Below are 72,089 nucleotides of genomic sequence, written 5' to 3' on the forward strand. Positions count from 1 at the left end.
CAAGGTTATATATCTTCTTCTTGAATAATTGCTTGCTCTAGAAGCTGCAGCTTGGCATCACGTACCCAAAAAAAAAAAAAAAAACGTTGCTAGCAAGTAGTTTTCTATTCTTACTTGGTATAACATTTTAGCCAAAAATCTCTCATTTATCTACTAGAAAAAAAAATATTTGCGTACATGGGCGTTAAGATGTTGGAGAATGGGGCTGGGTGCTAAGGCAATGTAATTTCAGTGCACATACAAAGGAGTTACATTATTAGTGGTTGGCCAATGGCCGAAAAATACAAAACTGGGAAAAGATGAAAGTAATGGGGAACAGAACAGCAAGGCCATCTTTTTTGCATCACTAAAGCAGGGCACAATGGGAAAGTTAGTCCACCATAATATGAATATATGCCTTTAATTGTGCAAATTCTCTCTCTAAAACTGCATTGGATTTCGTTTTTAAGTTTATGATCTATCAGGACACCCAGATCTTGCTCCATCACTGAACAGACGTTATTCTCAACCAGGATTCATTAGAATCGTAAGGTTTATTGAGAGGCTGCTGGGGGGGGGGGGGGGGTCTTTGAGCAATGAGCTGTTTTTGCTTCTCGAATATATACTTGCTGACACAATCTTTTTAGCTATCAGGGGGCATTCTTCCCACTGATCACCAAAGTAAAGGGCATTCATTCCACTTACCAGTGATATAAGTGGCATTTTTCCCAAACACCACTTTTTAAACAGTCTTTGTTTTTTTTTTTGGCTAATGTAATCTTTTATTACATTTTTCACAAAGAAAAAAAAAGTCATACACATTGGATAAACCATATAAAAAAAAATAAGGAAAAACATTGTGGGACATGGTAGGTCATAACAATATAAGACCAAAGGATCATGAGTATATTATATTAACCAGTTTAACGCAAGGCCTTATTCTGACATTTGTTAGAAAGGAGTGGAGTGCCTGGAGCTGCTCCAAACATAACCCACAGCAATAAAAGTCGAGGACTATCTCAGTGCCCAAGAATTAGACCAAATTTAAAAGAGTAAACATGGTTAAAAACAGTTGGCACAAAAGTACATACAATGTGCACTTAAAGAGGAAGTAAACCCTGATGAGTTTACTTCCTCTTTCATTCCCTGCAAAGGTAAAGCATAATGGACTACTATGCATCGCATAGTAGTCCATTATGTGTGACTTACCTGACACAGCAGCCAGCGATGTCACTGCTGTCCCCTGTAATCCGGCTCATCCATCTTCTCGGTGGGTCTCGCTTCTCCGCCGCCGTCATTCGGCGAAGCCGCGATGAGGTCACTCCCGCGCATGCACAGGGAGCCACCACGCGTGGCATATTCACCATTGACGGTGCCGCGCTCAGTGCGCCTGTGCGCCGCTGTCTACAGGGCATGCGCCGTAGACAGCGGTGCCTGTCTTTCTGCAAATATCTCCTAAACCATATAGGTTTAGGAAATAGTTCTTGGACCTACAAGTAAGCCTTAATCTAGGCTTACCTATAGGTCAAAGTGTGTTGTAACTGTTTACAACCACTTTAAAACCGTGCACAGTAAAGCAGGTAATGGACAAATAAACCCTAGTGAAGGGTAGCTGAGATGTGTATCCCAATCAGATCCTCTACATGTATTGTGGTTACCACCACTTCTTCAGGAGTCAGTCAAAAACATCTACAAGAGTAAATACAATTTCATATTTGAATAGACCCCTTCCTGAAGAAGCCATAGTAACCTTCTCTGCCTCTTTTTTTATATACATTTGTATTTTGTGTTTTGATCAAAAAATATTTTTAAGATTTTTTCATTATTAAAATCTCTGTAATTTATTCACTATTTAGTCTAATCTAATAGATGGACTAAGTCTGCTTTTTTTTTATATACCTATTAATATTTTTGAAACAATCAAATACCTCTACCTCTTTTCCCACAATCTAACCTTTTAACCTTTAGAGACTTTTTCTGTCTGTATCAAAAATTTATCTAATTTGGAAAAGGAATTATCTGAGAGAACCAAGCACTTCTCTATGCAAGAGTGTAGAGCTTTACGGGACCTGATGCTTTTATACAAGGAAGGGACAAATGACAATGATCGGTCTAGTGTACATGAGCAAAGGTCCAATTTCCCTTCTTTGGGTCACCTGCCCCTTCTTTATCGGTGGCGAGATTGAACCCTAGTCAATTTAAATTAAATACACCCAAGTTCCTGGACCTCATGACCTGCTTCATGCCTCTAGTGCCCATCCCCGCTCTCTAGTATGCAGCATCCCGTATGCCCAATATCTCAAGCTACACCGCAACTGCACAGACGATGGAGATTTCTAAATTCAGGCTGCTGCCTTATGTGAGCGGCTTTTAGCAGGGGAGTATACTTGGACCAATCTCAGGAAGGCCTTTAATGAGGCCTTTGCATGGTCTAGATCGTCTCCACTCTATGGCCCTCCTAGTGTAAAGTAACCAGAAACTGTCAAATTAGATACCACATTTTCTGCTCACCGCAGTGTATTACGGAGTATCCTTTCGGATCATTGGCACCTTTTAACTGGCCATCACATTTTGGAGAAGGATGTCAGACCGAATCCGGAACTGGTGTCCCGTAGGGCAACTTCCCTCTGAGATAGACTTACCAGTAGCCACTATCAGGCGGAACACCCCTGGCGGTCTTCGGCCCCTGGGGTACCTTTCGTTGTGACCATTGCCCATGGTGTCCCTGGATTCTAGAGGGCACAACTTTTGTGCTCCCTAATGGAGAACTCTTTTCATCCCCTAAACATGTCAATTGTGGCTCTAGGTTTGTGCCTGCAATGCGTTTTATATAGGTAAAACCATTAGAGAGCATACCACCTGTATTATTCATCCAGTGGTAAATTTACACCACATAGGTTTACATCATAGATTCATCATAGATTCCAGCCCGAAGTGGTTACGTTTATGGTCTTAGAGGTGGTCCCAGAGGATCTGTGGAGGGGAGATTGGGATCAATCGATCCTCAGACGGGAGACCATCTGGATAGAGCGCTTAAACTCCTTGTGGGCGCCTTGAGGGTAGGGACCGATGTGAGTGTGCAATGTACAGGGATGGGGACAATTGTAGACACTCACTCAGGTTGAACTGGATGGACTAGTGTCTTTATTCAACCTTAGCAACTATGTAACGCTTTCATACCGCCAGGCCTGAATGAAGCTCTCTCATACAAACCATTTTTATGAAGTGCCATCCTGTATAAATCCCATTTTTCTACACCCCCCCCCCCCTTCCTTTTGCTTTATCCATCCATGCGCAACAACTTTCTGTTTAGTACTTATTTTGATTAGCTTTTTGTTCCATTTTTCATTTAGGATCCATATGAACATTATGTAATCCCTGTGGTGAGATTTTGAGGATTAATCTATATTTATATTTTACCACTGTACTTGCTACTGCAAGGTGTTATGTCTCTGATCTCTTGATCACACGTGTGCACAGCATTGCCCGCACATGCACAGTGTGGATAGATGGACCTGGTGATGTCAGACACCGGCAGCAGCTGGCGTGGGCTGGGTTGGAGCCACTTTTAGGGCACATAGAGCAGACCTCAGTCAAACGACTGTAACTGGGGGCAATTCTGGCAGAGTGGTTGGCTGCGGTAAGTCTCTTCTTAAATGCACTTTAGCTGTGATTTATGCAGTTATGCGCAGCCACCGCCATGGTGGTGGCTGGTGGCTTCGCATAACAGGAATGTGTATCCCTTTGTCAGCCAAAGTTTTGGACTTATTGTACTCGGTTGTCATGTCTCCAATTTTTATGTACCCTTATCTATCTGTTGCAACAGACTATTGCTGACTGCAATTTACCCATCTGGAGAATTCCCAACAGCCCAAATAGCCTGTATATTATCCTTAGGACATACGGTCCTTCTCTGCCTACATATTGCCCCCAGTATTTATATAGGATACATGTGATTTGACCAGGTGGGTCAGTATTTTCTGAACTGGACATGTGTTTTGTTATGTCTATTGTGCATGGTTACCTTCTTTGCTTTATTTTCCTCTGTTTCCTTCTTCTCATTTTCCTGTCCCTCCCCACCCTGTTGTTTTCTTCCTCTCCTCCTTGTTTTCTCTTTATTTTTCCCTCCCCCTTCCTCCATCCTTTTTTTTTTCTCCCCCTTCCCACTTGCTTTCACCCTTTTTGTTTCCTAAGCGCCCCATCACCCCCCCTTTCCCTCCTTCCCTTGTCTACTACCCCCCAATTTATCCCCTATCTTTCCCCTGTTTTTTACCTCCTCCCCCTCCTTTCTTTTCCTCCCCCTTACTCTTCCCCCTTTTTCCACCTTCCTCTCCCCCACATTTCTAAAAAAAACCTTTGTTTCTTTCTTTTTCCCCCACTTTTTTTGTCCCTTTTTTCCCTTCCCCTTTCAATCTTCCTCCTTTCCCTTCTCCCATTTTCCTTATGTACTTCCTCGCCTAGTGTTGTGTCCACAGATAACACAGACCCATCATTTTTTATTTTTTATTCAATTACGTTTTTTGTGCTCATAGTGTCCCCCGTGTCTGCCCTGGGGGGACTACCCTTTTTGGGTGCCTTGTTTGCTACTGTGTGGCGCTTCTCATGGCCGTCATTGGTAAGTAGTGATGGCCAAACGGTTCGCCCGGCGGTCGTTTCACGGCAAATTTCAGCTGTTCGCCATCCGCCCGATCGGTGGACTATTGCCACCGTTCACCCGGCGGACTTCCGTGTTTACTGTGTAAAAGAACTTTGACCTATGATGACACATCCATCATGGGGTACAGGACAGCCAATTGAGACATTACAGCACATGGACACTTGGACATTCCCCCTAACTTATAAATAGACCCGATCCGGTGGCTATTTTACATTCTTTCTTCTGTCACTATAGGGAGAGGTTGCTGTGTGGAGCAGGGAGAGATTGCAGTGACCCAAATCGCTAGCTATTTGGTACACAAAAGTTCTTTTCAGGACTGGTATAGGTGTTAGGTGTAGTTCAGGTTATAGGTTTGAGGAAGTGCTGTGCTAGTGATTGTTGCAGCAGCCTGAGTGTCTTTTGTCAGTGTAGAGAAAGGGACAGGACGCTGTGTGCTGCAGGGACATTTAATCATTAACTGTTACTATTAGGTCCCCAAAAGTGCTATTCAAGTTATTGTTCCAGCAGCCTCTGTTTTGTCAGTTTATATAGGGACAGTCAGGAAGCTGTGTGTGAGGGTCAGTTTAATCAGTAGCTGTTACTATTAGGTCCACAAAGGTTATTTTCAGGACTGGTATGGTAATAGGCTTGTGCACGTATAATATTCTTTCTTCCAAATATAGAAAGAATATTATACTTGACTGCTGCCCTTCTGCTGCAGTCTGCTAATCATTCACAACCTACTTGTTCCACAAAGGTCCTTATAAGGACTGGTAACTTGGTCTAGGGTGTTGCAGTACATAGGGTTGAGTGAGGTACAGTCTGCTATTCCATAAGGACTGGTATAGGTCCACAACACATAGGGTTGAGGTGCACTACTGCTGAACTCTGCCCTATAATGCAGCAGTCCTTCATCAGTATAGGGACTGACATACAGTTTGCTAATCAGTCACAACTTACTTGTTCCACAAAGGTCCTTATAAGGACTGGTAACTTGGTCTAGGGTGCTACAGTACATAGGGTTGAGTGAGGTACAGTCTGCTATTCCATAAGGACTGGTATATGTCCACAATACATAGGGTTGAGGTGCACTACTGCTGACCGCTGCCCTATACTGCAGCAGTCCTTTATCAGTATAGGGACTAAGAGTTTTGTCACAGGGTCATTTAAAAAATGACAGGCAGAGGAAGAGGCAGGCCCTTCCGCAGGGGTGGTAGGGGTAGGGCAGGAGCAACAGGCTTGAGCCAAAGTGGGAAGTTGCAGAAGGTGCGTTCAATTACTTTAAAGGACGCACCAGACTTGGTTGAGTGGTTCACTCAGCCTTACCCTTCTGCACCCTCCTCATCCTCTCGATCTGCACCCTCTTCTTCACTCTCTGCTATGTGCACCCCCAAAGACACTACCACCAACAACACCACCACCACCACATACCTTCCGCTTGAGTCACAGGAATTATTTTCCGATCCATATCAAGACATTTCTGATGCGCAGCCACTCTTGGCATTGGATCAGGAAGAGGAGGTAGCAGCAACCGCTACTCAGCAGTCTGACGTCAGTACCCAGATCAGCCCAAGGAGGAGGTTGGTCCCCGGTGTTGCTGCCTACTCCGAGATCTTACTTATATCGGTGGGGAAGGTGACATCGATGATGACGTGTCTAGTGATGTCATGTGGGTGCCCACAAGAGAGGAAGAGGAGGGGAGTTCAGAGGGAGATATGGACCAGCAGATAGGGAGGAGAAGCAGGAATAACTTACATTGCATAGGAGGGACAAAGCAGACTGCAAATGTATCAGGAGTGAGTCATCGACCATGTACGGTCACATCTGGCGCTCCCAGGACACCGGCACATGGCTCCACAGTGTGGGCTTTTTTTAACGTGTCCGCTGCTGACAATAGCGTTGCCATCTGCAATCTTTGCAGTCAACGCATTAGTCGCGGTAAGCCCAACACTCACCTAGGGACGACCCTTAAGAAGGCACATGAGCAGCCATCACCGAGCCCAGTGGGAGCAACGGAACACACAAAGCCACACTCCAGGCTCTCACCGTCCAGCCTCATCTTCTACTTCTCCTTCTCCTCTCTCCTCACAATTGTCCTCCACTCCACCTTCCATCACGCCAAGCTCATGTTTTTCTGCAAAAAGGCAGGCTTCCGTGGGCCTAACGTTCGAGCGTAAAAAAATGATGACGCCGGATAACCCTCTTGCCCAACGGTTGACAGCTGGCTTGTCAGAACTCATAGCCCGCCAACTACTGCCATATAAACTGGTGGACTCGGAGGCTTTCGAAAATGTGTGGCCATTGGAACACCACAATGGAAGGTCCCAGGAAGGAAGTATTTCTCAGAGAAGGGCATCCCAGAGCTATATGGCCATGTTCAGCGGCAAGTGAATGTATCTCTGACACACAGTGTCGGTGCCAAGATACATCTGACCACAGACACGTGGTCTAGCAAACACGGGCAGGGAAGGTATATCACTTTTACTGCCCACTGGGTGAACCTTCTGACGGCCGTCAAGCATGTAACCCGTGGCACCCGTGTAGATTTGGTTTTACCGCCACGGATTGCATGCAGACCTGGCCCTTCTTCTCCTCCTCCTCCTCCTCCTCCTCATACTCCATCCTCCTCCCTCTCCTCCTCGGCTGACTCCTTCTTTTCCGCTGCTAGCGTCTCTTCCGCTGCGCCGCCCAAGCTCCCCAGAACCTATTCGAAATGCCAGGTGAGACGTTGCCATGCCGTGCTGAGTCTGTTGTGCCTTGAAGCCAAGAGCCACACTGGCTCGGCACTCCTTTCAGCTTTGCGTTCACAGGCAGATCAGTGGCTAACACAGCTCAATTTGACAGTTGGTAAAGTGGTGTGTGACAACGGTGCCAATCTGCTTAGCGCATTGAAACAGGGCAAAATCACGCACGTGCCATGCATGGCACACGTCTTAAACTTGGTCCTGCAGTGATTCGTTGTCAAATACCCTGGGGTCCAGGACATCTTGCGGCAGGAAAGGAAAATCTCGGCCCATTTCAGAAGATCTTACACGGCCATGGCTCGCCTTGCTGACATTCAGCGGCGACACAATCTGCCGGTCAGACGTCTTATTTGCGATTGCCCGACGGGATGGAACTCAACCTTCTATATGCTTAATAGGCTGCTCCAGCAGAAACGTGCAGTTAACGTCTACCTGTATGAACTCTGCGGCAGAACAGGTTCTGGGGAGCTGGGGGTTTTTTCACCACGCCAGTGGCTGCTCATGCATGACGCATGCAGACTTCTGCGGCCATTTGAGGAGATCACCAAACTGGTCAGTCGCAGCCATGGCGCCATCAGTGACATGGTACCTTATGCCTTCTTTATGGAGCGTGTATTGCGTCGTGTCATTGATCAAGCTGTGGAGGAGCAGGAGCGGGAAGATGAGGAAGTCGCAATACTGGATGAATTCCCAGGGGGGGCTACTCTATCTGAGACAAGTCAACAACAGGAGTCTGAAGAGGAGTCAGAGGAGGATGGTGCCGGGGCGGATGAGGAGGAGCAAGAAGAGCATGCTTTAAACCTTTCTGGGATGCCTGTTGTGCGTGGATGGGGAGAGGAGAATGAAGAGGACGACATTATCCTGGATGATGAGCAGGAGCCAGGCCACCACACCGCTTCCAGTTTAGTGCAAATGGGGGCCTTCATGCTCCAGTGTTTTAATAGGGACCCCCGTATAAAGCATAAGGGTCAAGGACCAGTACTGGGTGGCAACGTACTTAGACCCCCGGTACAAACACAAAATGGCGGAAATGTTACCGCCGTCACAGAGGGCTGGCAGAATGGAGCACTTCCAGGCCTTGCTTCGAGAAATGCTGCATTCTGCTTTTGCGTGCACTGGCAGAGGAGCAATTCCCACTCCCAGAGATGGAGTTGCGTGTACCAATCCAACAGCGCCTGCAAGAAGAGGCCGGTTTGAAGATGTGTTGGTGACTTCGGATATGAGGTCATTCTTTCAGCCGACCCATCGACAGGTGTCATCCGGATCCAGCATCAGGGAACGCCTAAACCGTCAGGTGTCCGACTACATCAGGTTAACGGCCGATGTGGACGCTCTGAGGAGTGATGAACCCCTGGACTACTGGGTGGGCAGGCTTGACCTCTGGCCAGAGCCTACCCAATTTGCAATCGAACTGTTGGCTTGCCCCTTGTCCAGTGTCCTGTCCGAAAGGACGTTCAGCGCAGCAGGGGGGATCGTGACCGATAAGCGTACTCGCCTAGCTCACGACAGTGTTAACTACCTCACATTTCTAAAAATGAATGAGGCATGGATCTCGGAGGAATTCAACACATGTGACCAGTAGACGATGTATATGTCTATAAACAATTTTTTGAATCGAGCACAGAGACCTTCTTTCTTCATTTGGCTCACTTCCTTGTCCAAAAAAAGCACACCGTACTATATGCCCGTACCCTCCTCTTTGAAGAGGTTGAGCGGTGTCATATTTCTACTGGGGCTGCTTATTATGAGGGGTTCCCACCATCCCTGTGCTATGCTGACTTCCTCCTGGGGCTGCTTATTATGAGGGGCTCCCACCATCATTGTGCTATGCTGACATCCTCCTGGGGCTGCTTATTATGAGGGGCTCCCACCATCCCTGTGCTGTGCTGACTTCCTCCTGGGGCTGTACCTCTGCTGTGCATATTATGAGGGGCTCCCACCATCCCTGTGCTATGCTCATTATGAGGGGCTCCCACCATCCATGTGCTATGCTCATTATGGGGCTCCCACCATCCATGTGCTATGCTCATTATGGGGCTCCCACCATCCCTGTGCTATGCTGACTTCCTCCTGGGGCTGCTTACGGTGCAGGTGTCAGTGCTGTATATCACGGTGCTGGTGTGAGTGCTTTATGTCACGCTGCTGATGTCAGTGCTCTCTATCATGGTGCTGTTGTCAGATCACTCTATCACGGTGCAGGTGTCATTGCTGTATGTCACGCTGCTGATGTCAGTGCTCTCTATCACGGTGCTGCTGTCAGTGCTGTATATCACGGTGCTGGTGTTAGAGAGCACTGACATCAGCAGCGTGACATAAAGCACTATCACGGTGCTGTTGTCAGATTACTCTATCACGGCGCAGGTGTCAGTGCTGTATATCACGGTGCAGGTGTCATTGCTGTATGTCACGCTGCTGGTGATCATCTCCTGCACCTTCTTCTTTGCCTACCCTGACCTTCCCTCTCCGCCATTGCCTTCATGCGCTCCACAGTCCTGAATTGTCACAACAATTTCCCATATAAAAAAAGAATGCTTGTAGTTGTCGATCCCAGATTCACCTCATACATGTGTTACAGTGGTGTGAAAAAGTGTTTGCCCCCTTCCTCATTTCCTGTTCCTTTGCATGTTTGTCACACTTAAGTGTTTTGGAACATCAAACCAATTTAAACAATAGTCAAGGACACGACAAGTAAACACAAAATGCAATTTGTAAATGAAGGTGTTTATTATTAAAGGTGAAAAAAAATCCAAACCATCATGGCCCTGTGTGAAAAAGTGATTGCCCCCCTTGTTAAAACATACTATAAATGTGGTTGTCCACACCTGAGTTCAATTTCTCTAGCCACACCCAGGCCTGATTATTGCCACACCTGTTCACAATCAAGGCATCACTTAAAGCCAGCAGCTACAAATACTGCAGCTGCTGACTTTTAAAATAGTGACACTTACCTGTCCAGCGCGCCCGCGATGTCGGCACCCGAAGCCGATCTCTAGGTCGTCTGTCGGGTCCTGCCGCCGCCATCTTGGGTATGGGAATCAGGAAATGGAGCCTTTCGGCTTCATTTCCTGGTTCCGTACTGCGCATGCGCGAATCGCGCTGCGCAATAAGGACGCTCCCCGCTGCCTCTGGGATCTGTGTGTTTCCCAGCAGGCAGCGGGGCACTTGCGGGAAGGGGCGGGCACTTGCGGAAAGGGGCGTAAGTTACGCCCCTTTCCGCAGAGAGCTATTCCGGAAGTGGGTGCAGTTACCTGGATTATCCAGGTAACTGCACCCCCCTCCCCCTGAAAGGTGCCGATTGTGGCACCGGAGGGGGGGGAGGGTTCCGATGAGCGGAAGGTCCACTTTAGGGTGGACCTCCGCTTTAAATAGGAGCTGCTTGACACAGTAAGGTCCACCAGAAGATCCTTAAAAGCTACACATCATGCCGAGACCCAAAGAAATTCAGGAACAATTGAGAAAGAAAGTAATTGAGATCTATCAGTCTGGAAAGGGTTATAAAGCCATTTCCAAAGCTTTGGGAATCCAGCGAACCACAGTGAGAGCCATTATCCACAAATGGCGAAGACATGGAACAGTGGTGAACCTTCCCAGGAGTGGCCGGCCGCCCAAAATTACCCCAAGAGCGCAGCGACGACTCATCCAAGAGGTCACAAAAGACCCCACAACAACGTCCAAGGAACTGCAGGCTTCACTTGCCTCAGTTAAGGTCAGCGTTCATGCCTCCACCATCAGGAAAAGACTGGGCAAAAATGGCCTGCATGGCAGAGTTCCAAGGAGAAAACCACTGCTGAGCAAAAAGAACATCAAAGCTCGTCTCAATTTCTCCACAACACATCTTGATGATCCCCAAGACTTTTGGGACAACATTCTGTGGACCGATGAGACAAAAGTGGAACTCTTTGGAAGGTGTGTGTCCAAGTATATCTGGCGTAGAAGGAACACTGCATTTCATAAAAAGAACATTATACCAACAGTAAAATATGGTGGTGGTAGTGTGATGGTCTGGGGCTGTTTTGCTGCTTCAGGACCTGGAAGACTTGCCGTGATAAAAGGAACTATGAATTCTGCTGTCTACCGAGAGATCCTGAAGGAGAATGTCCGACCATATGTTCGTGTACTCAAGCTGAAACGAACTTGGGTTCTGCAGCAGGACAATGATCCTAAACACACCAGCAAGTCCACCACCGAATGGCTGAAGAAAAACAAAATGAAGACTTTGGAGTGGCCTAGCCAAAGTCCTGACCTGAATCCTATTGAGATGTTGTGGTATGACCTTAAAAAGGCCGTTCATGCTCGAAAACCCTCTAATGTAACTGAATTAGGACAATTCTGCAAAGATGAGTGGGCCAAAATTCCTCCAGGACGCTGTAAAAGCCTCATTGCACGTTATCACAAACGCTTGGTTGCAGTTGTTGCTGCTAAGGGTGGCCCAACCAGTTATGAGGTTTAGGGGGCAATCACTTTTTCACACAGGGCCATGATGGTTTGGATTTTTTTTCACCTTTAATAATAAACACCTTCATTTACAAATTGCATTTTGTGTTTACTTGTGTTGTCCTTGACTATTGTTTAAATTGGTTTGATGTTCCGAAACACTTAAGTGTGACAAACATGCAAAGGAACAGGAAATGAGGAAGGGAGCAAACACTTTTTCACACCACTGTATGTCATTGGCCATGTGGTGGGACTATGTTTGCACAGCTATTAATTATTTTGTGGCTGCAAATTTGACCTGTAGGTTTGCAAAGTTTGCCTCCCATTGAAGTCAATGGAGTCCGCCGCGAACGTTACGTCGGAAGTTCGTCCATCACTATTGGTAAGCAATTTATGACTTCATAGATTCACCAAGATTAATCTATCATGTATTGTATCATAAGTGTTTGACACACTTAAATCTCTACCAGCTATTGAAATCTGCTTATAACTGTTCAGTTATGAAATTTTATTTACTCTTGTAGATGTTTTTGAATGACTCCTCCTGAAGAATTGTAGTAACTGCAAACCATGTAGAGGATCGAGTCAGGATACAAATCTCAGCTACCCTTCATTAGGGCTTATTTGTCCATTACCTGCTTTCACTACTGTACACGGTTTTGAGTGCACATTGTATGTACCTTTGTACCAACTGTTTTTTAACCATGTCTACTCTTTGATAAATTGTAAAATTTTCTTTTAAATTTATCTAATCCTTGGGTACCGAGATAGCCCTTTACTTTTTAGTGCTGTGGGGCATGTTTGGAGCAGGACCAGGCACTCCCCTCCTTTCCAATATCCAAAAATTAAGGATGATGGTACCCATCCTTATCCCCAGATTACTTTGTATGAGGCTTCATTTACTACTTCTGACATTTGTTGTTTACAAGTACAAATCATTATTGTTTTCTAGAAAATTACTTAGAACCCCCAAACATTATATATATATTTTTAGCAGAGAACATGGAGAATAAAATGGTGGTCATGGAAATATGTCACGCTGTATTTGCACCGCAGTCTTTCAAATTATTTTTTATTTTTTTGTTTAAATACACTTTGCTACAGTTGATTAAATAAAACAAAAATAAAAACAGTAAAGTAATTTTGTATAATATGAAAGATGATGTTATGCAGAGTAAATAGATACCTAACATGTCATGCTTTAAAATTGCGCACACTTGTGGAATGGCCGCAAATGACAGTACTTAAAAATCTCTATAGGTGACGCTTTAACATTTTTTACAGGTTACCTGTTTAGAGTTACAGAGAAGGTTGAAGTAGAATTATTGCTCTTGCTTTAACGATCATGGCGATACCTCACATGCGCGGTTTAAACACTGTTTACGTATGTGTTCAATTTCACTCGTGCTTTAATATTTTTTACTTATTTATTTTACTATTTATTTTTACTTTTGCACTGTCCCTTTCATTTTCATTTTTTTATCACTTTTATTCCTATCTCAAGGAATGTAAACATCCCTTGTAATATAAATAAGCATGCCAGGTCCTCTCATGTATTTTTAAAAGCAAAAAAAATAATAATTTTGACTTTAAGAAAAAAAATGGTTGATGGCCGAGAACCGGAAGTGATGTCAGAGGTTGCTCTGGTCCTCCAAGGGTATAGAGCCAAGTGACGGCTATCCTACCCTTACTTGACTTCCTGCCCAGCTACTGACCGGACAAGACTGTTTGCAGGTTTACAGATGGATAACCTGGAAGACACCGGAAAGAGGTCTCCAGCTGCCTATAAAAGTGATCCTGTGGTGAATCTGCCCTGGGACCACTTTTAGCAGAAAGCCGGCCGCCTATTGTGAATAAAGATACTGGGGTTAAACACCGGCTAGCTGCTGCCATAACCCCCGGCATTTAACATCAAAGTAATGATGTATATTTACAGTTAGCTCTCGACCCTGCAAGGGCTGCTGATTTGTGTAAAAAAACCTGCAAAGCAATATTGCGCTTGTGCTGAAAATATTACACAAAATAAAGGTATAAGAGCTGCAACAAATATTGTGACATATAAACACAACAAAACAGTAGAAACAAAATAAAAGATTTGCAGTCACCAGTGATGCACCTCCATGCCTATTTACATATACAAAAAAAGGAGAGTCGCCCTGGGACTTTAAATGAGGTGGTCACAGTTAGCCACTGAGTAATGTTAGTATAAATGTTTATTAAAATAATTGTACATACATGGGTAATATAACATATTAGCTCAGCCAATGGATTTGCACATAATAAAAAGAATAAATAAAGTTGATACAAACATTATACAATGCAGTATATATGAATACATGCATCAGAAAACCCGACGCACGTTTTGCAAAAGTTCATTGCTCGCTCATCAGGGGTGGATGTGGATGAGATGTATCTAAATAGACAAAAAGATATGTCACAGTGGTAAATGTAAGAACAATGGCAGAACGGGCCTGAGCAAAACAGCCCAATCCTTACCAAACACTGCTTTACACACAACCTTTTTCCTAATTTCTTACTACAGGGGTTGATTTCCCAGACACACACATTTTTTCAGGATTCACTTCTTTATTCATGGTCTCTATGTCTGCTCCATTATTGGATCAGGTTAGCTCACACATGTTTCTATACAAATTTTGTCTACTCTGCTTATTTAGTAAGGCTTGACATATATACTTATGCTGGAGTATACACGCTCTCATACAAAATATTACTACATTAAATAACTTGTTCATCTTACTAAATGTGGAAAATCATTGAGACATATACATCTATGTTTACAGCTGATATCTATCAAGTTGCACACTGAGACAATTAGGACTCTTCACCTATGCCATGTCTGCCTCCTGGCATCCCCCCTTGTTCGTCTTCTCCCCCTCAGCTTCCATGCCATACTCTGGCTGCTGCCATCCATTTGGGGGTTCAGCGATACAAACTCTGGTTTCGCTCATTAGTAAGTATTGGGCCATTTTACTTAGGCTCGTTCTGCCATTGTTCTTACATTTACCACTGTGACACATCTTTTTGTCTATTTAGATATATCTCATCCGCATCCACCCCTGATCGAGCAATGATCTCACAAAACGCGCATCTGGTGTTCTGATGCATGCATGCATGCATGCATTTGTATATACTGCATTGTATAATGTTTGTATCAACTTTATTTATTCTTTTTATTATGTGTAAATCCATTGGCTAAGCTAATATGTTATATTACCCATGTATGTACAATTATTTTAATAAACATTTATACTATTATTACTACTTGTTACTCAGTGGCTAACTGTGACCACCTCATTTAAAGTCCTAGGGCGACTCTCCTTTTTTTTATACACAACAAAACAGTGATAAAGGGGGTCACGTCAACAGTCAAGATCAAGGCATAGAAAATCTAACAGCGAGACAGATGGGGACAATATTAAGTCAGTAACTTTTTTAGAGAAAGAGGGGGTGGAGCAGGTCATAGACCATTCTCCACCTCAAAAAACAAAAACAAATAAAAACACAAAACAAAGAGAAATGGATAAAAACAAGCAATGAGCGATCGTACACAAGGAATCAAAAAAGATGTTAGACATAAATAATGTTCCTCTTGAGAATGAAGACATGAAAGGCATGAAGATAGTCAATCTGTCTGATTTCTCCCTCTCCCCAGAACACATTAGTCTCTTACAGAAATGGCATTCTCACCAGTCAGCAATATGGATGAGTTTACTGTCTATAAAGACCTAACACTCTAACCTTGGAAAGTCTTTCTGGGATCTCTATTTGAGAGGAAAGATAAAGATACTACCAATACTGATGAACTTCATTTAGATGTAGAGGATCATAAAGCCTTGGAAATTTTGAACTCACTCCTGGATGAAAATTAGGATACCCCCAAGACCTTGAATCCCAATAAGAGAATAGCCAATTTAAGGACTCGATCCAAGAAAATGCCCCCCTTATCCAAGAATAGGTGGTTAAACCTTTTATTGGAGATGATCCAAGTGGACCTAAATGGGGTTGACTGGACACAAATGGGTACATGCAACCTAACATACACGGAAAGATGATCACTTAAAGAACTTAGGAAAATAAATAACATCATCATTAAAATAAGCGGGGTAATGTCGTTCTAATGAATCAGCACTCCTATGACAAAGAAGCCAAACGCCTCCTAAATGATCACTCGACATATAGAAGATTGGACGACAACTAAACCAGAAACTAAAGGAAGCTAGAGAGATGGGTCTCCTGACTACAGGTGAATATGAGCAACTTCAAGTGAGGGAATATAATATGCTTACCTTCTATATCATACCCAAGGTACATAAAGACCTATTGAGTCCACTTGGCAGACTGATAGTTTTGGCATGCCAGGGTCCCCTTGAGAGGATTGGTGGTTATTTAGATTCCTTCCTCAAGGATATGGTCAAAAACTTGAATTCATTTGTTCAAGATACCTGCCATATGTTAGCCAAAATTACTGATCTATGGGTGGGGGATGAGGTGTGGTTGGTTGGTATTGATGTGACATCACTCTACACCTCGATCCCCCACTCCTGTGGAATTCAGGCAGTCGAGACCTTTCTAGACTTCCACAAACCACATTTTGGCCCACAGAATGAGTTTCTGGTGGAGTTGCTGGAATTTGCTTTACTTAACTTTTTCCAGGTTTCTACACAAAACTATCAACAGATCAGAGGTAGCTCAATGGGGACAGCCTGGGCACTGGTCTATGCGTGCCACCACTTGGGACTCTGGGAGGAGGTGCTCAACTCATCTATGTACCATGACCACGTACACAAGTGGTTACGGTACATCGAGGATGTACCAATGGTATGGCAAGTCAGTATAGAGGATCTACATATGTTCATTGGACAACTTAATCAAAATGAGTGTAATTCACACTTGACATACTAATTTGATCAAACAGAAATCTCTGACTTATGGATAACAGTAGAGGAGGGGCAGTTACATAGCCACAGTTTCCTTGCGGAACATGGGGGTAACACCCTCTTAAATGCCGATGGCCACCATCCACACTGGCTGCAAAATGGAATCCCTCTAGGGCATCAGAGGGGGGCGGGGTCACCCATACGTCACGGGGAAGCCCGGGTTTCCCCTTGCGTCAGAGGGGGGTGGGGTCAGGTGACGGGTGGCCCCACCCTCCGCATAGAACAAACGTCAGGCTGCCGGGATCCCCGCAGTGTCTCCTCTGTGGAGACAGAAGATGGATGGATTCACTGCGCTGGATCAGATCAGCCATCGCTGGAGAGATATCATCCGTCGCTGGATAGCAAGAGTGGATTACCACCACTGGAATCTTTTTTTATTTTTAATAAAGGAATTTTTCAAAAGTGTGTTTGTCTTATTTAACTATTTTTTTTACACTTTCTTTGTGAAATGGTAGGGGTACTTTTGTACCCCCTTACCATTTCAAACAGGGGGGGCGGGATCTGGGGGTCTCCTTGTTAAAGGGGGCTTCCAGATTCTGATAAGCCCCCTGCCCGCAGATCCCCACAACCACCGGCCAGGGTTGTGGGGATGAGGCCCTTCTCCACATCAACATGGGGACAAGGTGCTTTGAGGGGTCACAGACCCCACAAAGCATCCTCCCAATGTTGAGGGCATGTGGCCTGGTACGGTTCAGGAGGAGGGGGGGTGCTCTCTCGTCCCTCCTCTTTTCCTGCGGCCTGCCAGGTTGCATGCTTGGATAAAGGGTCTGGTGTGGATTTTTAGGGGGACCCCCACGTAAAAAATTTTTTTCAATTTGACACAGGGTTCCCCTTAATATACATACCAGACCTGAAGGGCCTGGTAATTGAATTTGGGGGACCCCCACGCTTTTTTTTTAATTTATTTTATCAATGACTTTCAATGAGTGTTCTCTGTATTACGGAGCCAACAATTCATAATAGCTGCGAGTGATTTTAAAGGACTTTTTTTCCTGCGTAAATGACACTTTGTGCACGGACAGTTCTAAGCACCAGAAACATGTGCCCCTTCACAGGCATACTATAGACACCCCCCAGCTACGAAATTTTATTACACTTATATTGTTTCACTTTAATCATTATTAAAATCACTGCTCCCGAAAAAACTGCAGTTTTTAAAACTTTTTTTTGCATCGATACATGTCCCCTGGGGAAGGACTTAGGTCCCAAAACACTTTTTAGGACAGTAACTTGCAGAATCTTTTCTCTCTGTCAAATCTTTTTTCTCTGTAGAATATTTTCTCTATATAATCTTGGACTAATAAAGGTAAGGTTAGGCACATTCGACCACAGGTTCTATAGACACAGATTGTTATTGTCAGAGTCACGTCGAATCTCCTATTCTATATCGAACTGTTGTAACAAGGAAAACGAAAATAAAGCATTTATTTATGTTGGATCTTTGGTTTTCCGATTCTATGCTTTTGTTATCGTTTGTCAAAACGAAAATACCTGAAATTCGGACGAAAATGAATGCACATGTCTAGTAATTGCACAAAAACAGAGGACTACAATAAAGAGGGAGGAGAGACGTATAAAAGAGTTCAAGACCGAGGTTACTCACACTGTCAAATTAGGAAAGCCAAAAAGCAGGCAGCAAATAGAAGTATGGAAAGTCTATTGCAAAATAACAGCTATGAGGATTTGGATCCCCAAATACCAGTGGCCCTGTTAGAACAATAACAGCTTTTGGAGCTCAATGGAACTTGGTACGAAATATCCTAGAAAGACATTGGGAGATATTGACAAATAGTCCCGGCCTAATAAAAATAGTGGCCACTGCTCCAAAAATGGTAACCCGTTGGACAAAAAATCTAGGAGACATGCTAATCCAATCTGAGTTCACAAAGGAACCAGATCCCAATTGGCTGTCGACTTACCCTAGAACAAAGGGCATCCCCTGTAATAAGTGTGTTCTGTCTACAAAGGGACAGATCTGACAGACAGTTATAGATGCCTTAAATCAAGAAGGTTTTGAGATCAGGGGCTTAATTAATTGCTCAACAGTGAGAATTATCTATAAGATCACCTGCCCCTGTCCTAAAATGTAGATAGGGAAAACTAAAAGTGACCGTATGCTACTCCAAAAAGAAAAATGGTGGCTATACAGGTTGAAGTCCCTCATGCCAGTGGACCTCAGTACTGAACTGAACCTACAAGTTTTCTTGGAGAGCTGAATTGTATTCTGTCCTAGAGATCCAGTTTGATTTAATTTATTTTAATTTAATTAGATTTTTTCCACACTTAAGGCTGTGTGTCGCTCTCAGGGAACTTATCTTCTTACTGGGATGGCCACCCAGCAGGACATGGAGAGTAAATGCCTCTACCCAAGAAGTCTATATTGGTTAAAATGTCCTGGTTTTGATAATGATCTCCCCCCCCCCCCCCCATGTATATATAATAATACAATTTTTTCCTTCCCGTTTATGCGTGTCTTATATGTTATTTCCTTTTTCCTTCTTTTTTTCTTTCTTTTTCTTCTCTGCCAGTTACCCTATAGAACCGATGATTTATACTAGTGAAGCCAATCAGATAATGATCTAAGCTGACCTTGAACTCTTCAGCGATTAATGGCCATTTTTTGAATATCATCAAACGTCACTTAGAATTAAAGAGACAAGTGTAGTGTTTTCATACTGATGAGCGGCGTACTCATGAAGAAATGACAATAAAAGGCAATGTGGATTGCCGTTCAACCTTCGCTCAGATGAAGCTATGTTATTTCTAATAGCGTGACACATTGGCGTCACAACCGTTGTCACGGGACGCTGCTTCTGCAGAGCTGAGGATGCTAGCAGTGGCGGAGAGACATCAGATCGTGCACGGCAACCAGCTGGGTGCACTGAACAACAAATAGACAGGCATGCATCAGGATATGTGAGTAAGACCCCATCATTACTAACTCACGGAAGGGACTACGGAGGACGAAGGTAATTCGCACATTACTTGTACTGGAAGATAAAGTACCTCCACTACAAGGCAACTCTATCAAACTTATAATCGGACACTTCCAGCTATATTAACAGCATATACTAAGTCCCCTATCCCCTACATTACAGGGATTTGAAGCTACAACCCATACTGTACTACCCTGATGGGGCCAAAATTAAATACTAATTAATGTTCATATAATTCCAGGAGAATGCAGTCCCCTACATAAAGGTCCATATTCCCAAAAACTGCTATCGGTACTGGGACCTTTCATATGCAAACTCTGCTACATTTGCTGGACTTCCATTTGATATATTTTCCTAGTTCCAGAGTTAAACCATCATGGTTATTTCTCTGATGATGTGATCTGGATCCCAGCTCCCCATCATCACGCTAGCCTTCCTCTCTCCATACTATTTATTTTCTATCCATCCTTCCCTGGAGCCACACACAGGTTAAGATGTCATTGATTAAGAAAAAGACTGTATCAAAGATATAATTATGATGAATTTTCATCTGACAACTTACGTGTGTGTTGTTTAATGGCGTCCAGACGTTTCTTTTTAATTGTTATATGTAATGTCTTGTGTCTATGTGTATGTTTGATGAAATATCCATAACTGTCATTTGTTGTAGGCCAATTAATTGTGAAGTCGTTTTTTCTTTTCTATTGATATTGGCCTCTGATTGTGCCAAATCTGTTTTAATATAATACATTTTGAACTTTGATACTCTAATATGATTGATTTCTGTAGCCATGAGTAACTCTTCCCTGGTGTTCAAATACCGGGTTTTGTGTGTGATATATGCTACTTAGTTACGATAACAGTACCCCACATGGTGAATGACCTATGAGTGACCACTTCACCAGTTGAAGTAGACAGAATGTGCCAAGCCTGCTTTTTTGTTTTCTTTATACAACGAAAAATAAGTTGCACTCAAAAAAGATAAAAAATAAATATAACCAAATCATAAACGTGCAGAAAAAATGTATCTATAATCCAGAGGCACAATGAAGATCACAAAGTCATGATAGCTACGGAACAAATTGAAGAAGCCCATCAAAAGTGTTAGTGAATGTAAATTTTAAATAGAATCCTCCACCGACACACATGTACTCTTACCACTTAATAGTCGAATTGCACCCATTTTTCCATAATCTAACAGGGTATTATCCCTGCAAAAAGTGTACCGTCTGCCATTTTAATTCTAGCGGCAGGCGCACTACTGTAGATGTAAGTTTACATCCACAGTCACTAAGTGAAAGTTTCCTATTAAACATTTTTGCACAACTACCAATGTTATATATTTAATCACGTGTCCATGCTCTAAACAGTATGTTGGATGAGTTACCCAACATATTAATAAAATTAAAAGTGGTAGCATTAAACACACGGTTCTGAGACACTACCGCCATTTTCACAATCGAGATCCTAGAGGTACCCAATTTTTGATTATAGACAAGTTTGTTTATTGCACCTTGGAGGGGAGGAGCTAAAACGAGAGGGGTATCTAGACTCAAGACCTTCTGGATATACCAGTTACAGTTCCACTACCCATTTGTCATTAATGTAGAGTGGGACATCAATGCTTTCATAAATAGAGCATGATATAATATGAATGATATTGATTAGGACTTCCTTATACGGTATATAGATAGGTTAAAGTGGACAACTTTTTATTTTTTATTTTATTCTGTTAAGAATTTTTTACTAGTATTTGATGTGAAATCTTTAAATTTACATGGCCATTCTAATTTTAGTTAAGCATAATGCATGTTATTTGGGCTTTATTTAATACTGAAGCCCTTCAAATTTATTGGAATCTATAGTATCTATAGTAATATGCATTATATATAATTTTTAATTTCAATTTCAATTAAGTTTTGTAATTTATAAACACATATTGAAAATGCCTTTGTTTAATGTATAAATATTGACAGTAAATGTAACCCCAATCTGAGTTATTAGCATCAAAGTTAAGAATTGTAGATTGTGGTTTGAGTGTCCCTGATTTGCGCTCTAACCATGACAGCTTCCGGGTCCCCCTTGCTGGGTGTCAGCAAGGAGTGACCTTTGTGTTGACGGAGTTCCGCTTGACGAGACTTCTGCTTTCACGTCCTATGGTGTTGAGCTGGCCCGGATGTGACATTGGGCCTATAACGAGGCTTGGCTCTCATTGCGTCGCATTGCTTGACAGCCGGAAGTGACGTCATGACGTGATACGCACTCAGTGTTCCGTGGTTTCTCATTTGTAATACACAGCAACTGGAGTGAAATCAAGCACTTTAAATAAACATTATCAGCAACAAATAAATGTAATAAAAATGTCTAATAATAATATAATCTATTGGGCTATTTTCTCATTGTGGGGAAATTATGTCAACTTCCGGTTGAACCCTTCAATTCAGCTTGGGGTCCCATTTTTATTTAGGCGTGATAGTGCGGCCGGTGGTCTATACCCCGATGACATCTTAGAGGATGAAATACGTTGGTTCGACCTACCTACCGCATCAAGCTTTTTCTGTGATTTAATTTAAAGGTTCATTTTTGTTCTGTTGTATGGTCTTATGGCAGCACCACCTTTTATGCATTTTTTTTTAGGGTGTGCCCCCAAATATCTTGTTTGTCTATTGTATGGATTCTGACCAAATCCTTTTGGGTGGAGCACCCCACTCCCTCAGTAAGTACCTCTCATTAGTGACCACCTGTGTCATGGTGGAGACCTAATGTTCTCCCATATAGAGGAGTATAGCTCCCATGGTTCTGAGAAGCAGGATCTCCCAATCTATGTATAGTGTAGGACCCACTAATCATGGGGTACTTTGTTGCCGTAAGAGGGCTTAAAGACCATAGAGGTAAATGTTAGTTTTGCATGTGTGAGCTGTAATATTTTTGGTCTGTTGTATGGTCTTATGGCAGCACCATCTTTATGCATTTTTTTAGGGTGTGCCCCCAAATATCTTGTTTGTTTTACTCTTCTAAGTTAGCCCCTTCTAATTTTGGGATTTTTCTATCCTGAAAGATATTTAAGAATTAATGAAAACTATATTTTATTGTTAGATTTTTATTCGCACTCTGCTGCAATAGACGCGGCACCTGGTTGGGAGTGCCTGTCGTTATTTTGGGGGTTCCCGGTTCCCCACTCTTGTGGCCTCTGCTATTTGGGGGTATGTGCTGCTGGTGCTTTCTCTAGTTTATTATAGTGTTTCTGTCACTAAGTTGGCACAAGTTACATCATTATTTTATTTAGATGGTAATGTATTTGTTTACTATCTGTTAGCGCAACATTTTTTCTCTATATGCACTTTATATTTAACCATTTTGTCTTTCGGTACTGTCTGCTGCTTTCTATGTTTGAAATTTGATTGTCACAGCGCAGTATTTTTCTCTTTTTCCATATTTACCACAAAGCATGAACTCTCTGATTACAGAACATCACATGAGCCTTAGTATAACCACCACTGATGAGATCCAAGACAGAGGTTGGACATGATGTGCTTCCCACATGTAGTTCCTTCTGGTATGGACTCTAAATACCAAATTGTAAAAACTGCTCCAGTCAATGAGCAGCCAAATCCTCCGGGGCTGGAGTGGTTAAGTTGAACTGCATATTTTGTCAGACTTTACATAGTTTGTCCCTCACTAACATGTGAAGCCGCTGGCATATCGTGTATAGTTGGGCGAATGGTTCGGCCCGAGTATGAGTTTGGGTTAGACATTGGCTATTCACCCGTTAGACCTGAATTATCGGGGCATTCGACCATTTGGCCCATCGAGTGACCACAAGGCACTGTGCTATCGCACACTACATTGGAAGCCCTGATTGGGCAAAGCTTTCATTGCTTCAGCCAATCAGGGCACATGGCACTGTCACTGTGACTGGACACTGTGATGATCACTCTATCCAATCATGGCTCATTGCTCTTAGTCCCACCCTATAAAAATATTCTTTCCATTGTGGCCATTTGCAGTGTGATATTGGCGTGGAGAGTGATAGAACAAGGGGACTTTGTTCATTTCTACTAGCAAGTTAGTATACTATAGTGCTATTGTGATTCTATTGTGACTGAAGAATGTCAGTTTAGTGTGAATCTAGTAATAGTTCAGTGTTAGTGTAGTATGACCGTTCAATTTTACTTTAGTGTATGTTTATTTTGTCAGGGTAGGTTTACCACAGTGCATTAGTGCACATTTAGTGCAGCATATTGCAGTGCATTAGTGCACATTTAATGTAGTATATTGTAGTGCGTTACTACACATTTAACCACTTCAGCCCCGGACCATTTTGCTGGCCAAAGACCAGACCACTTTTTGCGATTTGGCACTGCGATTTAACTGACAATTGCGCGGTCATGCGACATGGCTCCCAAACAAAATTGAAGTCCTTTTTTTCCCACAAATATAGATTTCTTTTGGTGGTATTTGATCACCCCTGCGGTTTTTATTTTTTGCGCTATAAACAAAAATAGAGCAACAATTTTGAACTTTTTGTTATAATAAATATCCCCCAAAAATATATAAAAAAAATGTTTTCCTTCAGTTTAGGCAAATACATATTCTTCTACATATTTTTGGTAAAAAAAAAATCGCAATAAGCGATTATTGATTGGTTTGCGCAAAAGTTATAGCGTTTACAAAATAGGGGATAGTTTAATGGCATTTTTATTAATAATTTTTTTTTTACTAGTAATGGCGGCGATCAGCGATTTTTGTTGTGACTGCAACATTATGGCGGACACATCGGACATTTTTTACACATTTTTGGGAACATTGTCATTTATACAGCAATCACTGCTATACAAATGCAGTGATTCCTGTGTAAATGACACTGGCAGTGAGGGGGTTAACCAGTGGGTGGCAGTGTAGGGGTTAAGTGTTCTTAGGGGTGTGTTACTAACTGTTGAGGGCTGGGCTTTCATTCAGTGAACACTGACCTCTGCGCCAATCACATGGAGCAGAGATCAGTGTCACTTGTTGCTAGGCAGAACGGGGAGATGCTGTTTTACAACGGCATCTCTCCGTTCAGCCGCCCTGTGAGACGATCGTGGGTATGCCCATGGCGATCGAGTCTGTGGGACCCACGACCAGACTCACGGGGTCACGACCAGCATGCGAGCACGCCACCGCCGGCGCTCTCGCGATGGCAGGGCGGCATTAAAGATTGGACGTACCTGTACGCCAATATGCCTGCCCTTGCCATTCTGCCGACGTACATCGGCATGCGCTGGTTGGGAACCGGTTAATGCAGTATATTTCAGTGCGTTATTGCAGTGCGTTATTGGAGTGTGTCTGTGTAGTGAGTACTCAAGTTAAGTCAAGTTTTCTTTGATTAAAGAAATCCACGTACACATTTACACATCTTTATTTTATTTAGTTAATAAGCCCCCTCCATCATGTCTGGCAGGCCAACAAAGTGAGGCAGATGTTCCCATGGCACTGAGAGGAGGCCAGCAGTGTCTGTGTCCACAGGCAAAGAAGGATCTAGTCGGTCCTCAGGCAGGGCATCATTTCCTCTGTTTAATGATTTTCCTGTGCTATCCAGCTGGTGGACTGGCTTACTAAACCCTCCTCATCCTCCATCATCCAAGCAGAGATTAGTGCGCAGTGCCCAGCAGCTGCCAGAGCAGCTTATTCTGCCTCCTTTTCCACCACCAACACCCAAAGCCCAATGTTTCTGTCACTGTTTGACAGGTGCATGTAATTTTAATTTTTGACAGCAAGGCCAAATCTTGCTTTCATTAAGAGTGCCTCTATAGGGTTACGGTGTGTTGGCACCACCAACAAGCAAAGCCCAATTATATGCGATTCTGCACTTCCAGGGTTTGGACACAAATGTGCACCATCGGCAGCACACTCCCACTGTGATTTTATATAGCAGGAGCTGATCAGCAGGTCCCGTGGACCCGCTGATCGTTTGGTACTCTGCCTTTGGTACTCCCCCACAGTTAGAAAGCACTCCCTAGGCACACATTTAACCCTTTGATCACCCCTGATGTTAATCTCTTCACTGCCAGTGTCATTAGTACCCTGACAGTGCATATTTTAAGCACTAATCACTGTAATAATGTCACTGGTCTCCAAAAAAAAACGTAAAAAGTGTAAGATTGGTGTCCTATTTGTCCACTGCAATATTGCAGTTCCGCTATGTCTCTGATCACAGCCATTACTAGTTAAAAAAAAAGTAAAAAAAAAGTAAAAAAAAATAAAAATAAATATGTAACAGAATATATATTATCCTAAACTGAGGAAGAAATTGCATTTTTTAAATTTTTTATTTTTGGATGTGTTTTAGAGCAGGAAGTAAAAATATTGATTTATTTCTTTGTTTCTAGTGCAAAAAATAAAAACCGCAGAGGGGATCAAATGTCATCAAAAGAAAGCTCTATTTGTGGGAAAAAAAGGACATAAACTTTATTTGAGTAAAGCGTTGCATGACTGCGCAATTTTCAGTTAAAACAACGTAATGCCATAACGCAAATGTCCTGGTTATGAAGGAGGGTAAACATTCCAGAGCTGAAGTGGTTAAGGACTGTTCTCTATGTGGCTTTATCCACATCTGTGTATTATCGGGTCTTTGTATGCTGCAATTCACAAAACCATTGCTCTGAACAAGTCAGTATGACATCTTTCAATATTTGATACTTACGATCTTAAGTCCATGACAATTTGTAGAAACTCAAGCATTTTGAAAAAGATGCTCTTCTTTTTCTTTACAGCTCTTGAGCCACTATGGCATTCTTCAGCCTTTTCCTTGAGGTCCCGTATGTATTGGTCCTTGAGCAATCGCCATCTTGTTATCACTTCTTTCTTTAGACATATTGAAAGGTAGGCACAATGACCGGATAGGGTTCCTAAAACAATACTATGTCATTTGAAGAGCACACCTGGACTACAAGTGTCAGAATGTCAAGGGGTGGGATGTGGGTGGACTACAGAAATCAGCATGTCAAGGGGGAGATGCGCATGGGCTAGAGGTGTCCGCATGCCAAGCGTGAGATGTATGTGGAATAAAGATCACGAGTAGCCAAGGGTGAGATGTAGGTGGATTATAAGGGTCAACATGCCAAGGGCGAGATGTAGGTAGACTAAAGGTGCCAGCATGACAAGGGTGAGATGCAGTGCCTTGAAAAAGTATTCACACCCCTTGACATTTTCCATATTTTGTCATGGTACAGCCAAAAGCGTAAATGTATTGAGATTTTATGTGATTGACCAACACTAATTTTCAATGTGAAGTGGAAGGAAAATGATAAATGGTTTTCAAAATGTTGTTACAAATAAACATGTGGAAAGTGTGACGTGCATTTGTATTGAGCCCCCGAGTCAATAATTTGTAGAACTACCTTTCTAGATGTCTCTACCAGCTTTGCACATCTAGAGAGTAACATATTTGTCCATTCTTCTTTGCAAAATAGCTCAAGCTCTGTCAGATTTTTCCAAGGCATTGTACATAGTAGTTCCAACATGCCGGCAGCGAGGAGAGCCATGATTGGCCACAGGCAGGATGCCTGTGGCCAATCATAGCTCAGGCTGTGTAGAACGCGCCCCACACTATATAAGCACGGCGACCTTGTGTAGTGTGTTGGTGTCTGTAGGAGTTAGTGGGTGTTCTCTGTGTACCTTCAACACAGTATACACCGTTCGTTATCAGCCAATTTAGCGTTCTTGCTCTTCTGCAATTGAGCTTTTAGGAATCTGCTGGAGTTTTTGGGTGTTGTCTGCGTGCCCTGAGCCCATTATATCCACCTATATAGCTAGCTATATTGCTCTTCTGTAATAGAGCTTGCAGTCAGTTGTAGGAGATTGTGCGTGTTGTCTGAGTGCCCTGACCGCACTATACACCATTATCCACCTATATAGCTCTTCTCTAATTGAGCCATCTGCAGGCGTTAGTTGGTGTTGTGTGCCTCCAGCACAGCACAGTATACACCAGTATCTACCCTTTAATTCCTGTTCTATAATAAAGGCATCTGCAGGAGTTAGTGGGTGTTGTGTGCCTCCAGCACAATATACACTACCCAATTGCTGGTTTTCCCATCTCCCTTCAGGCCATTACCATGTCTGGAAGGCCAACAAGGAGAGGCAGACAGGCGCAAGCCGATAAAAGAGGGAACGTAGGCTCTGTGTCTAGAGACAACAGTGCTGGTCGTGGACGCGGTGCATCGTCATCATCAGCAGGTGGCCATGGGACATGCTTGTCCTTCTTTTCGGCAGCTGGACGTGTTGAGCTGCATCATGTCGAAGACTTGGTAGAGTGGATGACCAAGCCCTCTTTATCCTCCTCATCCTCTCTCACCCAGGCTCAGGATACTAGCAAAGCAGCTGCCAACGCATCGTCTTCCCTCGTCTCAATGTCATCATCAGTGACTCCTTCCCTAGACCCACCACGTCCTCCTGAGGAGTCTCCTGAACTCTTTGAGCACAGTGTTGGGTACATTCTCCAGGAGGATGCCCAGTGTTTTGTAGGCTCTGATGATGATACTCAGCTAGAGGAAGGCAGTAGCATGAGCGCAGAGAGAGGGGGTGCTCAAGAAGGACAGCAATCTGTCAGTCATGTTCCACAAGCTGCAGCATACTGCCAGGTTTGCTCCAGTGATGAAGAGGGAGGGGATGATGAGGCCACTGACTCCACGTGGGTGCCTGAGAGGAGGAGGAGAAGGCACATGTCCAACGAGGCAGGATGCCCTCCGGGGGCCAGCTTAAGGACAGCACACCGACTGAATCAGACCGCAGAGCTCCGCCTGTGCAGGGCGCTGCCTCTGCGCGTTATTCTAAAAGTTCTTTGGTGTGGGCCATTTTTGAGATGAGTGCACCACTGCTATTTGCAACATATGTCTCAAGCGTATCTCGTGTGGCCAAAACATCAGCCGCTTGGGCACCACATGCTTGACCAGACATATGTTGACCCGCCATGCAGCTCGTTGGCAAGCGTACCTCAAAGACCCACACCAAAGAACAAAGCGGACCTCTCCTTGCTACTCATCAGCTGGGATCTCCAACCCCACTAGACCTTCAGTCCTCTCTGAAACCTGCATTGAGAGGAATGAAGGTGTAGAATTAGGTGTGTCACAGCCAAGTGCTTCCGGGCACTCTGCTAGCAGTACACCCACGTCTGATTATAGCAGGCAAATTTCCCTGCCACAGCTGCTGGACCGTCGAAAGAAGTTCACTCCCAGCCATCCACATGCCCAGCAGTTGAATGCTAGCTTGGCTAAATTGCTAGCACTTCAACTGCTGCCTTTTCAGTTGGTAGACTCGGCCCCCTTCCGTGAGTTTGTACAATGTGCGGTTCCTCAGTAGCAGGTCCCCAAACGCCACTTTTTCTCACGGAAGGCGGTTCCGGCTTTCTACTGGCATGTGGAAGGCAATGTCCTTGCCTCGCTGGACAGGGCGGTCAGTGGTAAGGTGCATATTACCGCTGACTCATGGTCCAGCAGGCATGGACAGGGACGTTACCTGTCTTTCATGGCCCATTGGGTCACTCTTCTGGCAGCTGGGAAGGATGCAGGACAAGGTGCAGTAGTGTTGGAGGATGTTCCGCCACCACGCCTCCAAAATGCTACTACTGGTTGTGACACACCTCTCTCCTCCACCCCCTCCTCTTCTTCTTCCTCCATGGCCTCTTCCAGTGCTCTGTCCTCAGAACCAGCGGTGCTCCTTAGGCGTTCAAGGGGCTACGCAAGTACGCAGGCAAAATGATGCCATGCCGTGCTTGTGCTGGTTTGTTTGGGGGACAGGAGCCACACTGGGGCAGATATTTTGTCAGCTCTGCAGGGGCAGGCCGATAGGTGATTGACGCCACGCCAGCTTAAGCCAGGAATGGTGGTTTGAGAGAATGGCACCAACCTCCTCTCCGCCCTCCGACAGGGACAACTGATCCATGTGCCCTGTATGGCTCACGTCCTTAACCTGGTGGTGCAGCGGTTCTTGGGCAGGTACCCGGGCTTACAGGATGTCCTGAAGCAGGCCAGGAAAGTCTGTGTGCATTTCTGCCGATCAGTTAATGCATGTGCTCGGCTGGCTGAGCTCCAAAAGGATTTGAACCTGCCCAAGAACCGCCTTATATGTGACATGGCCACCAGGTAGAACTCAACGTTGGCCATACTGCAGCGGCTGCACACACAGCAGAGGGCCATCAATGAGTACCTCTGTGACTACGGCACAAGGACAGGGTCAGGGGAGCTCGGTTTTTTCTCACCACGCCAGTTGGGCATGATCAGGGATGCATGCACTTCCTGTCACCGTTCGAGGAGGCCACAAGGATGGTGAGCAGTGACAGTGCATCCATCAGTGACCCTGTACTCTTGTTCACCTGTTGGAGCATATGCTGCATGGAATAATGGACAGGGCACTTGAGGCAGAACAGAGGCAGGAAGAGGAGGACTTCCTTGCCTCTCAAGGCCCCCTTTATCCAGACAGTGTTCCTGCTGTCCCACCCATCACACAGGAAGAGGAGGAGGATGATTGTGTCAGCATGGAGGTGGAGGCTGGCACTCATCAGCAGCAGCAGCAGTCTTGTAGGGATGATTTACAGTCCCAAGAAACCCGTGGACTTGTACGTGGCTGGGAGGAGGTAGCTGCGGATCATGTTGTCCTTAGTGACCCAGAGGACTTCGGACCGAATGCCTCAGCTAACCTACGCTGCATGGCCTCCCTGATCCTGCAAAGCCTGTGGAAGGATCCTTGTATTCTTCGGATCAAGGAGAGCGACCATTACTGGCTGGCCACTTTCCTTGATCCACGGTACAATGGTAAGGTTGCTGTCCTTATCTTGCCATCGCAGAGGATGAGACATCTCCGGGAGGCCTTGCAGAAAGGTCTGTGCAACACGTTCCCAGAGACTGGAAGGTTACAAACTCCTGGTCCTGGACAACGTGTTGCTGAGGCATCGGTCAGAAGGAGTGGTGGAGAAGGTGGCCGTCTGACCGATGCGTTCAGACAATTTTTTTAGTCCGCAGCCCCAAGGTATGATCGGTTCCAGCAACTAACGCCAGTGTCTGATTTACGTGGTGCAGGATTACCTAGGGGAAAGGTCAGACATGGATACCTTTCCCACCGAAAATCCTCTGGCTTACTGGGTCTTGAGGATGGATCACTGGCCAGAGCTTGCACAGTATGCAATTGTGCTACTGGCCTGTCCTGCATCCAGCGTTCTTTCGGAACGCACCTTCAGTGCTGCTGGTGGCTTTGTTACCGATCACAGGGTGCGCCTGTCCACTGACTTGGTTGATCGACTGACCTTCATAAAGATGAATGAGTCTTGGATCACCACCAGCTACCAAGCACCTGAAGCTGATGTAACCGAATAATTTTTTTTAAAATATCACATCCCTTCAAGACTGCCTATGCTGATGCTGAGTGACTGTCCTGTTATGTTGATTGTCTATCCTCTTCCTCCTCTGCTGATATGTTGGAAGAACATTTTTGGTTCTGGGTGATGCCACCAGCCCAATTTTTCAGCCCCTGTTTAACAGGGGCGTTTAATTACAATTTTTGATGCAATGCTTTGCAGCAGGGCTCATTCCTGCACCACAACTAGAGTATATGGGAGAGGTTGCAGTGTCGTGGCACCAGTGCCTAAGGCCCAATTTTTCTGCCCCTGTTTAACAGGGACATGTAATTACAATTCTTGATATAATATTTCATAGCAGGGCCCGTTCCTGTGCCCACCGAGAGTAACTCGTTCAACAATGGCATGTGATTACAATTCTTGATATAATAGTTCACAGCAGGGTGCTCCAGCGCCCACCAAGAGTCACTTTGAGGGCTTACAATGTTGTGGCAACACCAACACCTTGTTCCGCCATTTCTGCAGAGCATATAGGGCAGGCCCCTACTTTCAAACGTCTCCTACTTGCAAACGGAAGGAGACAACAGGAAGTGAGATGAAAAAAGACGGACGGCAAAACAAATTATACAGGGGTGATAACCCTTCCCTATGTTTTCCAAAAAGCTTAAAAATAGATTTTTTTGACTGGAGCTACACTTTAAAAATGTACCAGTTGAAAATTACAAACAGATTCTACTTAACACAACAAACCTACACAGTCCCTGTCTTGTTTGCACCGCCTGTATACTGCTGTTCTGAGTATATAGGGCCTGGGGGCCCCACGTCTTTCCTTTTTTTAATATGGGTACAGGGTTCCCCTTCATATCCGTACAAGACCCAAAGGGGCTGGTAATGGGCAGGGGGGGGGCCACCCATGCCATTTTTCTCAATGATTTTCATCCATATTGTCGGAACCAGATATTACATTAAAAACGCAAGCAGTTTTAAATGACTTTTTTCCATTAAATGTCATTTTGGGCAGGGACTGTTCTAAACACGGGAACCACGTGGCACTTCACAGGCATACTATAGACACCCCCCAGGCATGATATTTAAAGTAATATTTCACTTTTTTTTCACTTTAATCATCATTAAAATCAGTGCTCCCTCCAAAACGGACACTTTTAAAAACATTTTAGGCATTGATCCATGTCCCCTGGGGCAGGAGCCAGGTCCCCAAACCCTTTTTAGGACAGTATCTTGCATATTAGGCCGCGTACACACGAGAGGATTGTCCGTCCAACTTAGTCCGCTGAAACGTGTTTCAACGGACAATCCGCTCGTGTGTGGGCTTCAGCGGACTTTTTCAGCGGACAGTCTGGCGGACTAAGTCTTTCGGAATTTCCGTAATATTGTCCGTCCAAACTTGGTTTCAGCGGACAATCCGCTCGTGAGTAGGCTAGTTTGACGGACTAAGTATGGCGCATGCTCAGAAAGGATTTACACGGCCGAAGGTTGCATTGCAGTGTATTGGACGTCGAATTTCTAGTCCCGTCGTACGTGCCGTACACGTCATCGCGCAAGCTTTCGGCGGACTGTCTGTTCATCGTGTGTGGTCAAGTCCATTCATTCGAAAGTAGGACGGACTGTCTGTCGGATTGTCTGACGAACTTAGTTGGCCAGACAATCCGCCCGTGTGTACGCGGCCTTAGTCATTAAAATTAGCACTTTTTATTTCGAACGTTCGAGTCCCATAGACTTCAATGGGGTTCTAAAGTTCGTACGAATTTGCGGTACGTTCGAAAGTTCTGATGGGAACCGAACCGGCGGGTGTTCGGCTCAACCCTAATGATCACACACTCAACTAGGATAAATCAAGCAATTCCCTGAAAATTTCTTCCCACTATATACAGGACATGAGTCCCATAAGCCTGGCCTGGAATAGACCAGGTTTTATGAGATGCTCATGATGAGCAACATCTTGGGCCGTGACTGTATGCACAGGTATCTCACATTGAAAATCACTTACTTTCTTTAATACTACCTGGGTCATAGGTTATATTTTAATACATGTAATTTTGCATATGAAAATATTTTTCTCAAAATAGGATCGGACGAAAAATAGATCTACGCAGAGGGCATCCAAGTCAAAGACATTTGGAAATCCAAAATTTTACAGTGTTCATATTATCATAAAAAAAATCATGTCCCTTGGGAGTTTTGGGTGTTCCTTTTCACCTTTGTTTTCTTCCCTATAATATAAAATAAATAAAAATCTAGCAGTCATGGTGGAAACCCATCACAATAGACACGTTGGTGGAAACCCATCACAATAGACACGTTGGTGGAAGCCCCTCATAATGGACGTTGGTGGGAGCCCCTCATAATGGATATACGTGGGAGCCCCTCATAATGGGCATTGGTGGAAGCTTCGCATAATGTATGTAACAGGTCAAACTATTGAAGAGAACCCACACTAGCACACAGGGCCGGGGCAAGGGGTTGGCAGAAGGGGCGGCTGCCCTGGGCACTGTGATATCATGTGAGGTGGGGGGGGGGCACCACAAGGAAATTGAGGGAGGGGATTTGTGTTGGAAAGGGGGATTTGGGGGGCAGCAGGGAGTATTGTTCTAGGAGCGGAAATTTGGGGTATGCTAACATTTAGGGGGAGGAGGAATGGGGGAAGAAGATTTGTTATAGGAGGGATGATTGGGGTGCTTTGTGCTGGAGGGGGGGGTTTGCAGTGGAGTTATTGGGAGGAGCAATTTTAGAGGTAGATAATTTGTGCTAGGAGGAGTGATTTTTTTTGGGGGGGGGCACTTGAATTGGGGGGTGGGGCAAACAGATTTGCACTGGGTGGAGGGGGAATTTATGTTTAGGGGGTGAAAACGATTAGTGCTCAGTTCTTTTTTTGGGGGGGGGGGGATTTTTGATGACACATACATCTTGGGGGTGGGGGGTGTGCAGTTTGGCATGTTTGCCCTGGGCTCTAGATGACCTTGTCCCAGCACTGCTAGCACATCCAATTCTCTTGCTGAATTTAAGGCAGTGCTAGGTGCCATGTCGGAACACCTCTACCATGGAAGAAAACAACAGTCACTGATACAAAGCTGACAGTTGTAATTGTGTAATTGATGAAAACTGTTTTGGGAGATTATCATAACACCTTGGATCATTCATTGCACATATTATACTATTGTGTAAAATATAATAAACCACAGCTTCTGAAAATATATGTATATAAAGGAGCATAGAGGTGTCCAAGAGACAAAGAAGTCTTTGGATGCAGAAAGAGCCCACCGCACAGACCCATCTTTGACAAAAAGGCAAACACAATTCCTAAAGAACAAAACTTGGAGGAAAGAAAAAAGAAAATATAAAAAGGTAATCCCTTGGTGACTTTTCTTATTAAAGACTGGTCTCTGGGGCATTTCCTTTTTTCCCCTGCTGTAAAAACTATAGTAAATACTTTGACATAACCAGACTTTTTTTGCTTGTACAGACATGTATCATCTACTTCTGCTACTTTTGTTAGGAACCATCTATGCCCAGGAACCAGATGAGCTGACAATCTAATATATCTGTGTTAGAATTTTGAGGGTAAAAAAGGAAACACAATGGTCATATTCAGTGAAAAAATGTTTAAACTTTTTATTGCTTAACCACTTGAGCTCCTGAAGGTTTACCCCACTTCATGACCAGGCCATTTTTTGGTGATACAATACTGTTACTTTAACTGGTTGTGCAAGGCTTTACCCAATTAAAATGTATAACCTTTTTTTCCCAGGAATAGAGTTTTCTTTTGGTGGTATTTGATCACCTCTGCGTTTTTTTTATTTTTTGCACTATAAACAAAAAAAACCCCAACGATTTTGAAAAAAATATATATATTTCTTACTTTCTGCTATAAAACACATCCAAAAAAACATGTAAAAAATATTTTTTTTTGTTCAGCAATTTAGGCCAATATGTATTCTGCTACATAATTTTGGTAAAAAAATACCAATAAGCATTTATTGATTGGTTCTCAGAAAAGTTGTAGCATCTACAAACTATGGCATAGATGTATGGAATTTTTATTTATTTATGTTTTACTAGTTATGGCAGCGACCAGTGACTTTTAGCAGGACTGCGACATTGCGGCCGACCAATTGGACACTAATGCTGCGTACACACGAGCGGACTTTTCAACATCCAAAGTCCGAAGGACCGAGTCCGTCAGACTATCCGATCGTGTGTGGGCTGCAACGGACTTTTGATTCACCAAAGTCTGACGGACTTTAGAATATGGAACATGCTTCAAATTTTCCCGAAGGAACTCCGCCGGACCCGGTCCCCTTCGAAAACTCCGCTCGTGTGTATGCTACTCCGACGGTCTAAAACCGACGCTAGGGCAGCTATTGGCTACTGGCTATGAACTTCCTTATTCGAGTCGGGTCGTACGTCATCACGTTCGAATCCGTCGGAGTTTAGTGTGATTGTGTGTGGCCAAGTCCGTTCGGCCGAAAAGTCTGTCAGAACTCAGTCGGAATTCCAGCAGAACTCCGACGGAACTCCTTTGGAAGTCTGTCGGACTTAAGTCCGCTCGTGTGTACGGGGCATTAGTGTCCCTTTTTGAGGACCAGTGACATCAATACAGTGATCAGTGCTAAAAATATGCATCGTCACTGTACTAATGACACTGGCAGGGTAGGGGGTTAATATAAGGGGCTATTAAAGTGTTAAATGTGTTCCTAATAAGTGCTTTCTAACTGTGGGGGGTATGCCTTTACTGTGTGAAGGCAGAGATCAGTGTTCCTGTTTAGCAGAAATACAGGATCTCTACCTCCCCTACTAACAGAATGGCGATCTTCCTTGTTTACATTGGCAGACCACAGTTCTGTGTCTCTCAAAAATGATAGGCAGGTCCCAAGTCTCCCCTGCCAACGCGGACTTCATAAGACAGGTCAGGGCTGAGGAGGAGCCTAGCGAAAGCCTCCCTGGCTCTAGTGTGATAAGCGGTGGTGAGAGATGCTGTGGGTGCAGAAAATCGCAACGGGGCAATGCCTTGATACCCAGCATTAGTACACCAGCTGTGCCAGGAGAGGGTTCAGTGCAGTGGTTCGGACACGATTGCTGTCACTACTAAATCCAAAAGCCTTGCTTCTGTGCTTAGAAGTGATATTAGTGAGTGGAAAGCACAGGGCCGGTGCCAGAGGTGGCAGAACTCCAGGAAGGTGCATTAAGGCAATAAATAGTGTTTAGGAGACCTTAATCAAACAGAGCAATACTGAAACACACACAGACCCATTGCTCCAATCAAGGCTGGCTTCTCCTGCACATGGACAACCTGGGTGTCTGATTTTACAGTCCGACACTTTTGAAAATAGGAAAAAAAATCAGCCACACTCCAATTACCTCTTTTTGCAGTATTTTTTGTTTTTAAATCAATGCGTTGACTGCATACAATAGCGTCTCCAACATAAAAACAGCCTTTCCTGATGCATTTCACCACTCCTGACTTGCTCACAAGCAAGCCTATCCTAATTAAACAAAGAGTGATGAAACGCACAAAGAAGGCTGGTTTTAATTTGGAGACATTACTATATGCATTTAATGCATTCATTATTAAAAGTACTGCAAGAAGAGCTCATTGAGTGCAGATAATTTTTTCCTATTTTCAAAGGAAAAAAATCTGATCTGCCCAAAGCATCTGATTAGCTAGAAGATTTTCAGAAGTTCATTGGAGAGAAAACTGGTCTATGATTGGTTGTAGGGATGAGCTTCGTGTTCGAGTCGAACGTACGTTCGACTCGAACATTGGCTGTTCGTCCGTTCAGCGAAATCCGAACACTTTGGTCCGTTCGCGTCAAATTCGCGTGGCGCTCACGGCCCACAATGCACTGCGATGGCGCAGTGCATTGCTGGCTCATGATTGGCCAAGCATGCACTGTGACCCCGCATGCTTGGCCAATCGCAGCGCCAGCAGCGAGGAGAGCCATGATTGGCCACAGGCAGGATGCCTGTGGCCAATCATAGCTCAGGCTGTGTAGTGCACGCCCCACACTATATAAGGCCGCCATTGCGGCGGCCTCGTGTAGTGTGTTGGCGTCTGAAGCAGTGGGTGTTCTGTGTACCTTCAACACAGTACACACCGATCGTTTTCGGCCGATTTTCTATCTTGCTGTTGTGTAGTGGTTATTGTCTGTGTGCCCTGACCGCAGTATACACCGCTATATTCACCTCACCTATATAGCTAGTGATCTATCTTTAATAATAGAGCTTGCAGTCAGTAGTGTTAGGAGATAGTGCGTGCTGTCTGCGTGCTCTGTACCCAGTACATACCGCTATATCCACCTACATAGCTGTTCTCTATTTGAGCCCAATTGCCATCTGCAGGAGTTATTGGAAGTTGTGTGTGCCTCCAGCACAGCACAGTATACATCTGTATATACCCCTTTATCTCTGCTGTTTTCTGGTTATTGTCTGCGTGCCCTGACCGCAGTATACACCGCGATATTCACCTCACCTATATAGCTAGTGATCTATCTTTAATAATAGAGCTTGCAGTCAGTATTGTTAGGAGATAGTGCGTGCTGTCTGCTTGCTCTGTACCCAGTACATACCGCTATATCCACCTACATAGCTGTTCTCTATTTGAGCCCACTTGCCATCTGCAGGAGTTATTGGAAGTTGTGTGTGCCTCCAGCACAGCACAGTATACATCTGTATATACCCCTTTATCTCTTGTGTTCTATAAAAAAGGCATCTGCAGGAGTTAGTGGGTGTTGTGTGCCTCCAGCACAATATAAACTACCCAACTGCTGTTTTACCCAACTCCCTTCAGGCCATTACCATGTCTGGAAGGCCAGCAAGGAGAGGCAGACAGGCGCGAGCCGATAAAAGAGGGCAAGCAGGCTCTGTGTCTAGAGACAACAGTGCTGGTCGTGGACGCGGTGCATTGTCATCAGCACGTGGCCATGGGACATGCTTGTCCATCTTTTCGGCAGCTGGACATGTTGAACCGCAACATGCCAACGACTTGGTAGAGTGGATGACCAAGCCCTCTTCATCCTCCTCATCCTCTCTCACCCAGTCTCAGGGTAGTAGCAAAGCAGCTGCCAACGCATCGTCTTCCCTCCTCTCAATGTCATCATCGGTGACTCCTTCCCTAGACCCACCAGGTCCTCCTGAGGAGTCTCCTGAACTCTTTGAGCACAGTGTTGGGTACATGCTCCAGGAGGATGCCCAGTGTTTTGTGGGCTCCTATGATGACACTCAGCTAGAGGAAGGCAGTAGCGTGAGCGCAGACAGAGGGGATGCTCAAGAAGGACAGCAATCTGGCAGTCATGTTCCACAAGCTGCAGCATACTGCCAGGTTTGCTACAGCGATGAAGAGGGAGGGGATGATGAGGCCACTGACTCCACGTGGGTGCCTGGAAGGAGGGAGGAGGAGGAGGCACATGTCCAACGAGGCAGGATGCCCTCCGGGGGCCAGCTTAGGGGCAGCACACCGACTGAATCACACCGCAGAGCTCCGCCTGTGCAGAGCGCTGCCTCTGCGCGTTATTCTAAAAGTTCTTTGGTGTGGGCCTTTTTTGAGACGAGTGCATCAGATCGCACCGCTGCTATTTGCAACATATGTCTCAAGCGTATCTCACATGGCCAAAACATCAGCCGCTTGGGCACCACATGCTTGACCAGACATATGTTGACCTGCCATGCAGCTCGTTAGCAAGCGTACCTCAAAGACCCACACCAAAGAACAAAGCGGACCTCTCCTTGCTCCTCATCAGCTGGCATCTCCAACCCCACTAGACCTTCAGTCCTCTCTGAAACCTGCTCTGAGAGGAATGAAGGTGTAGAATTAGGTGTGTCACAGCCAAGTGCTTCCGGGAACTCTGCTAGCGGTACACCCACGTCCGATTATAGCAGGCAAATGTCCCTGCCCCAGCTGCTGGACTGCTGGAAAAGCCTACTTTTACAGTCTCAAGTGAGGAAATCTGTGGCTGCAGGGGAAAATAAAGTTTACAGGCATTCTCGAAGGCCCTGAATTTACACTGGTCTATATGCTTAGCGGTAAGGACCCTAGGCTCTGGAGGAGACAACAAAAAAGTTAAGGTGAAAGATGGACATTCCTTATTAGGTGAGGCTTTCACAGAGGAAGCACCTGGCAAGTTCTGGTCAGATGACCTTCTTACTGAAAGTAGCATCCTTCACAGCTGAGGGTTCTATATGCTGACACAGAGCCTCATGTAAGGAATAACTTCTTTCTGTCTCTGACATGATGGCTATTCGATACTGTCATAGACCTATTTGGAGACCAAAGTGACCTTCCCTTGCAGCTTTACAATTACGGCATGCGATTCAAACTCAGTTTAGAAGGGAAAAGATAGTGATAAAACCTACCCCACTTATAACATCATTAGCAAGGGGGGAGGAAAAAAAGGGCTTGATCTCATCTTTATATGGTCAATTGATGAGACTATATCAGGATAAAGTTGTCAGCCCGGGTAGAACAGGCTGGGAGAGAGACATAGGGGACATCTCAGATGAAAACTGGCAAATAATCTTGAGAAGGGTACCCCTAGGATCATTATCACCGGCTTAATGCCTGACACAACTATTTATAATATATAGGGTATATAGAACACCAGTTAAATTATTTAAGTGGGGCAGACGCGATTCTCCGGAGTGTCCTAGATGTCAAAAGTCTCCAGCTGATTTAATACACATGATGTGGAATTGTCCAAAAGTGGCTAGATATTGGCGAGAGGTGGTTAATACAATCAATGCTACATGTAATACACATATCGACAGGACCCCTATGACATGTCTACTGGGATATTTTGACGAGGAAGGCTTCTTTCCCAGGGAGGTGATATTAGTTACCAGACTATTGTTTATTGCACGTAAGTTAATTGCTCTAAGGTGGATATCTTCGAATGCACCTTTACTTGAGGACTGGCGTCTTCAGGTAAATGAAAACATCTTGAAAGAACAACAAATTGATTGCAATAGGGGAGAATCCAATAACTGGATTAAAATATGGAAACGATGGATATCGGATCCACGGTTAGCTCCACCCTCACAAGTAATGGGGGAGTCTGTATTGAGTGGTTAGTATCGTTTTTTTCTGTTTGAGTGGGACAGTAAACATGGTATTCAAAGGAAAATGGGGTAGAGAGTTATACCAGAGGGCAGGAAAAAAAATAAAAAATAAAAAATTGTAACGATAAAAGATGTGGGTAGAAACAATCTTCTCCTTTGTCAGCTTGTGATATATAACTCACTATGGAAACTATGCTATGGATTTGTCGCCCGGAAAGTGCGTGTTTTTTTTTCTTTTTTTTTGTGTCTATGTCTGTGTGTATATGTTTGTAAATACTTGTGACTAATGGATGGTTAGGTAGTATATATGATAGTGGCAAGTAAGAAAAAGAGAAAAATATAAAAAGTTGTTTTGCTCGGATCAATTGAAATAAATAGGAAAACAAGAATAGGACGTACTAGCGGTATAAGGAAACACAACTGTAAAATATATACTCATACTGTAACTTGGTCTGTTATAACTTGTAATATGTCAAATAAACAAATAAACAATAGGAAAAAAAAAACAGTTGTTACTTATTCATCAAATGGTTCTTTCTAATGCACACACATTCTTTCATGACCATTTCTCTTTCTTTTGTGCACCCGCAGTGTAATTTGTCTTATCGCTGTGGATGTAGTTGTCTCATTAACTTAACAATCTTCTACATATTATGTCCGTTCTCCCTTATACACACATATTGATAAGATGTTTACATCTGTATTTACATGACGGGAGTTTGCTATTACATCTAGAATTACTGGTTGTTAGGAGAGTTCTCCTTTAACCTTTAACTTTTCATAAGTAGCTATTCTCCACCGTCCTTTAGACATATAATTTTTTATTGTGTTCAGGAACATGTAAGTTCATTGGTATGTAGAGAATTTCACATTCCATATCTTGATAGCTCTAGATCGGTTTACTTTACTATCAATTGATATTAGACAGGGGAGCTGCTTAGTAGGCATATATATATATATATATATATATATATATATATATATATATATATATACATACATACATGCTTTATGTGCATATGGTTTTACCTTTATACAGATTTATATTTGTCATTCATTATAACTTTTGTGTATACCAACATGTTGGTGATTGTTTTTCGTAACTTTTGTGTTTATTAGGTATTTTTGGCTGAGGTTTTATATAAGGTCACACTTTGTAGGATTTTATACATATATGAATATACATTCTTTTGTACGCTGTTTTTTTGATGCGTGTCACTGGACATATCTATTGCTGCATTTTCCAATATAGGGGCTTTTTAACAGTCTACTACTGCACACACAGTTAGACATTCATGAGATGGAATTATACGATTTCCATCCGCTGTTTGGATGACTGCAACAATATTGTTCCAGTCGTTTTGTGGTAGCATAAGGCTTTAGATGTTTAATCATCTTTTGCTACCCTTGTGATCGTATCTACGGCTCCAAGCGGTGTTTTTTTCACCCATGTTTTTTTAATCATAGGCTGTCAATTTTGAGTCCGCTTGTTTGCCTTGGATATACTTTTCCACACTTGTTTTCAAGTATAATGTGACTGGATATATTCATATATATTTTTTAATTAACCTCACTTTAAATGTATTTGATTGTATCACATATTAATATACACGTGGTTCACTTTATGATCATTATGTTATATTACTGTGGATTAGCATTTTTGCGGTTATGTTTTTACATTTTACACATTATATTTGATTATTTTACTTGATTTTTTTACTTCATCTTTTACTTTTTCACTTTTTTCATTTATTTTTCTTTTTTCATTATATATTTAATCAAATAGTCAATTAAAACACATTCAATTATCTGTATATATATTCCTTTCTTTTCTTTTCACACATCAATTCATTTTTTTTATTTATTAATTTATTAATTTACTATGTGTCTAACTGTGAATCATATTTATTTGTCATTTGCTCTTATGTTTGCTAGCTATGAGTAAGCACTCTTGGTAGTGTGAAACGCATTAGCTGTTGTTGCTTTGCTGTGACTCTTTTTTTTGTGATCCTGTTTTTTGAATAAAAGGCATTCAATTTATTGTGGCTGTCCAGAGTCTTCCAATTATCCTCATTAACCATATGCCGTTGTCTGCACCTGGCTCTTTCCTGGAGGAGTTGCTCTTCGTTTTCGTGGATCTGCCTGGAGCGGTGGTGGTTCTTTCATTCTAGTCAGTGACTCTCAGTAAAAATTAGGAACAATGTTCTGGCAATTACTTGACTGAGTTTCCTAGGTCCGCTGGGGTGCAAGCCATCCGGTCCCGGTGATTTATTAATGTTACGTTTCCCAAGTCTAATTCTATCCTCTGTTAGCCATGAGGGTGCTTCCTGTGATGTGTCACAAGGATAAACACTGCAGTTTTGATTACTAAAGTTCCCCATTCCCTTGTGAAGACTGAGGAGAAGAATAAATGCAGTACCTTCACCATCTCCCCATCCTTTGTAACCAGATGTCCCTCATCATTCTTTATGGGGCCAATCTGGTCTGTCCTCCCTTTTTTTACTGTTTACATACTTAAAGAATTTCTTGGTATTTTTTTTTTTGCCTCTCCTCTGCTATGTGTCTTTCATGTTCTATCTTAGCCACCCTAATTGTACCCTAACATTTCTTGTTGCATTCCTTATAAAGTTTGAATGCTGATCCCTCAACCTTGTATTTTTTGAAGGCCTTTTCTTTTGCTTTTACATGCATTTTTACTATGGAGTTAAGCCATCCAGGACTTTTGTTCTCTCTTTTACAACTTTATCATAGCCCACATGCATAAAAGCCTTACCCTTCAAAGAATGTGAATTGTCTTTGTTGTCCCAATTTGTCTCTCCAAGTTGGTGCTTTGTTATATATAACTCTAGGCTGATCTGAAATGATTCCTCTTAAATATTTATCTTGCAATACAAATTTGCCAGTTTTCAACTTCAAATTTTGCTTAAAAAAGGAGCATGCATGTCTGGAGGCGGCACTGTACATGCTCCAAAATGCATTGCACCTATGAACTATTACACTTATGCCCTGTACACATGGCCGGTTTTACTGTCGGAATAAACTCTGAAGGTTCCACTGAAACTGTCTTGTGTATACACGATCACACCAAAGTACGATCGTCAAGAATGTGGTGACGTACAGCACGTATGACGGGACTAGAAAAAGGAAGTTCAATACCCAGAGCGCCACCCTTTGGGCTCCTTCTGCTAATCTCATGTTAGTCGAAGTTTGGTTAGAGACGATTCACGCTTTTCAGACTCCAGCTTTTTCAGATTGTTTTAATACTGTTCAGTTTGTGCTTGTGGGTTTGTATCTGGTCTTCAGTGCCTTCTTGTCCACTCCTTACGGATTTGCAGCTCGCACTTCACAGGCCTTGCTATTCTTCAGTGCGTTCTGTTCTTTCTGCCCAATTGACTGTTTTGAAACCATGGTGCGGGTACGTACTCATTGTACAGTTCGTGCTGTGTGAGGGCTTGGTGTTGGGGTTCATACTTTGACCCAAGCCCAGTCCATGAACAGGGCGAGGAGGAGTTCATGGACCAAGAATTGGTTACTCCAGTGTGACCAATTCTCGTACATGCCTTTGTTTCTTGAGATCCAGGAGAATAATCCTGATGAATTATCTCAGGATGATGGACCCCATTTTTCACCATCTGTTGGCTTTGCTCACCCCTTATATCAGCATGCAGGACCCTGCCTGAGGCAAGCCATCTCTCCGCAGCAGAGGCTAGTCGCCACGATGCGGTACTTGGCGACTGTGAGAAGACTTTAGGACCTCAAGTTCTCGACAGGCATCTCCCCCCAGGCTCTGGGGATCATTATCCCAGAGACCTGTTCTGGCATCATTCAGGTCCTGCATATTAAGATAATATTTATCCTTTTACATCACATTTTATTGTATTTAATGTTTGCTAATGTATTGTATTTCCTCAATCCCTAATTACCATGATTGCAATATGCTGTGAATGTCCTCTTTGTCCTCATGCATGCTGTAATCTTTTAATGCTCCTTTTTTGTCCTTCATGCATATCCTTCACTTAACAATGTATTTTGTCAGCTCCATTGTTGTGCTTTAGCCTAAACACCCACTTAAAATGTTGTCAAATGGTCTGTGTGTCCTTAAATTAATTTATAAGCCCCCACCCCCCTTAAAATGTGTACAAATGTTATGTGTGTCCTTAAATTCAGGCAAGTGCTGGAGGCTTTTTTTTGGCTCCCAAAGTCACCTCAAACCCCCCCCCCCCCCCCCATACAATTTTATGAATGAGCCATCAGAGGGGGTGAGGAATCTGATAAGTGGGCCTTATATTTTTGTCTTTAAATACTCCTTAAAATAAATGTCATACTGTTGTTGTGCAAGAATGTTTTTTGTGTAATCTGCTTGCAATGTTATGTGCAAAAGTACTTAGATTTTTTTTTTCTTGTTTGATTTGTTTTGAAGGGGTTTAATAGTGTAGTGTTAATGGCGGTGGTGTCGGCACACTATGAGTTCCTTTATGTGGACACGGGGAAGAATGGCCAGATGTCTGATGGAGGAGTATTCACCCAGACCGAGTTTTACCAGCATCTCCAGACTGGTGCCCTGGCATTGCCTCCTGATTCGGATAACTTGGAACGGCTCCCTTCGTCTTTATTGCAAATGAATAGTTCAGTCTGGATGAGCACCTGATGAGGCCATTCCCCCAAAGGGCCCTCAATCCGGAAAGGAGGGTTTTTAACTACCAGCTGGCCAGAGCAAGAAGAATCATTAAGAATACCTTTGGGATAATGGCCAGCCAGTTCCGCCTGTTTCTGACAGCAATCTATGTGGCGGAATACACAACCAACCATATCATCCTATGCTGTTGCATACTGCTCAATTATTTAAGAAAACATTCACATAATTATATAGCCTCAGTTGGGCCTGAAGCTAGACTTATTACAGATAAACCCTGTTGGGCCTGGATACTGGCCGTACTGGCTTCGTCCCCCAAAGGGCCCGTGAAGTTAGGCAGCAATATGTAAATTATTTTATGGGTGGGGGGGCATTGCTATGCCAGACAATGTCTAAAAAAAAATTTAATAAAAAAAATATTATTATCTGTAAAAAAATCTTGAAATCTCTTTATTGCCTGTGTTTCTTTATTGCCTGTGTCTCCTAGGTTTTCCTAGTGCACTTGTAGTGCCATGTGGATTTTCCTTTAGTAAATAAGCCCCATTGTCACTGTAAACACAAAATGACTTACAAAACTGGTATTGAGCATTGAAAGAATAAGCCACACATTGTTGAGTCTCAAAATTTTTACTCTGTGCACATTCACATTTTTGAAAAATATTTGTTTTTTTTTCTCTCTTTTTTTTTTTTTAGAAACAGGCATGTTTTAAAACATAACATACACAACTCTGGAACTTACAAAGTTCACGTATAAAAACTGAAGGTAATATCAGACATTATAGTGTCAAAAATGTCTTGATATTGCCTTCAACACCGCTATAAAAGCCAAATTTTGAAGATGCACACACATTGGGAGTCCAAATGGGTATTTCCCTCCTGATCCCATGCCTAATGACAACATATGCTATCTCCCATCATGAGGGATCAATGGTGAAACCGCTTCCTCTCACCTACTAGAGTTACAAGGAAGGGGTTGCACCCACAAAACACGTATATTGAGATCACCTGATGGCAAATAGCACATGTTGACACACCGTGTGCATCTTCAAAATGTGGCTGTTAAAATGTACAATTTGTTTAGTCCAACAAATGGGAGAATGGATGGGATTTGAAAGAAAATTGATATCCTCATCAACACATCTATCATGTTCTTCATTTGTTATTCCATAACATTCAGTTTATTCTTAATAATGTCGATTTCCCCATTCCACATCATGATGTTGTGGATGAGCCTTTGGGCGCTGTCACTAGTGAAAGGTTCAGCTTGCTGTTCCACAACCAGCACATCACCTAAAAATTGGTTAAAAAAACATGTATTAGAAATATGCAGGCATACATATATTACCTGAAGCTGGGATGTCAGACACTCACCTGTTTGGGTGTCAATCTCACCCACTTCCTCCACCTCTCCTTCCTCCAGATCCTCAGGGGTCTTGGGCTGATTTCCCCTTCTTGTTGGTTTAGGGGGTCCGTGGTGTCCTCAGAGTCTTTTCTCCCCTATGAGAATGAAACAAAAGGTATACTTAGCACACAGATTTCAGTCCAGAAATAGGAATATGAAACATTGCTGGGAAGTGGGGTACAATTGTCTGTTTTGGGCAGAGTTCCAAGCTGAAGACAGGATTTTTTACCTTACCAAAGCTGGAATACTTACCTTTTTGTGACAATTTTCACACATGGAGAAACCCCATCTATCCACATATTTGTGAAACCCCTTAAAAAGTTTGTCCTTGTGTCCCACACTAGTGCTCCTGAGTCCAGATGTGTAAACAGCTGCTGAGTGTCCTCTCCTTAGATTCCACTGAATCAACTTTGCAATTCATTCTAGTTTCAAAGACATCTAGACAGAGGCGGCTCTCTAATTAGGCAAATTAGGCGATCGCCTAAGGCCCCACACACACAGGGGCCTCGCGGGCCGCCTAATTTGCCTGTGATCAAGATCTCATCTCAGACCGTCCAGGTCCAATGGCAGCAAGTGCTCGGAGTGAGACAGGAGAGGCCTCTAGGTGGTGCAGCGGCTGGATGACATCTCCCAGCTCCAAGGCATGCAGGCGGCATGTCCATGGGACCCACAGATGAGCTGCTCCTTCAGCCTGCGCCACTCTCCCGACTTCTCCTCCGCACCTGCCTCCTGCCTCCTATTTGGTTCAGCAGTGGGGGGGGGGGGTCGCTGAAGCTAACCAGCTGAGCTGCCCCATGATTGTGAAGAGGAAGGGGCTCTTATGCTGCCTGGCTGACTGGAGAGAAGGTGAATGTCCGTGCAGCCTCCATGTGTGCCTGAATAGGAGGAGCGGTGGGGAGACTGCACATAATGGAATTGATCTTTCCATTTTCCTCCTACAGCGGAGGAGGAGAAATGATCATTAAGTGGCTTCCGGAGGAATATGGAAAAATCAATTCCACTATGTGCAGTCTCCCCATCGCTCCTCCTATCTAACTTTTTCTGTATCCCCGTGCTCTCCGCCCCCTCTGTGTTCTCCCTGGCTCCGCCCCTCCTGCTCTCCAGCCCCTCCGTGTTTTCCCTGGCTCTGCCCCTCCTGCTCTCCAGCATCTCTGTGTGCTCCCTGTCTCCGCCCCTCCTGCTCTCCAGCCCCTCCTTGTGTTCCTTGGCCCGCCCCTCCTGCTCTCCAGCCCCTCCTTGTGCTCCCTATCTCCACCCTCCTCCTCTCAAGCCCCTCCTTGTGCTCCCTGGCCCTGCCCCTCCTGCTCTCCAGCATCTCCGTGTGCTCCCTGGCTCTACCCCTCCTGCTCTCCAGCCCCTCCTTGTGCTCCCTGGCTCCGCCCCTCCTGTTCTCCAGCATCTCTGTGTGCTCCCTGGCTCCGCTCCTCCTGCTCTCCAGCCCTTCCTTCTCCTCCCTGGCTCTTCCCCATTTCGCCAGCACCCCCTGCTCTCCACTCCAATTCATTCTGCTGCCCTTCTCCAGCCCCCACCTCTCCTGTGCTCTCCACCTTTCCCAATTGTCTTTGGCCCCCAGCACTCTCCTGCTTCCACCCCCAGCACTCTCCTGCTCCCACCCCCAGCACTCTCTACTCCCCACCCCCACTGCAATCTCTGGCCCACACCCCCCAGCACCCTCCGGCCCCCACCCCCTGCAATCTCCTGCCCCCACCCCCCTGCACTCTCAGCCCCCCACCCCCTGCAATCTCCTGCCAGCACCCTCCGGCCCCCACCCTCCTGCACTCTCTGCAGCCCACCCCCTGCACTCTCCGCCCCCCACCCCCTGCAATCTCCTGCCCCCAGCTACCAGCACTCTCCGCCCCCTGCACTCTCTGCCCCCCACACCCCAGCCCCCACCTACCATCACTCTTCACCCCCACCCCCTGCGCTCTCTGCCCCCTGCACTCTCCTGCTCCCACCTACCAGCACTCTCTGCCCCCCACCCACCTGCACTCTCTGCCCCCCAACCCACAGCACCCTCCGGCCCCCACCTACCAGCACTCTCCGCCCCCCACCCCCTACACTCTCCTACCCCCACCTACCAGCACTCTACTCCCCCCACCCCCCTGCGCTCTCCTGCCCCCACCCCTCAACACCCTCCAGCCCCCACCTACCAGCACTCTCTGCCCACCACTCCCCTGCACCCTCTGCCCCCCAGCACCCTCTGGCCCCCCCAGCACACTCCAGCTCCTCCCTGCTCTTTGCCCCCCGTGTTCTCACAGACTGAGACATGGGGCACAGGAAGGGCTGCAGATAGGGACAGGGCTAGAGATCTCTCTCGCCCCCTTTCCCTCACCCCCCTCTTTCTCACCTTCCCCTCTCTCTCTCTCCCCCTCACTCTTTTTCTTTCTCTCTCCCTTCCCCCCTCTCTCTCTACCTCTCTCTCCCCCTCACTCTTTTTCTCTCTCTCTCCCTCCCCCCTCTCTCTCTACCTCTCTCTCCCCCTCCATACCCCTCTCTCTCCCCCATCGCTCACCCTTTCTCTCCTCCTTTTGCACACGCTTTCTCTTCCCCTCTCTCACCCCCTCTTCCCCTCTTGCTCACCCTCTCTCTCTCCCTCCTCTCTCTCTCTCTCTCTCTCTCTCTCTCCAACCTTCTCTCTTTCTCTTGCTCCCTCCCCCCTCTCTCTCCCTCCCCCCTTTCTCTTTCGCTCTCTCCCCCTCTCGCTCACAATTTCTTGCTCTCCCCCTACCTCTCTATCTCACTCTCTCCTCCCCCTCTCCTCCTCTCACTCTCTCTCACCCTCCCTCTCTCTCTCTCCTCCCCCTCTCTCTCTCCCCTCCCCCCTCTCTCTCCCCTCCCCCTCTCTCTCTCCTCCCTCCCCCCTCTCTCTCTCTCTCTATCTCTCTCTCCCCCTCTATCTCCCTCCCCTCCTCTCTATCTCACCCCCTCCCTCTCTACTTCCTCTGTGGATGTGGAAGGACTCAGTGACTTCCCCTCCCTATTCTCCCAAACACAGGAAATTCTTAAAGGGGTTGAGGAGAGTGCCCTGGAAGTGGTGTTGAACTGTGTTGAACTGTGAGCTAGATCTGTGCATCTTTTTGCAGCCATTTTTATTGCTCACATTTTTTTCTCCATTATGGCCATGAGTGGGGCCTCATGTGTAAGTTTCGCCTAAGGCCTCACAAAGCCTAAACTTTGAAATGGGGAGCTGTATCTCAACCCCCAGGTACCTAAATGATGAGACCAGAGGTATGGGGCAATCCGAGGAGATCACCACATCCTTGTCTATAGGGAAGAGCGAGGATTTTGTCCAATTGATTCGGAATCCAGAGTAGTCCACGAACTTCTGAATCAACCGAAATCAAGGGTCCCGGGTCCTGGAGGTATAAAAGCATATCATCTGTGTATAGTGACACCCGCTCCTCAAATTTCCCAAGTCTCAGTCCTGTCAAATCTGGAGTAGCCCTCAGCTTAACCGCCAGAGGCTCTATTGCCAGGGCAAACAAAAGGGGTGAGAGTGGGCACCCCTGCCTGGTGCCCTGAAAAATAGGAAAGGAATCTGAGATAATGCCGTTAACCCATAGTCTAACCAACGAGTCTGTATAAAGGATCTGTACCCAGGAAATGAAAATAGGGCCGAAGCCATAGAATTCAAGGAGACAAAACAAAAATGGCCACTCGACTGAGTCGAAGGCCTTTTTTGTGTCTAGGGAGGCCACTATTCTAGTCCCCATATGATCATTGACAGTCTGGAGGTTTATAAAAAGCCTCCTAACATTCATTTGGGCACATCTCCCTTTAATGAATCACATTTGATCAGCGTCAACTAGTTTTAGAATGACTGATTGTAGCCTTCCTGCCAGTATTTTGGCCAGAATTTTTGTGTCTATATTCATCAGCGAGATCGGACGATAGGAGTCACACTCCCGAGGGTCTTTTCCCCCTTTAGAGATGAGGACAACCAGGGCTTTCCTCATTGAAGGAGACAGTCTACCGTCCGATCTGGCAGCATTGAATACCTTCAGCAGGCGGGGCACCATAGCAAACCTAAAGGTGTTATACCATTCCGAGGGGAGGCCATCTAGTCCAGGAGTTTTCCTAGGGGGGAAAGAGGCAAATGTTCTATCTACCTCTTCCACCGTAATACCTGGTTCCAAGGCTGCACTGTCCTCTTCTGTCAACTTTGGTAGAACAATACCCGTCAAGTATCTCTCCATCTCGTCTGTCCCCATAGGAGTACAAGACCTATACAAATCCTTATAGAATTCGTCAAACACCTTAAGGATGTCTATTGAGTCACAGACTTCAACTCTGGAATTGTCATATACCGACTTAATATAGACATATTCTAGTCACGCAAAGTATTCCAGAAGTCTGCCATTCTTGTCGCCAAATTCAAAGATACCTCTACGTTGCACCAGGTTAAGTTTTGTGGTAGGATCTTTTAAAACTGTCTTGTACTCCCTGGTTTTGGTCTGTAGAGTCACAAATTTTTCCCTGCTGGGGTCCCTAACATATTCTGCTTCCGCTAGGGTCACCTCTGTTTCCATAGTCTGAATAGTGGAAGCCAATTGTTTTTTAAACCCATGTACTTCAGCTATGAATACTCCTCTTAGGGTGGCCTTGAAGGCCTCCCATTGAAGAAGGGAGGAATCAACATTATTATTTTCAGCTCAAAAATGCTTAACAGCCTCCGTGCACTTAATCTTTATATATTCCTCCTGCAGAAAGTTAGCTTCCCTTCTCCAGATGCATAGGCCCGGCTTTGGTTCATGACCAAGTTCCAGCAGCATAGGGGAATGGTCAGAAAGGGCCCTAGGCAAATAAGAGACCATCTTAACCAGTGCCATATCGTCCCCCTCAGTAAGGATAGTGTCTATTCTGGAGAGCATCTTATGCGTTTCCGAATAACAGGAGTACTCTTTAACATTAGGATAGTGGAAATGCCAGACATCTCTAAATCCACGAGCAGACAACCAACCCGCCAGGGGGGCCACCATGACAGAGGTCGGCCCCATTCTGTCCAAAGCTGGTTCAGACACAGAATTAAAATCACCCATTATGAAGATCCTCCCTTCCGGCACCTCATGAGTAGCCTGTAGTATGTCGTCCAGGTGAGCTAGCGAGAAGGGAGGAGGGACATATAGATTTACAATTGTTAGAAAAGTGTTCATCACCCGCACCACCAATACAACAAACCTCCCCTTTACATCAGTCCAGACAGCATGCATCGATATAGGCATGGCCTTAGTGACCAGGGTAGACACCCCTCTGGCGTATGAGGAATAGGTAGCAAGATAGGCCCCTGCAATATGTGCCCATTTGAGAGAGAGAACCCTGGAGCCCTGGAGATGAGTCTCCTGAAATAAGATTACATGAGGTTTATACTTTTTAATATAGTCAAAGATTAATGAGCGCTTAAATTTAGAGTCGAGACCCCTGACATTCCAGGCCAAAATTTTAAGAGAGACCTCCATCGCAGCATGTTGTGTGATAGGGAGTCCTCTCCACCCTCCCCCAACATGCCAGCCACTTTAATCCCTGAACCTTTAATGAAATAGGTGGCTGATGATGCAACTTAAATTATCACATAGGCCAGGTCACTCATAAAGCAACCTCGCCCCACTATAATCCTCAGCACAGTTCTCCTGGGAACAAGTACAAAACAAAAAAAACTTCAAAAGTACTGAAAAAAAGAGGCTAGTAGGCAAAAAAAAGTCTTCCCTCTTTCCTGAAGATAGCCTCCAGACCTTGGGGTTGATTGCAGCCACGGGGTATGTTAGTGGTGAACGACAGCATCAGTCACAGACAGTTCAAAAGAAAAAAAGGGGAAAACATTCCTGTTCCTGAGTTGCTTTTTGAGGACTGGACAAAGATACATCCTTGGGGATGTGAGCATCATACACAAAAAAAATTAAGGATGTCCCGGTCCCTTCTGCCTTCACAAGAAGGCCATAATTGCATGTCAAGATAGAAAAAAGAAAAAAAAAAGAGATAACCCCCCCCCCCCAACGACAAAAAAGGGGGAAAAAAAGGATGCCATCACAAGGGTCAGTTTTGGAGCAAGTTAGGAGGAAAAAAAAAAAAAACTTCCAACCAGGCAGAGAAAAGATAGCACACAGAATGTCATCTCTATCTGTATGGCCACACACCCTCCTTACATTTCCTTCACAGAGCTTTGTCAGGGTGGACGGGGCAAGGCTCTGTTTCTCAGGTGTCCCCTGTTGTCGAGCCATTCAGAAGCTTCGGTGGGGTTAGTGAAGAAGAATGATTTCCCATTATCCTCTACCCGTAGCTTGGCGGGATATAGCATACTGTATATCAAGGACAAATCCCTCAATCACTTCTTTATCGGATGGAAGGAAGCCCTCTGTTTTTGTGTGGTAGCAGAAAAATAAGGGTATATTGATATGCGACTTCCATCGACCATTAACTCAGGGCCCGTCCTATCACCTCTCAGTATGTTCTCCTGGTCCTGAAAGTGCAAGACTTTAGCTATCATGGATCTAGGGGGGGGTCCCCTTAGGTGGCGGTTGGCCAGGGATACGCTGGGCCCGTTTGATGGAAAATTGGTTTGTGAAAGTATCGGGGGCCATGTGATCAGTAAATAGTGATGGACGAACTTCCGACAGGACGTTTCGCGAATGCGGACCGCGAACGCAGCCGATAGTTTGCGAACCTTAACGTTCGCGGCGGGCCCCATTGACTTCAATGGGAGGTGAACTTTGCAAACCTACAGGTCAAATTTGTAGCCACAAAATAATTACTAGCTGTGCAAACATAGTCCCACCACATGGCCAATGACATAACACATATATGAGGTGAATCTGGGATCGACAACTACAAGCATTCTTTTTTTATATGTGAAATTGTGACAATTCAGGACTGTGGAGCACATGAAGGCAATGGAGGAGAGGGAAGGTCAGGGTAGGCAAAGAAGAGGGTGCAGGAGATGATCACCAGCACCGTGAAAGAGAGCACTGACATCAGCAGCGTGACATACAGCAATGGCACCTGAACCGTGATAGAGTGATCTGACACCAGCACCGTGATAGAGAGCACTGACATTAGCAGCGTGACATACAGCAATGACACCTGCACCGTGATAGAGTGATCTGACACCAGCACCGTGATATACAGCACTGACACCAGCACCGTGATATACAGCACTGACACCTACACCGTAAGCAGCCCCAGGAGGAAGTCAGCATAGCACAGGGATGGTGGGAGCCCCTCATAATGAGCATAGCACAGGGATGGTGGGAGCCCCTCATAATGAGCATAGCACAGGGATGGTGGGAGCCCCTCATAATGAGCATAGCACAGGGATGGTGGGAGCCCCTCATAATATGCACAGCAGAGATACAGCCCCAGGAGGAAGTCAGCACAGCACAGGGATGGTGGAAGCCCCTCATAATAAGCAGCCCCAGGAGGAAGTCAGCACAGCACAGGGATGGTGGGAGCCCCTCATAATGAGCATAGCACAGGGATGGGGGGAGCCCCTCATAATATGCACAGCAGAGATACAGCCCGAGGAGGATGTCAGCATAGCACAGGGATGGTGGGAACCCCTCATAATAAGCAGCCCCAGGAGGAAGTCGGCACAGCACAGGGATGGTGGGAGCCCCTCATAATGAGCATAGCACAGGGATGGTGGGAGCCCCTCATAATATGCACAGCAGAGGTACAGCCCCAGGAGGAAGTCAGCGCAGCACAGGGATAGTGGGAGCCCCTCATAATAAGCAGCCCAAGTAGAAATATGACATCGCTCAACCTCTTCAAAGAGGAGGGTACGGGCATATAGTACGGTGTGCTTTTTTTGGACAAGGAAGTGAGCCAAATGAAGAAAGAAGGTCTGTGTGCTCAATTAAAAAAATTGTTTATAGACATATACATGGTCTACTGGTCACATGTGTTGAATTCCTCCGAGATCCATGCCTCATTCATTTTTAGAAATATGAGGTAGTTAACACTGTCGTGAGCTAGGTGAGTACGCTTATCGGTCACGATCCCACCGCTGCGCTGAACGTCCTTTCGGACAGGACACTGGACGAGGGGCAAGCCAACAGTTCGATTGCAAATTGGGCAAGCTCTGGCCAGAGGCCAAGCCTGCCCACCCAATAGTCCAGGGGTTCATCACTCCTCACAGCATCCACATCGGCCATTAACCTGATGTAGTCGGACACCTGACGGTCTAGGCGTTCCCGGATGCTGGATCCGGGTGACACCTGTCAATGGGTCGGCTGAAAGAATGACCTCATATCAGAAGTCACCAACACATCTTCAAACCGGCCTCTTCTTGCAGGTGCTGTTGGATTGGTACCCGCAACTCCTTCTCTGGGAGTGGGAATTGCTCCTCTGCCAGCGCACGCAAAAGCAGAATGTAGCATTTCTCAAAGCAAGGCCTGGAAGTGCTCCATTCTGACAGCCCTCTGTGACGGCGGTCACATTTCCGCCATTTTGTGTTTGTACTGGGGGTCTAAGTACGTTGCCACCCAGTACTGGTCCTTGACCCTTATGCTTTTTATACGGGGGTCCCTATTAAAACACTGGAGCATGAAGGCCCCCATTTGCACTAAACTGGAAGCGGTGTGGTGGCCTGGCTCCTGCTCATCATCCAGGATAATGTCGTCCTCTTCATTCTCCTCTCCCCATCCACGCACAACAACAGAGATCCCAGAAAGGTTTAAAGCATGCTCTTCTTGCTCCTCCTCATCTGCCCCGTCACCATCCTCCTCTGACTCCTCTTCAGACTCCTGTTGTTCACTTGTCTCAGATAGAGAAGCCCCCCCTGGGAATTCATCCAGCATTGCGACTTCCTCATCTTCCCGCTCCTGCTCCTCCACGGCTTGATTAATGACAAGACGCAATGCACACTCCATAAAGAAGGCATAAGGTACCATGTCACTGATGGCGCCCTGGCTGCGACTGACCAGTTTGGTGATCTCCTCAAATGGCCGCAGAAGTCTGCATGTGTCATGCATGAGCTGTCACTGGCGCGGTGAAAAAAAACCCAGCTCCCCAGAACCTGTTCTGCCGCAGAGTTCAAACAGGTAGACGTTAACTGCACGTTTCTGCTGGAGCAGCCTATCAAGCATATAGAAGGTTGAGTTCCATCGCGTCGGGCAATCGCAAATAAGACGTCTGACCGGCAGATTGTGTCGCCGCTGAATGTCAGCAAGGCGAGCCGTGGTCGTGTAAGATCTTCTGAAATGGGCTGAGATTTTCCTTGCCTGCCGCAAGATGTCCTGGACCCCAGGGTATTTGACAACGAATCGCTGCACGACCAAGTTTAAGACGTGTGCCATGCATGGCACGTGCGTAATTTTGCCCTGTTTCAATCCGCTAAGCAGATTAGCACCGTTGTCACACACCACTTTACCAACTGTCAAATTGAGCGGTGTTAGCCACTGATCTGCCTGTGAACGCAAAGCTGAAAGGAGTGCCAGGCCAGTGTGGCTCTTGGCTTCCAGGCACAACAGACGCAGCACGGCATGGCAACGTCTCACCTGGCATGTTGAATAGGTTCTGGGGAGCTTGGGCGGCACAGCGGAAGAGACGCTAGCAGCGGAAAAGGAGGAGTCAGCCGAGGAGGAGAGGGAGGAGGATGGAGTAGGAGGAGGAGGAGAAGAAGAGCCAGGCCTGCATGCAATACGTGGCGGTAAAACCAAATCTACACGGGTGTCACGGTTACATGCTTGACGGCCATCAGAAGGTTCACCCAGTGGGCAGTAAAAGTGATATACCTTCCCTGCCCGTGTTTTCTAGACCACGTGTCTGTGGTCAGATGTATCTTGGCACCGACACTGTGTGCCAGAGATACATTCACTTGCCGCTGAAACATGGCCATATAGCTCTGGGATGCCCTTCTCTGAGAAATACTTCCTTCCTGGGACCTTCCATTGTGGTTTTCCAATGGCCACAAATTTTCGACAGGCCTCCGAGTCCACCAGTTTATATGGCAGTAGTTGGTGGGCTATTAGTTCTGACAAGCCAGCCGTCAACCGTTGGGCAAGAGGGTTATCCGGCGTCATCATTTTTTTACGCTCGAACATTAGGCCCACAGAAGACTGCCTTTTTGCAGAAAAACGTGAGCTTGGCGTGATATAAGGTGGAGTGGAGGACAATTGTGAGGAGAGAGGAGAAGGAGAAGTAGAAGACGAGGCTGGACGGTGAGAGCCTGGAGTGTGGCTTTGTGTGTTCCGTTGCTCCCACTGGGCTCGGTGATGGCTGCTCATGTGCCTTCTTAAGGCGGTCGTCACTAGATGAGTGTTGGGCTTACCGCGACTAATGCGCTGACTGCAAAGATTGCAGATGGCAACGCTATTGTCAGCAGCGGACACGTTAAAAAAATCCCACACTGCGGAGCCATGTGCCGGTGTCCTGGGAGCGCCAGATGTGACTGTACATGGTTGATGCCTTGCTCCTGATACATTCGCATTCTGCTTTGTCCCTCCTGTGCAATGTAAGTTCTTCCTGCTTCTCCTCCCATCTGCTGGTCCATATCTCCCTCTGAACTCCCCTCCTCTTCCTCTCTTGTGGGCACCCACGTGGCATCACTAGACACGTCATCATCAACGTCACCTTCCCCACCGCTATAATTAGAGATCTCGGAGTAGGCAGCAACAGCGGGGACAAACCTCCTCCTTGGGCTGATCTGGGTACTGTCGTCAGACTGCTGAGTGGCGGTTGTTGCTACCTCCTCTTCCTGATCCAATGCCAAGAGTGGCTGCGCTTCAGAAATGTCTTGATATGGATCGGAAAATAATTTCTGTGACTCAAGCGGAAGGTATGTGGTGGTGGTGGTGTTGTTGGTGGTAGTGTCTTTGGGGGTGCACATAGCAGAGAGTGAAGAAGAGGGTGCAGATCGAGAGGATGAGGAGGGTGCAGAAGAGTAAGGCTGAGTGAGCCAGTCAACCAATTCTGGTGCTTCCTTTGACGTAATCGCACGCACCTTCTGCAATTTCCCACTTTGGCTCAAGCCTGTTGCTTCTGCCCTACCCCTACCACCCCTGCGGAAGGGCCTGCCTCTTCCTCTGCCTGTCATTTTTTAAATGACCCTGTGACAAAACTCTAAGTCCCTATACTGATAAAGAACTGCTGCAGAATAGGGCAGCAGTCAGCGGTAGTGCACCTCAACCCTATATATTGTGGACCTCTACCAGTCCTTAAGGGATAGCAGACTGCACCTCACTCAACCCTATATACTGTAGTACACTATACCTTACCAGTCCTTATAAGGACCTTTGTGGAACTAGTAGGTTGTGATTAGCAGTATAGGGACTGAGGTACAGTCTGCTAAAGGACTGCTGCAGAATAGGGCAGCAGTCAGCAGTAGTGCACCTCAACCCTATATATTGTGGACCTATACCAGTCCTTAAGTAATAGCAGACTGTACCTCACTCAACCCTATATACTGTAGTACACTATAACTTACCAGTCCTTATAAGGACCTTTGTGGAACTAGTAGGTTGTGATTAGCAGACTGTACCTCAGTCCCTATACTGATAAAGGGCTGCTGCAGAATAGAGCAGCAGTCAGTAGTAGTGCACCTCAACCCTATATATTGTGGACCTATACCAGTCCTTAAGGATTAGCAGACTGTACCTCACTCAACCCTATATACTGTAGTACACTATACCTTACCAGTCCTTATAAGGACCTTTGTGGAACTAGTAGGCTGTGATTAGCAGACTGTACTTCAGTCCCTATACTGATAAAGGATTGCTGCAGAATTGGGCAGCAGTCAGCAGTAGTGCACCTCAACCCTATATATTGTCGACCTATACCAGTCCTTAACCACTTCCCACCCAGCCAATGCACATATACGGCCGTGTGGGAGCAGTCTACTTCTGATAGGACGTTCAGGAACGTCCTTCAGAAGGAGGGGATCACCCGGACACGGCACATCTCAGATCGGCAGGAAGGCTCTGTGATTGGCCCTCCTGATCACATGACGGCCGTGTCCAATCACGGCCGTCATGTGATGTAAACAAACAGCCGGTTTCTAGGCAATCGGCTCCTCCTCTCCTCACACAGAAGTCATCGCTCAGGAGAGGAGAGCAGATCGCTGCAGACGGCTGGTGATCAGTGAGTATGAGCTGTTTTTTACAGGTTTTTACTCACTGATCATCAGTCTAGTGTAAACACACAACACACCATACAGTATAAACACAATGTCCCCACATATGTCCCCAAAATACACATGTCCCCAAAACATGCATGTCCCCAAAAAATTAAAACATGTCCCCCACATATGTCCCACTAAAATCACATGTCCCAATGATTATCTGCACACATATGTACGTGATCACCTGCACACATATGTACATGATCATTTGCGTACATATGTCCGTGATCACACAAACCAATTATTATACACTTAACGGAATTATTTTTACCAAAAACATGTAGCAGAATACATTTTGGCTTAAATTTATGACAAAATTAGATTTTATTGGATTTCTTTTAAAATAGAAAAAAGAAAATATTGTTTTTTTCCCAAATTTCCGCTTTTTTTGCGCTTATATCGCAAAAAATAAAAAACGGAGTCGCGAATAAATAACACCAAAATAAAGCTCTATTTGTGCGAACAAAATGATAAAAATTTAATTTGGGTACAGTGTAGCATGACCGCGCAATTGTCACTGAAAGCGCTAGAGCGATGAAAGCTGAAAATTGGGCTGGGAAGGAAGGGGGCGAAAGTGCCCTGTATTGTAGTGGTTAAGGATTAGCAGACTGTACCTTACTCAACCCTATATACTGTAGTACACTATACCTTACCAGTCCTTATAAGGACCTTTGTGGAACTAGTAGGTTGTGATTAGCAGACTGTACCTCAGTCCCTATACTGATAAAGGACTGCTGCAGAATAGGGCAGCAGTCAGCAGTAGTGCACCTCAACCCTATATATTGTGGACCTATACCAGTCCTTAAGGATTAGCAGACTGTACCTTACTCAACCCTATATACTGTAGTACACTATACCTTACCAGTCCTTATAAGGACCTTTGTGGAACTAGTAGGTTGTGATTAGCAGACTGTACCTCAGTCCCTATACTGATAAAGGACTGCTGCAGAATTGGGCAACAGTCAGCAGTAGTGCACCTCAACCCTATATATTGTGGACCTATACCAGTCCTTAAGGATTAGCAGACTGTACCTCACTCAACCCTATATACTGTAGTACACTATACCTTACCAGTCCTTATAAGGACCTTTGTGGAACTAGTAAGTTGTGATTAGCAGACTGAACCTCAGTCCCTATACTGATAAAGGACTGCGGCAGAATAGGGCAGCAGTCAGCAGTAGTGCACCTCAACTCTATATATTGTGGACCTATACCAGTCCTTAAGGATTAGCAGACTGTACCTCACTCAACCCTATATACTCTAGTACGCTATACCTTACCAGTCCTTAGAAGGAGCTTTGTGCAACTAGTAGGTTGTGATTAGCAGATACAGTTTGTAAGGGCGCTCTGAACTTCAGGACCAAGCAAAAAACAGATGTCTTTATGAACCAGAAAGTCTATAATAGGGTATCTTCCACACTTAGGGCTGCACTTATGGAGAGAAGCAATCTCTGAATAGGAAACAGAGGCTTGAGCCAAAGTGGGAAGTTGCAGAAGGTGCGTTTAATTACTTACTCTTCTGCACCCTCCTCATCCTCTCGATCTGCACCCTCTTCTTCACTCTCTGCTATGTGCACCCCCAAAGACACTACCACCAACAACACCACCACCACCACATACCTTCCGCTTGAGTCACAGGAATTATTTTCCGATCCATATCAAGACATTTCTGATGCGCAGCCACTCTTGGCCTTGGATCTGGAAGAGGAGGTAGCAACAACCGCCACTCTGCAGTCTGACGACAGTACCCTAGATCAGCCGAAGGAGGAGGTTGGTCCCCGGTGTTGCTGCCTACTCCGAGATCTCTACTTATAGCGGTGGGGAAGGTGACATCGATGATGATGTGTCTAGTGATGTCATGTTGGTACTCACAAGAGAGGAAGAGGAGGGGTGTTCAGAGGGAGATATGGACCAGCAGATAGGGAGGAGAAGCAGGAAGAACTTACATTGCACAGTAGGGACAAAGCAGAATGCGAATGTATCAGGAGCGAGTCATCGACCATGTACGGTCACATCTGGCGCTCCCAGGACGCCGTCACATGGCTCCGCAGTGTGGGATTTTTTTAACGTGTCCGCTGCTGACAATAGTGTTGCCATCTGCAATCTTTGCAGTCAACGCATTAGTCGCGGTAAGCCCAACACTCACCTAGGGACGACCGCCTTAAGAAGGCACATGAGCAGCCATCACCGAGCCGAGTGGGAGCAACGGAACACACAAAGCCACACTTAAGGCTCTCACCGTCCAGCCTCGTCTTCTACTTCTCCTTCTCCTCTCTCCTCACAATTGTCCTCCACTCCACCTTCCATCACGCCAAGCTCACGTTTTTCTGCAAAAAGGCCTAATGTTCGAGCGTAAAAAAATGATGACGCCGGATAACCCTCTTGCCCAATGGTTGACGGCTGGCTTGTCAGAACTAATAGCCCGCCAACTACTGCCATATAAACTGGTGGACTCGGAGGCCTGTCGAAAATTTGTGGCCATTGGAACACCACAATGGAAGGTCCCAGGAAGGAAGTATTTCTCAGAGAAGGGTATCCCAGAGCTATATGGCCATGTTCAGCGGCAAGTGAATGTATCTCTGGCACACAGTGTCGGTGCCAAGATACATCTGACCACAGACACGTGGTCTAGCAAACACGGGCAGGGAAGGTATATTACATTTCCTGCCCACTGGGTGAACCTTCTGACGGCCGTCAAGCATGTAACCCGTGGCACCCGTGTAGATTTGGTTTTACCGCCACGGATTGCATGCAGGCCTGGCTCTTTTTCTCCTCCTCCTCATACTCCATCCTCCTCCCTCTCCTCCTCGGCTGACTCCTCCTTTTCCGCTGCTAGCGTCTCTTCCGCTGCACCGCCCAAGCTCCCCAGAACCTATTCGACATGCCAGGTGAGACGTTGTCATGCCGTGCTGCGTCTGTTGTGCCTGGAAGGCAAGAGCCACACTGGCCTGGCACTCCTTTCAGCTTTGCGTTCACAGGCAGATCAGTGGCTAACACTGCTCATTTTGACAGTTGGTAAAGTGGTGTGTGATAACGGTGCCAATCTGCTTAGGGCATTGAAACTTATGCACGTGCCATGCATGGCACACGTCTTAAACTTGGTCGTGCAGCGATTCGTTGTCAAATACCCTGGGGTCCAGGACATCTTGCGGCAGGCAAGGAAAATCTCGGCCCATTTCAGAAGATCTTACACGGCCATGGCTCGCCTTGCTGACATTCAGCGGCGACACAATCTGCCGGTCAGATATCTTATTTGCGATTGCCCGATGCGATGGAACTCAACCTTCTATATGCTTGATAGGCTGCTCCAACAGAAACGTGCAGTTAACGTCTACCTGTATGAACTCTGCGGCAGAACAGGTTCTGGGGAGCTGGGTTTTTTTTCACCGCGCCAGTGGCTGCTCATGCGCAACGCATGCAGACTTCTGCGGCCATTTGAGGAGATCACCAAACTGGTCAGTCGCAGGCATGGCGCCATCAGTGACATGGTACCTTATGCCTTCTTTATGGAGCGTGCATTGCGTCGTGTCATTGATCAAGCCGTGGAGGAGCAGGAGCGGGAAGATGAGGAAGTCGCAATGCTGGATGAATTCCCAGGGGGGGCTTCTCTATCTGAGACAAGTGAACAACAGGAGTCTAAAGAAGAGTCAGTGGAGGATGGTGCCGGGGCGGATGAGGAGGAGCAAGAAGAGCATGCTTTAAACCTTTCTGGGATCCCTGTTGTTGTGCGTGGATGGGGAGAGGAGAATGAGGAGGACAACATTATCCTGGATGATGAGCAGGAGCCAGGCCACCACACCGCTTCCAGTTTAGTGCAAATGGGGGCCTTCATGCTCCAGTGTTTTAATAGGGACCCCTGTATAAAAAGCATAAGGGTAAAGGACCAGTACTGGGTAGCAACGTACTTAGACCCCCGGTACAAACACAAAATGGCAGAAATGTTACCGCCGTCACAGAGGGCTGTCAGAATGGAGCACTTCCAGGCCTTGCTTTGAGAAATGCTGCATTCTGCTTTTGCGTGCGCTGGCAGAGGAGCAATTCCCACTCCCAGAGAAGGAGTTGCGGGTACCAATCCAACAGCGCCTGCAAGAAGAGGCCGGTTTGACCCATCGACAGGTATCATCCGGATCCAGCATCAGGGAACGCCTAGACCGTCAGGTGTCCGACTACATCGGGTTAACGGCCGATGTGGACGCTGTGAGGAGTGATGAACCCCTGGACTACTGGGTGGGCAGGCTTGACCTCTGGCCAGAGCTTGCCCAATTTGCAATCGAACTGTTGGCTTGCCCCTCATCCAGTGTCCTGTCCGAAAGGACGTTCAGCGCAGCAGGGGGGATCGTGACTGATAAGCGTACTCGCCTAGCTCACGACAGTGTTAATTACCTCACATTTCTAAAAATGAATGAGGCATGGATCTCGGAGGAATTCAACACATGTGACCAGTAGACCATGTATATGTCTATAAACAATTTTTTTAATGGAGCACACAGACCTTCTTTCTTCATTTGGCTCACTTCCTTGTCCAAAAAAAGCACACCGTACTATATGCCCGTACCCTCCTGTTTGAAGAGGTTGAGCGGTGTCATATTTCTACTGGAGCTGCTTATTATGAGGGGCTCCCACCATCCCTGTGCTGTGCTGACTTCCTCCTGGGGCTGTACCTCTGCTGTGCATATTATGAGGGGCTCCCACCATCCCTGTGCTATGCTCATTATGAGGGGCTCCCACCATCCCTGTGCTGTGCTGACTTCCTCCTGGGGCTGCTTATTATGAGGGGCTCCCACCATCCCTGTGCTATGCTGACATCCTCCTGGGGCTGCTTATTATGAGGGGCTCCCACCATCCCTGTGCTGTGCTGACTTCCTCCTGGGGCTGTACCTCTGCTGTGCATATTATGAGGGGCTCCCACCATCCCTGTGCTATGCTCATTATGAGGGGCTCCCACCATCCCTGTGCTATGCTCATTATGAGGGGCTCCCACCATCCCTGTGCTGTGCTGACTTCCTCCTGGGGCTGTTTATTATGAGGGGCTCCCACCATCCCTGTGCTGTGCTGACTTCCTCCTGGGGCTGCTTATTATGAGGGGCTCCCATCATCCCTGTGCTGTGCTGACTTCCTCCTGGGGCTGTACCTCTGCTGTGCATATTATGAGGGGCTCCCACCATCCCTGTGCTATGCTCATTATGAGGGGCTCCCACCATCCCTGTGCTGTGCTGACTTCCTCCTGGGGCTGTTTATTATGAGGGGCTCCCATCATCCCTGTGCTGTGCTGACTTCCTCCTGGGGCTGTACCTCTGCTGTGCATATTATGAGGGGCTCCCACCATCCCTGTGCTATGCTCATTATGAGGGGCTCCCACCATCCCTGTGCTGTGCTGACTTACTCCTGGGGCTGCTTATTATGAGGGGCTCCCATCATCCCTGTGCTGTGCTGACTTCCTCCTGGGGCTGTACCTCTGCTGTGCATATTATGAGGGGCTCCCACCATCCCTGTGCTATGCTCATTATGAGGGGCTCCCACCATCCCTGTGCTGACTTCCTCCTGGGGCTGCTTATTATGAGGGGCTCCCATCATCCCTGTGCTGTGCTGACTTCCTCCTGGGGCTGTACCTCTGCTGTGCATATTATGAGGGGCTCCCACCATCCCTGTGCTATGCTCATTATGAGGGGCTCCCACCATCCCTGTGCTGTGCTGACTTCCTCCTGGGGCTGTTTATTATGAGGGGCTCCCATCATCCCTGTGCTGTGCTGACTTCCTCCTGGGGCTGTACCTCTGCTGTGCATATTATGAGGGGCTCCCACCATCCCTGTGCTATGCTCATTATGAGGGGCTCCCACCATCCCTGTGCTGTGCTGACTTACTCCTGGGGCTGCTTATTATGAGGGGCTCCCATCATCCCTGTGCTGTGCTGACTTCCTCCTGGGGCTGTACCTCTGCTGTGCATATTATGAGGGGCTCCCACCATCCCTGTGCTATGCTCATTATGAGGGGCTCCCACCATCCCTGTGCTGACTTCCTCCTGGGGCTGCTTATTATGAGGGGCTCCCATCATCCCTGTGCTGTGCTGACTTCCTCCTGGGGCTGTACCTCTGCTGTGCATATTATGAGGGGCTCCCACCATCCCTGTGCTATGCTCATTATGAGGGGCTCCCACCATCCCTGTGCTATGCTGACTTCCTCCTGGGGCTGCTTACGGTGCAGGTGTCAGTGCTGTATATCACGGTGCTGGTGTCAGTGCTGTATATCACGGTGCTGGTGTGAGTGCTTTATGTCACGCTGCTGATGTCAGTGCTCTCTATCACGGTGCTGGTGTCAGATCACTCTATCACGGTGCAGATGTCATTGCTGTATGTCACGCTGCTGATATCAGTGCTCTCTATCACGGTGCTGGTGTCAGATCACTCTATCACGGTGCTGGTGTCATTGCTGTATGTCACGCTGCTGGTGATCATCTCCTGCACCCTCTTCTTTGCCTACCCTGACCTTCCCTCTCCTCCATTGCCTTCATGCGCTCCACAGTCCTGAATTGTCACAACAATTTCACATATAAAAAAAGAAATGCTTGTAGTTGTCGATCCCAGATTCACCTCATACATGCGTTATGCCATTGGCCATGTGGTGGGACTATGTTTGCACAGCTAGTAATTATTTTGTGGCTGCAAATTTGACCTGTAGGTTTGCAAATTTCGCCTCCCATTGAAGTCAATGGGGCCCGCCGCGGACGTTACAGTTCGCAAACTATCGGCCACGTTTGCGGTCCGCGTTCACGAAACGTCCCGTCGGAAGTTTGTCCATCACTACTGGTGAACACCTGCTGGCTCTTAGACTCCGCGCCCAGGGATTCTTACACTCTAACCCCAGTGGGATCTGTCTCCCTTCTTCAACAGTCAGCCGTTGGGTCCACAACCTTGCGGTGCACTCCTGATCCCTACAGTGTGCATCTGTCACCTCGCCTCAAGGTGACCTGACAGGTACTATTTTATGTATATTTTTCAGAGACATTTGTAATAATCACCACCCTCTCTGCGGGTCTCTCTGGCCATACATGAGGGCAGATCGGCATTATCTGCGATGTTGATGAATGGAAAAATATTTTGTGAGGAGGATCAATCCCTTCTGGTGTAGATGGTTCTTTTTTCCCCCTTTCTTGGAGGTAAGGGGACTATTTAATAACTGGATCTTGGGAGGGGTGTTGTTGGGTTTGTTAGTTATTTTTTTATAGTTTCAGGGCACCCGCCATTTATTTCCTAATAAAGGTTTAACCCCCTGATCACCCGACGGGTGTCATTTGTGACTTTAATAACTGTTAGGGCAGTTAGGGTTAGCCCCCTTTAGTTCTAAGGTACCCCCCTAACCCCCCCAATAAAGGTTTAACCCCGTGATCACCCCCCGTCGCCAGTGTCACTAAGGCTGGGTTCCCATTGCAGCGGTTTATGAGAACGGATGTGATTCGCACCGCACTGCAGTGCAAATCACATCCGATCTCTGTGCGATTCGAGTTCAGCCATACAGATAGTATGGTTGAATTCGCGCCGCACCCGCCGCAAATTCGCACGGGACCCTTTTTTCGGTCCGCAGCAGAATCGGATCGCATGGGTGTTCACACCATGCGATCCGAGTTTGCAGATCGCACTGCGATATGCGAACTGATCTGGGGGTGTCATTAACATTTCACTGACACTCCCAGCAGTTCGCATAGGGCAGTGTGAACTGCCGCCGAGAGGCATGCGATGCGGGAACCCGCCGCGGATTCGTGGAGTTCCTGCATCGCTCCAGTGTGAACCCAGCCTAATAAGCGATCGTTTTTCTGATCGCTGTATTAGTGTCACAGGTGACGCTAGTTAGGCAGGTAGGTATTTAGGTTCGCCACAGCTTTTTATAGCGCCAGGGACCCCCATATACTACCGCATAAAGCCCCCTGATTGCCCCCTAGTTAACCCTTTCACCAGTGATCACCATATAACTGTTACAGGTGACGCTGGTTGGTTAGTTATTTTTTTATAGTTTCAGGGCACCCGCCATTTATTACCTAGTCTCACTAGTGTACCCCTAAATTTAGGGGTGTCTACTTTCCAAAATGGGGTCATTTGGGGGGGGGGTTGTGCCATCTTGGCATTTTAAGGTCTTCAAAACTGTAACGCCCTTAGAAAGCCTGAAGGCAGTGCTTGGTTTTCGGGGCCCCGTAAGCGGCTAGACTCCCAAAAAGTCCCACATATGTGGTATCCCCGTACTCAGGAGAAGCAGCAGAATTTTTTTTGGGGTGTCATTTCACATATGCCCATGGCATGCGTGAGCAATATATCATTTAGTGACAACTTTGTGAAAAAATAAAATAAAAATGAAAAGTTTGTAATTTTCCCGCAACTTGTGGCAAAATATAAAATATTCCATGGACTCAACATGCCTCTCAGCAAATAGCTTGGGGTGTCTACTTTCTAAAATGGGGTCATTTGTGGGGGGTTTGTGCCATCTTGGCATTTTATGGCCTTCAAAACTGTAACGCCCTTAGAAAGCCTGAAGGCGGTGCTTGGTTTTCGGGGCCCCGTACGCGGCTAGGCTCCCAAAAAATCCCACACATGTGGTATCCCCGTACTCAGGAGAAGCAGCAGAATTTATTTTGGGGTGTCATTTCACATATGCCCATGGCATGTGTGAGCAATATATCATTTAGTGACAACTTTGTGAAAAAAAAATAAAAAAAAAATTAAAGTTTGTAATTTTCCCGCAACTTGTGGCAAAATATAAAATATTCCATGGACTCAACATGCCTCTCAGCAAATAGCTTGGGGTGTCTACTTTCTAAAATGGGGTCATTTGTGGGGGTTTTGTGCCATCTTGGCATTTTATGGCCTTCAAAACTGTAATAGGTAGTGAGAAGTGAAATCAAAAATTTACGCCCTTAAAAAGCCTGAAGGCGGTGCTTGGTTTTCGGGGCCCCGTACGCGGCTAGGCTCCCAAAAAGTCCCACATATGTGGTATCCCCGTACTCAGGAGAAGCAGCAGAATTTATTTTGGGGTGTCATTTCACTTATTCCCATAGCATGTGTGAGCAATATATCATTTAGTGACAACTTTGAATAATGACTAGACATGTGCATTCGTTTTCGTCCGAATGCATTTTCGTCCGAATTTCAGCTATTTTCGTTTTCGTTTTGACAAACGATAACGAAAGCACAAAATCCGAAAAACGAAAGATCCGACATAAATAAATGCTTTATTTTCGTTTTCATTGTTACAACAGTTCGATATAGAATAGGAGATTCGACATGACTCTGAACAATCTGTGTCTATAGAACCTGTGTTCGAATGTGCCTAACCTTACCTCTATTAGTCCAAGATTATATAGAGAAAATATTCGACAGAGAAAAAAGATTTGACAGAGAGAAAAGATTCTGCAAGATACTGTCCTAAAAAGTGTTTGGGGACCCGGGTCCTGCCCCAGGGGACATGGATCAATGCAAAAAAAAGTTTTAAAAACGGCCGTTTTTTCGGGAGCAGTGATTTTAATAATGATTAAAGTGAAACAATAAAAGTGTAATATTCCTTTAAATTTCGTAGGGGGGGGTTGTCTATAGTATGCCTGTGAAGGGGCGCATGTTTCCCGTGCTTAGAATTGTCCCTGCACAAAGTGTCATTTATGCAGGAAAAAAAGTCCTTTAAAATCACTCGCAGCTATAATGAATTGTCGGCTCCCGTAATACAGAGAACACTCATTGAAAGTCATTGATAAAAAAAAAAAAAAAAAAAAAAAAAAAAAAGCGTGGGGGTCCCCCAAATTCAATTACCAGGCCCTTCAGGTCTGGTATGGATATTAAGGGGAACCCTGCCTCAAATTTAAGAAAAAATTTGACGTGGGGTTCCCCCTAAATATCCATAACCAGACCCTTCAGGTCTGGTATGGATATTAAGGGGAACCCCGCGTCAAATTAAAAAAAAAATTGACGTGGGGTTCCCCCTAAAAATCCATACCAGACCCTTTATCCGAGCACGCAACCTGGCAGGCCGCAGGAAAAGAGGGGGGGACGAGAGAGCGGCCCCCCCTCCCTCCTGAACCGTACCAGGCCACATACCCTCAACATTGGGAGGATGCTTTGGGGGTCTGTGACCCCTCAAAGCACCTTGTCCCCATGTTGATGAAGACAAGGGCCTCATCCCCACAACCCTGGCCGGTGGTTGTGGAGGTCTGCGGGCGGGGGGCTTATCAGAATCTGGAAGCCCCCTTTAACAAGGGGACCCCCAGATCCCGCCCCCCCCCCCTGTTTGAAATGGTAAGGGGGTACAAAAGTACCCCTACCATTTCACAAAGAAAGTGTAAAAAATGGTTAAATAAAACAAACACACTTTTGAAAAATTCCTTTATTAAAAATAAAAAAATAAAAAAAAGATTCCAGCGGCGGTAATCCACTCTTGCTATCCAGCGACGGACGGTCATCTCTCCAGCGATGTCTCATGTCATCCAGCGCAGCGATCCATCCTTCTTCTGTCTCCGTGGAGGAGACACTGCAAGGATTCCGGCGGATGACGTTTCTTATATACGGAGGGCGGGGCCACCCGTCACCTGACCCCGCCCCCCTCTGACGCAAGGGAAAACCCGGGGTTCCCTGTGACGTAGGGGTGACCCGCACCCCTCTGATGTAACACAGGCAGGTTTCCGTTACATCAGAGGGGGGCAGGGTCACCCATACGTCACGGGGAACCCCGGGTTTCCCCTTGCGTCAGAGGGGGACGGGGTCAGGTGACGGGTGGCCCCGCCCTCCGTATATAAGAAACGTCATCCGCCGGAATCCTTGCAGTGTCTCCTCCACGGAGACAGAAGAAGGATGGATCGCTGCGCTGGATGACATGAGACATCGCTGGAGAGATGACCGTCCGTCGCTGGATAGCAAGAGTGGATTACCGCCGCTGGAATCTTTTTTTTATTTTTTTATTTTTAATAAAGGAATTTTTCAAAAGTGTGTTTGTTTTATTTAACCATTTTTTACACTTTCTTTGTGAAATGGTAGGGGTACTTTTGTACCCCCTTACCATTTCAAACAGGGGGGGGGGCGGGATTTGGGGGTCCCCTTGTTAAAGGGGGCTTCCAGATTCTGATAAGCCCCCCGCCCGCAGACCTCCACAACCACCGGCCAGGGTTGTGGGGATGAGGCCCTTGTCTTCATCAACATGGGGACAAGGTGCTTTGAGGGGTCACAGACCCCCAAAGCATCCTCCCAATGTTGGGGGCATGTGGCCTGGTACGGTTCAGCAGGGAGGGGGGGCCGCTCTCTCGTCCCCCCCTCTTTTCCTGCGGCCTGCCAGGTTGCGTGCTCGGATAAAGGGTCTGGTATGGATTTTTAGGGGGAACCCCACGTCAATTTTTTTTTAAATTTGACGCGGGGTTCCCCTTAATATCCATACCAGACCTGAAGGGTCTGGTTATGGATATTTAGGGGGAACCCCACGTCAAATTTTTTCTTAAATTTGAGGCAGGGTTCCCCTTAATATCCATACCAGACCTGAAGGGCCTGGTAATTGAATTTGGGGGACCCCCACGCTTTTTTTATTTATTTATTTATTTATTTTTTTATCAATGACTTTCAATGAGTGTTCTCTGTATTACGGAGCCGACAATTCATAATAGCTGCGAGTGATTTTAAAGGACTTTTTTTCCTGCATAAATGACACTTTGTGCAGGGACAATTCTAAGCACGGGAAACATGCGCCCCTTCACAGGCATACTATAGACAACCCCCCCCCCCCTACGAAATTTAAAGGAATATTACACTTTTATTGTTTCACTTTAATCATTATTAAAATCACTGCTCCCGAAAAAACGGCCGTTTTTAAAACTTTTTTTTGCATTGATCCATGTCCCCTGGGGCAGGACCCAGGTCCCCAAACACTTTTTAGGACAGTAACTTGCAAATTAGCCTTTAAAATTAGCACTTTAGATTTTGAACGTTGGAGTCCCATAGACTTTAATAGGGTTCTAAAGTATGCTATATACTAGCTCCGTCGAATCTTCTTTATACATTCGACAGACACCATAAGCCTTCAAAGACAGATTCGACCGTGATTCATGTGGATTTTCGGACGAATGCAATTTTTGAACGAAAAACGAAATAAATAAAAACGAATTTCGGGAGTAACTAAATAAATTAAGTTTTCAGACGAAAACGAAATTCCGAAACGAAATATTTTACTCTGCACATGTCTAATAATGACAAAAAAAAATTTTTTTTTTTTTTTTTTTACACAATCGCTTGAGGCAAAAAAATAAAATATTCAATGGGCTCAACATGCCACTTATCAATTTCCTTAGGGGGTCTACTTTCCAAAATGGGGTCATTTGGGGGGGTTTTGTACTGCCCTGCCATTTTAGCACCTCAAGAAATGAGATAGGCAGTCGTAAACTAAAAGCTGCGTAAATTCCAGAAAACGTACCTTAGTTTGTAGATGTGACAACTTTTGCGCAAACCAATAAATATACAGTTATTTACTTTTTTTTTACCAAAGACATGTGGCTGAATACATTTTGGCCTAAATGTATGACTAAAATTGAGTTTATTGGATTTTTCTAATAACAAAAAGTATAAAATATCATTTTTTTTCAAAATTTGCGGTCTTTTTACATTTATATCGCAAAAAATAAAAATCGCAGAGGCAATCAAATACCATCAAAAGAAAGCTCTATTTGTGGGAAGAAAAGGACGCAAATTTTGTTTGGGTACAACATAGCATGACCGCGCAATTACCAGTTAAAGCAGCGTAGTGCCAAATTGTAAAAAGACCTCTGGTCATTGACCAGCCAAATGGTCCGGTCTGAAAGTGGTTAAAGAGTAACATATTTGTCTTTGTGTGATATGAATACTTCTACTCCCTTGTTCCTGAAGAAGCCGATCCAGGCGAAAACATGATGAACGTACTGGGATGGAACCTCTGTTGGTCTTTAAAGAGAATGTCACCTGTGCTTATGGACTAGGTGTCAATTATTGACCATAGGGAACTGTATTAAATGTTTGACTTCTTTTATATTCTGTGAAGTATATGTGAAATAAACTTGTATATTCTTTTAGTATATTTCTTCTAATTAATTTTTGTTTTTCACTTTCAATATTTGGTGCCGCAAAAGTCCCTTACCTCCAAACTTTTTGTGCATATATTTTCCTTTGGGATGCTGGTACCATTATTGTATATCACTTGAACAGATCCTTGTCACAGTATTTCTATATGTTAATAAAAAATACAAAATAATAATGTTTTGTGGTAACTTGAAACTCCAAAAAATCAAATTATATGAAGATCACTAGAAAATAATTTTCAAGTAATCCTAAAATAAATCTTGATGAAATAAAAAATTATAAAAGATGAGTATAAAAAATAATTGTAAACATTATTATGGAGATCTGGCTTTTTATAAATAAAATATTATTCATGAGATCAGGATAAATAATGAAGAAATAAGTTTGTGAGAACTCTGTGTGAATATGAGCAGCAAAGCAACTTCATTTTTCTAGCATTATAAAGAAGAAAAGAATGCGCTGCATTAAAAGATCACAGAATTAGCAGCGTGTGGAATGGGCTAGCTCCAATACGAACTGTAGTTTTACCACACTGAGCGCTTCTGGCTCGTACTTGCTTCAGAGCATGCGTTGTTTTTGGTCCATCAGAACAGCATACAGACCAGCGGTTTTCCCGATAGGAATTGGTTCCATCGGAAATATTTAGAGCATGTTCTATTTCACGGTCCGTCAGAATTTTCAAAAAAAATGTCAGATGAGGCATACACACGATCGGAATATATGATGAAAAGCTTCCGTCTGACTTTTTCTGTCAGACATTCCGCTCGTGTGTACACGGCATTAGAGGCACTCTCCTGTTTTT

Source organism: Lithobates pipiens, unplaced genomic scaffold (assembly GCF_037356315.1).
Source record: "Lithobates pipiens isolate NorthernLeopardFrog02 unplaced genomic scaffold, aLitPip1_a1.2 Scaffold_25, whole genome shotgun sequence".
Taxonomy (NCBI): domain Eukaryota; kingdom Metazoa; phylum Chordata; class Amphibia; order Anura; family Ranidae; genus Lithobates; species Lithobates pipiens.